The following is a 72089-nucleotide window of genomic DNA, read 5'->3' as shown; positions in this document are numbered from 1 at the left end:
TCGCTTCTTCCTCCTTGCTTCATTGCTAGCAGTGCTGCCAATGGCGCCACGCAGGAAGTTCTCTGCCGCCGAGAAGGGGAAGGCCCCTCGCGAGGGACCCGGCTCCCCGGCGCCCAAGCGCGGACGCGGCCGTCCGTGCAAGCACGCCGCGACCCCCGCCATGGCCCACTGTCATGGCGGCGCCGCGGCACGCGGAGGGGGTCGTCCCGGCCATGGCGGTCCAGTTGTTGTGGGGAGGCATGCTAGGGTGGCGTGGCCTCCCCGTCCGTGCTTCCATTCAGCGGAGGTGTCGCCTGAGTTCGTCGTCTGGTCGGAGAACCCGGCCGGCAACGGGCTCCAGCTTCTGCGCTTCTTCATCGACGAACTGCCGGCCTCTGGTCCAGGCGAACTCTGGTTGCAGGCGGATGGTTACTGCAGCAAGGCCTCTTGGGTCGCGGTTGAGACTTCCGTCGCGGGCAACATAGCCCTGGCCCGCGGCTGGCAGACGTTCGCCCACGCGCGCGGCCTGGGCAGGCGGTGCACCCTCCACTTCAAGTATGATGGTGGATGGACCCTCTATGTGAGGGTGTTTGGGGAAGATGGTCGCCGCGCCGGGTGCTACCCCGAGGCGAACGACGGTGAGGAGGTGCTCGGCCTTGGTGACGGTCGCACCGAGGATGAAGGCGAGCCTGCCCTCGGCGGCGACCGTGTCTCATCCAGCTATGCGGCTCTTCCTCCGGCGACAGCTCCAGCAGTGGTGGCTACGACCAGCCGCCGTGCCGCCGCGCCCGCTTTGAAGGCGGCAGCGGGTCATCTCGTCGCCGCGCCTCCGTGAAGCGCGAGGAAGGGTCTGGCTAGGCTCGGGGTGTCGCTAGGGGTCTGCCTCCGCGGATCGCTGCAACGCCGCTTTATTTTGCTCTTTTTCCTGCATCAAAAATGAAACCAGTATGGGCCCAGAGGGGCATGTATCAAACTGTGGTTCCTTGGTTATTGCATTGTGCGTGTTGTTCCCGTGTCGTGTTGTTATTTTGCGTAAAGATAACGTAACCTGGTGCATTCGGGACGCCCTCTTCCTTACGAGGCGTTTGTTTCCTCGTGTCCATCTTAACCTGGTGGTCTGTGTTTTCTCAGGAACTGCAAAAATTCGTTAGGAGGTGCGCTAGAAGATTTGCCGTCCACCCAAGCCTTGACCTGGCGCTTTGTATCACGGTACCCGAGGGGCACGGACTAGGAGAGGTGCGCCAGCTTTTTGGGCTCGAACGAGGGTGGCTCGCGAGAAGGCAGAGAGGAGAAAAATGCTCGTGAGGGCACCTGCCTAGCCCCCTCGCGAGGTATGCGAGAGAGAGAACACGAGCAAACCAGAGCCGGAAAATGTGGTAAGAGGTGAGGGAATCAAATCAGCAAGGAACACCAAAAGAAAACTTCGATTAAGGAAAAGCGAGCCAACTGCAGAAAGCAAATGAAAAACTGCGTCCGGCACCTAATCTAGTCTTCACGTCTTCTCACCAGCGCGGAGCTAAGTGCTGCCACTAGGCATGGGCGGGAGCCCCAGGGCGTGAGGCGGGCGCTCCTGAGACTCCGGGGCGTGTACAGCCCAAACTCATTATTACGTGAGAGTGTCATGGGCGGCGATTCTTCACAGGCACCGGGCCTTCTTTACAGGCTCTAGGCCTTTCTTCACAGGCTCTGGGCCTTGCTTCATGGGTAGAACTACCGGAGGTGATGGATGTTCCAGGCGTTCTGGATGGGCATCCCGTCCTGCGTCTCCAGGCGCGCTGCACCAGGCCTGGAGACATGGACGACCCTGAACGAGCCCTCCCACATGGGCGAGAGCTTGTGCAGCCCTTCCCTGGAGAGGACCCGCCTCATGACGAGGCCGCCCACCTCGAGCATCCTAGAGCGGATGTTGCGGCAGTTGTATCACCGCAACGCTTGTTGGTACCTTGCCGCCCTCAATGCAGCTTCGCGACGACGTTCCTCCCCCAGCACGAGATCCATCCCCCACATGGCGTCCTGCTGCGTTTCGTCGAATGCCAGGACCCGTGGGGAGCGATGCTTGACCTCGTGAGGAAGGACTGCTTCAGCTCCATAGACGAGGAAGAATGGAGTCTCGCCCGTCGGCTTGGTGGCGGTGGTGCGGAAGGACCACAACATGGACTGGAGCTCATCGTGCCAGCCCCTGCTGCAGGCATCCAACTTCTTCTTGAAGGTCCTGGTCTTAAGGCCCCTCAGAACCTCCGCATTGGCGCGTTCGACCTAGCCATTGCTCCTAGGGTGCGCTACCGAAGCATAGCAGATCTGCGTTCCAAGGTTAGCATAATAGGTTTTGAAGAGGTTACTAGTAAACTGCGAGCCGTTATCTGTGATGATGCGGTGGGGGACCCCGAAGCGGCTCACGAGGCCCTTGATGAACTTGACAGCGGAGCCGGCCGGGATGGTTCGGACGGCTTCCACTTCCGCCCACTTGGTGAGCTTGTCGATGGCGACGTAGAGATAGCGGTAGCCCCCTGGTTCCCGTGGGAACGGGCCTAAGATGTCCAGCCCCCAGACCGTGAATGGCCATGTGAGCAGGATGGTCTGGAGGCCCTGAGCTGGCCGGTGAATTTGCTTGGCGTGGAATTGGCAAGCTTCGCAGGACTTCACCAGCTCGGCCACGTCGTTGAGTGCCGTAGGCCAGTAGAATCCACTGCAGAACACCTTGCCGACGAGGGTCCGTGTCGACGAATGGTGCGCACAGTCCCCACCGTGTATGTCAACCAGCAACTCCCTTCCTTGATCACTGGAGATGCAGCGCAGCGTGACATCATTCGGCCATTTCCTGTACAACTCGCCATCTTGGATACAGTATGCCGTGGCCTGCCGGGCCACGCGCTCTGCGTCCTCTTCCTTTTCCGGCAGCGTCCCTTGCATCAGGTACTCCTTGAATTCCTTGATCCAGCATTCCTCTTGGGGCTCGAGTGCCAAGAGCAGCCAAGCTCTTGAGGTCGGGCCACAGGCTGGGGCTCCTGTTGCTGGAGGCTGGGGGAGCTCCTCCCGAGGCTGAGTCGTGCTTGAAAGAGGTGGTGTAGCTGATGGCTTGAAGAGCTGCTCCTCAAAGACACCGGGCTCTTGCGGTTGCCGGTTGGATGCTCTCCTGGCGATGTCGTCAGCTTCCCTGTTGGTGCCCCGGGGCACGTGCTGCAGCTCCAGGCCCGAGAACTGCTTTTCCTTCTTGCGCACCTCCGCGAGGTATGCCTCCATGTGCTCGTCCTTTGGCTCGTATACCTTGTTGGAGAAGTTGACGAGGAGTTGCGAGTCACCTCTGACGGTAAGGCGCTTCACCCCTAGAGCTGCCGCAGCCTTCAGGCCAGCTATGAGGCCTTCGTATTCTGTGATATTGTTGGAGACCTTCTCGCCATGCTGAAAGCAGAGTTGCACGTCGTAGTAGAGCTTGTCCTGAGTGGGCGAGATGAGCACTGCTCCAGCTCCCGCGCCCTGGTGCGTGAAGGCGCCATCGAAATACATGACCCAGCCATTTGGAGCCTCGCTCCCTGGTGAGGTGGACCGGTCTTCGCCTTCCTCAAGTGTCGGGGCATCTGTCCATTCTACCACAAAATCAGCGAGCGCGGCCCCCTTGATGACCCTGGTAGTGCTGAACTCCAACTGGAATGCTTGCAGCTCGATGTTCCACTCAGCGACCCTTCCAGCTGAGTTGGGGTGTAACACCCCGCATGTGACTTGCCATATTTGTAACTCCGACTCTTGCCATTTTCGGCTATGTGTTATGATATTTCCTCCGTGGTCGGGTTTTGTCTTTCGTTTTGCATTTTGTCATGTCATGCATTTTCATATCATGTCATCATGTGCATTGGATTTGCATACGTGTTCGTCTCTTGCATCCGAGCATTTTCCCCGTTGTCCGTTTTGCAATCCGGCGCTCCTATCTCCTCCGTTCCTCAAGCCTTTCCAACCGGATCTTTGTGAAGCTTTCCGCAAGCTGAATCTCCAAGTTGTTCCTCAAGGCTTTATTGCCAACCTCATAGTCTCTCCTACTTTGGAAGATCAAATTCGCGAGGCACAACTCCTTGATGCCATGGTGAAGAAGGTGAAACGTGGTATCGACAAGGGTCTTTCCAAATACAAGTGCTATCGCATTGATGACAGAGACACTTTATTCTTCGAGGACCGGATTGTGGTTCCTAATGGTGATCTGAGGAAATTCATAATGAACGAGGCGCACAATTCTCTCCTTTCCATTCATCCTGGAAGTACGAAGATGTATCATGACCTCAAGCAGTCGTATTGGTGGACTCGAATGAAGCGAGAAATTGCTCAATTCGTGAATGAATGTGATGTCTACCGAAGAGTGAAAGCAGAACACCAACGACCAGCTGGTCTCCTCCAACCTCTTGCTATCCCGGAATGGAAGTTTGATCATATCGAAATGGACTTCGTGACTGGTTTTCCAGAGTCCAAGCGCGGAAATGATGCTATCTTCGTTGTCATTGACAAGCTTTCTAAAGTGGCTCATTTCCTTCCAATCAAAGAATCCATCACAGCAGCTCAGTTGGCAGAGCTATACACCTCCAGAATTGTCTCCTTGCACGGCATTTCACAATTGATTTCTTCAGATCATGGAAGCATCTTCACCTCTATGTTCTGGGACTCTTTTCCAGAAGGCCATGGGCACAAACATTCGCTTCAGCACAGCTTTCCATCCTCAAACTAGTGGCCAAGTCGAGCGAGTCAATCAAATTCTTGAAGATATGCTCAGGGCTTGTGTCATTTCCTTTGGCATGAAATGGGAAGATTGTCTTTCATATGCTGAATTCTCCTACAACAACAGCTTCCAAGCAAGTTCGGGCAAGGCCCCATTCGAGATTCTCTATGGCAGAAAGTGTCGTACTCCTCTCATTTGGTCAGAGACTGGTGAACGCCAACTTCTTGGCAATGACTTAATCACTGAAGCTGAAGAAATGTGTAAAGTCATCCGCGATAATCTCAAAGCCGCGCAATCGCGCCAGAAGAGTTACTATGATAGTAAGCACCGTGATGTGGCTTTCGAGATCGGAGACCATGTCTACCTCCGCGTCTCTCCAATGAAAGGCACTCGTCGCTTCGGTATCAAAGGGAAGCTTGCCCCTAGATACGTGGGTCCTTTCAAGATCATTGGCAAAAGAGGCAACCTTGCCTATCAACTTGAGCTTCCTTCCAACTTCGCGAACGTGCACGATGTGTTCCACGTGTCACAGCTCCGCAAGTGCTTCAAGATGCCTGAGCGCACTATCAACTTCGAAGAGATTGCCTCCAATAAGATTTGTCTTATCATGAGCACCCCGTTGCTATTCTTGAAGAAACTGAGCGCAAGACTCGCAACAAGTCAATCAAATTCCTAAAAGTGAAGTGGTCACCTGGGAACGTGAGGACCATCTCCGTTCCGAATATCCGGAGTTCTTTCAGTCCTAGATCTTGGGACGAGATCCTCTCGTGGTGGTGGAGTGTTGTAACACCCCGCATGTGACTTGCCATATTTGTAACTCCGACTCTTGCCATTTTCGGCTATGTGTTATGATATTTTCTCCGTGGTCGGGTTTTGTCTTTCGTTTTGCATTTTGTCATGTCATGCATTTTCATATCATGTCATCATGTGCATTGCATTTGCATACGTGTTCGTCTCTTGCATCCGAGCATTTTCCCCGTTGTCCGTTTTGCAATCCGGCGCTCCTATCTCCTCCGGTGCACCCCTCTTGTTTTCTTTCATGAGCGGGTGTCAAACTTTCTCGGAATGGACCGAGGCTTGTCAAGTGGCCTTATTATACCACCCGGAGACCACCGGTCAAGTTTCGTTCCATTTGGAGGTTGTTTGGTACTCCAACGGTTAACCGGGCATCCGCAAAGTCCATTTGAGTGTCCAGCAAAAACCCCCTCTAAAACCAGCCCAAAACCCACCAAACTCTCTCCCATGCTGTAGGTCGTTCGATCACGATCGTGTGGGTGAAAACCGCACCTCATTTGGACTCTCCTAGCTCCCTCTACCTATTTAAATGCATCCCTCCCGAAAAACGAAACGTAGACGAACCCTAGCAACTTCCCTCGCGCCGCGCCGGACGCGTCCGCCGCCGGCCGGACACAGCCGCGCCGCCGCCCCGTCCACTCACGCAGCGCCACCTGTCCCTCTCTCTCCTCCTCGCGCCGCCGGCCCGCCGGGCCCAGGCGGGGCCCGCCCGGCCCGTACCGTCGCCGCCTGCCTCCCGCGCGGCCTGCCCTGCCGCGTCGCTCCCCCGCCGGCCTCGCCGCTCCACCGCGCCGGAGCCCGCACGCCGGCGAGCCCGTCGCCGCACCGCCTCCTTCCTCCGGCCTCCCTCCGTCGGCGCCGTACTGCGCCCCCTCCCTCCGGCCGCCTCCTTCCCTCGCCGTCCCCGCTGCCGCTCCGGCGAGCCGCCGCTCGGGAGACCGAGCCTCTGCCTCGATCTGGATCCAGCGACTGTGTGCGGTTGCCTTTTCCCGAAACCCTAAATTCCTCCAAGTCTTTGATATTTCACAGTATATGCCCCTGTTCCTCTTTGCATAACTCCTTGCATGTAGCTCCGATTCGCGTGTGTAATATGGAAAATTGTTCGTCTCGTAATGCTCTACATTTTGTTCAATTGAACCATGTTAATTAGAGGCCATCTTGATGCCCAAATCTCTGTTGCAAGAGGGCTAGTTGCTGTTACCTGCTGGTTCTTATCAGAACTTGGAGATTTGTCATTTTTGTATCTTTAAATCTGTGCATCTTATGGGCATGAGCTCTACATGTGTTTTTTTGTATGCCATGCCATATTTCCGAAGGTGTATGCCATGTATTTTTGTGATCTCTGTGGTGACTAGCACAAGCATGCAAAGTAGGCTCCGTAATGTTTCTGATTTCAGGGACTTGGTGATTTCTCTAAGTCCTTGTCTGCTGTTATTTTGTTGCCATGTAAACTTGATGCTACAGAGAGATCCATGCATATTTTGGTGATGTTCATTAAGGATGTTTTGTAGATATAGTTGTAATTGTTCAATTACTACCCTTTTTCGCAATTATGGAGTGCCATAGATGACTCAATCTTGCTCTACTTTTGCTATAAAATATTTCTGGAAGATGCTTAACATGATATGCATTTTTGCCAAGCTTATTGTAGTTGATCCATACATGCTATGCTTTTTTTCATGCCATGTTTAGCTTCAGAAACATGCCATCTTGCTGTAGGTATGCTTTTTTTGTCATGCATTGCTTTGTGGTGAGTGCATCAAGCTCACAAACATGCCTTCATATTATTATTTCTGCCATGCTCTGTTTTCTGCTAAGTCTGGAACCTGATAACGAAACTTGCTATGTTCACATGCTTTTCCATCATATCTTCTGGTCCTTTTTGGCTTATGGTCAATAAGGGACTTTTGTCATATGCATTTAGTAGGATACTGCCATGCCTTGTTTTGCTATGTTAAGTTCCTGTAGCATGATGATTTCGGGCTCTGAACATTGCTACCTGATGCTGTTTTCTGCCATGTCCAGTTTTTCAGCAAGTCTGTGATCCTGTTATCTTTTGCACTTTTGCCATGCTTGTTTGAGCTTGATATGTTGTGATCTAGCCGTAGCTCAGTGTTCATCTTTTGTCAAGCATCTCCTGTAGATTACTGTCATATGCTTTGTTGCTATGTAGAAGTGCTGTAGCATTGTTACTTGTTGCATTTTAAGTGCTATCATGATGTTTATCGCAGATTCGTGTCATTCTTGTTTTGCTTGCCATTTGCAAACCGTGCATCCGTTTCCGGTGAACTTTATATCGATTTCGACCGAAATGATCTCATCTTTCCAGTGGCATGCTTGGTTTGCCAATTTACTGCCTTGTTCATCATTTTCCTTCCGGAGCACGCATATGCATCGCATATCATATCTTGCATATCATACATGTTCTGCATCATGTTGTTTGTGCATTTCTCGTGATTGATTGTGGTTCCGTTGCTTGTGTTCTTGTCTTGGGTAGAGCCGGGAGACGAGTTCGTGAATGAGGAACCTGTTGAGTACGCTTACGAGGATCAAGCTTTCGACAACTCTGAGAACCTTGCAGGCAAGATGACCACCCCTCGAAATCACTTCTATCTTTGCTTTGCTATTTGTTCGCTCTATTTCCATGCTGCGCTACCTATCACTTGCAATATCATGTCTCCCATATTGCCATGTCAGCCTCTAACCATCCTTTCCTAGCAAACCGTTGTTTGGTAAGTTACAGCTTTTGCTCAGCCCTTCTTATAGCGTTGCTAGTTGCAGGTGAAGTTGAAGTTTGTTCCATGTCGGATCATGGATATGTTGGGATATCACAATATCTCTTATTTAATTAATGCATCTATGTATACTTGGTAAAGGGTGGAAGGCTCGGCCTTATGCCTGGTGTTTTGTTCCACTCTTGCCGCCCTAGTTTCTGTTATACCGGTATTATGTTCCTTGAGTTTGCCTTCCTTACGCGGTCGGGTGATTTATGGGACCCCCTTGACAGTTCGCCTTGAATAAAACTCCTCCAGCAAGGCCCAACTTTGGTTTTACCATTTGCCGCCTAAGCCTTTTCCCCGGGGTTTTCGCGAGCCCAAGGGTCATCTTTATTTAAACCCCCGGGCCAGTGTTCCTCTGAGTGCTGGTCCAAACTAGAGCCACTTGCAGCGCCACCTTGGGGAAACTCGAGGATTGGTTTTAGCTGTACGTAGTGTTCATCCGATGTGCCCTGAGAATGAGATATGTGCAGCTCCTATCGGGATTTGTCGGCACATTCGGGCGGCTTTGCTGGTCTTGTTTTACCATTGTCGAAATGTCTTGTAAACCGGGATTCCGAGACTGAACGGGTCTTTCCGGGAGAAGGTTTATCCTTCGTTGACCGTGAGAGCTTATGATGGGCTAAGTTGGGACACCCCTGCAGGGTATTATCTTTCGAAAGCCGTGCCCGCGGTTATGAGGCAGATGGGAATTTGTTAATGTCCGGTTGTAGAGAACTTGTCACTTGACCCAGTTAAAATACATCAACTGTGTGTGTAGCCGTGATGGTCTCTTCTCGGCGGAGTCCGGGATGTGAACACGGTTTGAGTTATGATTGACGTAAGTAGGAGTTCAGGATTACTTCTTGATCATTGCTAGATGACGACCGTTCCGTTGCTTCTCTTCTCGCTCTCTTTGCGTATGTTAGCCACCATATATGCTTATTGCCGCTGCAGCTCCACCTCATTACACCATCCTTTCCTATAAGCTTAAATAGTCTTGATCTCGCGGGTGTGAGATTGCTGAGTCCTCGTGACTCACAGATTCTACTAAAACAGTTGCAGGTGCCGACGATGCCAATGCAGATGATGGGGTCGATCTCAAGTGGGAGTTCGATGAGGAACGTGGTCGTTACTATGTGTCTTTTCCTGATGATCAGTAGTGGAGCCCAGCTGGGACGATCGGGGATCTAGCATTTGGGGTTATCTTATTTTCATCTGGATTTTGGCCGTAGTCGGTCTATATGGTTGTATTTTGGATGATGTATGAAATATATTTATGTATTGTGTGAAGTGGCGATTGTAAGCCACCTCTTTATCCCATTCTTGTTCATTACATGGGATTGTGTGAAGATGACCCTTCTTGCGACAAAACCACTATGCGGTTATGCCTCTAAGTCGTGCCTCGACACGTGGGAGATATAGACGCATCGTGGGCGTTACATGGGGCTCCTGAGCACCCTCTCCAATGGGTAGGCTGAGACGACCTTAATGGGGTGGCCCTCAAAGTAGTGTCGCAGCTTGCGTGAGGCCACCAAGAGTGCGAGCAGGAGTTTCTGAGGCATGGGGTAGCGTGCCCTCGCGTCCAGCAGCACGGTGCTAACGAAGTACACCAGGTGTTCGACGAGGGCTGGCATACTACCGAGGCCTGGGTCCTGCGGAGATTGGGGCATCTCCTGAGGAGGAGGGGTTCCTGAGACCTGACTGTCTTCAGGAGTTTCGGCGACGTTGTCCTGCCGAGCTTGGTCTTCTGCCGCTGATGCCCTTGCTGCGCCTTCCTGACCCTGCACCACTTTAGCTTAGGCTTGGCGCAGCACGCCCTTGGCTTGGTGCTCCTCCCGAACCGCCACCAGCGCCGCGCTGGCGGAGTACGGGGTGGCGGCAAGGTAGAGTACTAGGGGCTCGAGAGGCCGTGGTGCCACCATCACCGGAGGGCTGGTAAGGTATTTCTTGAGGTCTTGGAAGGCCTGGTGGGCTTCCGGGGTCCACTCGAACAGGCCCTTCTTCTTCATGAGCTTGAAGAAGGGTAAGGCGCGCTCTCCCAGTTTGGAGATGAAATGCCCCAATGCGGTCACCCGCCCTGCTAGCTTCTGCATCTCTTTGAGGGTCTGTGGTGGGCTCATGTCCTCTATGGCCTTGATCTTCTCCGGGTTCGCCTCGATCCCTTTGTGGGATACGAGGAATCCCAGTAGCTTGCCGAAGGGGACGCCGAACACGCACTTCTCCGGGTTAAGCCTCAAGTTCCCTTGGCGCAGGCTCTCGAAGGTCTCCTCCATGTCTTGAATCAATGTCCTCGCCTCGCGAGACTTTACCACTATGTCGTCGACATAGGCCTCTGTGTTTCTCCCGAGCTGCCGCCCCAGGGCGATGTGCATCAGCCGCTGAAAGGTCGAGCCCGCGTTGCGCAGCCCGAAGGGCATGCAGGTGTAGCAGTGCACCCCCGTGGTTTCAGGAAGGCTGTCTTCTCCACATCTTCCACCGCCATCTTGATCTGATGATACCCTAAGAATGTATCCAGGAAGCACAGCAGGTCGCACTCAGTGGTGGAGTGGACGATCTGGTCGATGCGCGGGAGCGGTTACAGATCTTGAGGGCAGGCTTTGTTAAGGTTGGTGAAGTCGACGCACATCCGTTCCTTCCCGCCTTTGTTCGGCACTACGACGGGGTTCGCCAGGCATTCGGGATATCGAACTTCGTGAATGGCACCTGCCGCCTCCAGCTTGCGTGTCTCCTGGACGATGAAGTCCTGCTTCTCAGTGGACTGCCGTCTCGCTCGTTGCTTCACGGGGCGTATGTTGGGGCATACCCTCAGATGATGCTGAATCTCCTCCCTCGGGACCCCTACCAGCTGATTGGGCTCCCACGCAAATATCTCCTTGTTCGCGCACAAGAACCTCACCAAGGCCTCCTCTTGACCCGGGTCAAGGCCAGCGCCTATGGTAAAGGTGGCTCCCGAAGACCTGTCCTCGTTGACCGGCACCTGCTTGGTTTCCGCCTTGTCTTCGGTGAACAACTGCTTCTTCTTGGTACGCGCAGCCTCCTTTGCCTCGGGGGTACCGGCGCCCGCGGGCTGTGCTGCCGCCGCGGTCTTGAAGGCAAGCCTGAGTGCCGTCACGGCCTCCTTAGTGTCCCCCTTGATGGTGAGGACACCCTTGCTCCCTGCCATCTTCATGAGGTTGTAGGCCGGGTGAGTCACTGCCATGAACTGAGCGAGAGCTGGGTACCCGAGGATGGCGTTGTACGGGAGACCGATGCGGGCGATCTCGAAGTCCACCAGCTCGGTGCGGTAGTTGTCGCGTGTGCCGAAGGTGACAGGGAGGCGGATCTGCCCCTGAGAGTGGGCAGCTCCACCACCAACTCCCGAGAAGGGCTTGCCGAGGCTGAGCCGCTCGAGCGACACGTGAAGAAGGCTGAAGGCTTCTACGGAGGGCAAGTTGAGGCCGGCACGGCCGTCGATGAGGGTCTTGGTAACGGCAACGTTGCAGATGGTGGGCGTGCAAAGCATTGGAGCACGCCCGAGCCGGCGGTGGAGTCGGGGTGGTCTTCTGAGCCGAAAGTGAGGTCGGCCTCTGGCGCAGCCCAACCCGGCGGAGCCCCCGGGCGCTTAGAGGTGGCCTCGATCTGACGGAGGAATGGCTTGACGTGGCGATCTGAAGGCGGTGCTTGAGAGCCGCCCAGTAGGGCCGCGACTGCGTGGTGCGCCGGCACCGCGTAGCGAGCAGTGAAGAGGTCGCGGAGCTCCCCCCAGGACGCCACCGTGGATCCAGGGAGGTTGAGCAGCCAGGCGCGCGGCTCGCCGACGAGGGCCATGGGGAACCAGTTGGCCATGATCTTGTCGTCGCCTCCGGCCTCGAGGACAGCCTCCTCGTATGCTAGCAGGAACGGGTCTGCCGCGCTGTCGTAACACGGCGACATCTCCGGCTTGGACTTGGTCGGCCACCGCACCCGCCGTAGGGCGGGGGCCAAGGCTCGGTACCTAGATGCCCCGCTATCGATGCCGGGCGCAGAGGTGGATGGCGGGGCACCTGCCATGGGGGCGAAGTGCGGCGGCGCGGGGCGTAGGCTGGTGGAGAGGAGCTACGGCGCACCCCTACCTGGCGCGCCAAATGTCGGATGTGGGGCTCCGGCAAACCCTTAAGGTTCGAAGTCTGCACTACAAAAAAAGACACATTTGTGACATTTTGGGCCGAACGAATTATTTTTCTGTCATACATATGAGACTTCTATGAAGATAATTGTGACAAAACCCGGTATCATCATAGATGTGGTGGGCTCCTACTTCTATGACAAAAAATCATAACAGAAAATGGGCTTTTCATCATGGGCAGGCCGGAGACACAGCTGCATGACATTCTTTGGGCCGTCCATGACGGAAAAAATCGTGGTAGAAGCGAGGGCGAGGAAAATTTCGGCGAGTTTCCGGTTACGGTGGGAGGTCGGGGGCCGAGCGATGCGCGTTTCTCTCGTACACGTACGCGCGTGTGTGTGAGGCATTGGCTCTAACTGAACCCGAGCGAGCCGTTGGGCTCTAACAGAACCCGAGCGATTGCACTGCAGTCTACGCGTTACTGAACCTGAGCGATCGATCGATGGCTGTTAACTGAACCCGATCGAGCGATTCCTTCGCTACTGCTGCTAACTGAAGCTGATCCATGCTGCGGGGGGGGGGGGTTGGTTTGGATGAACAGTGAGCGGTGGCGTTGCCTCTGAATGAACAGGACCCCGTGGTGTGGTGGAGGGCTGGATGAACAATAGACGGTGGAGGGGTGCCCGTGGAGGGGTGGTTGAACAGGACCCCGTGGTGTGGAGGGCTGGATGAACAGTAGACGGTGGAGGGGTGCCCGTGGAGGGGTGGTTGAACAGTAGCCAGTGGAGTAGCGCGCGGTGGAGGCTGGATGAACAGGAGCCCGTGGAGGCTGGAGGAGGTCGACGGTAGCCCGTGGAGGCTGGAGGAGGTCAACGGTGGAGATGAACAGTATCCCGTGGAGTCCCGTTTTGCGGTATGCCACACCGCTCCCGATGAACAGGACCCCCGTTTCGACCGTAGGAGGTCCGTTTCGTCCGTTTTGCAGTACGCCACACCCCTCCCGATCAACAGGACCCCCGTCTCGACTGTAGGAGGTCCGTTTCGTCCGTTTTGCGGTAGGCCACACCCCTCTCGATCAACAGGACCCCCGTTTCGACCGTAGGAGGTCCGTTTCCTCCGTTTTGCGGTACGCTTCAACTAGGTGGGTCCCGACTGTCATGCACTTCCTTGCCTGCGAAGATGTTGCTGGTGGGTCCCAGCAGTCAAGGGGGCGAATGGTTTTTTTTTGCCCGGACGCACTTCCTTGCGTGCGAAGATGTAGCTGGTGGGTCCCAGCAGTCAGGGGAAAAAGTTTTTTTTGTGAAATACGATGGACCGTCCGGTGGGTCCCCGCCGTCAGGTGGAGGAATAATTATATTGCACGTAATAAGGAGGCACTTCCTTGCTGCGGCCGTGGACCCAGCTGTCAGCCTCTCCATGTACAGTCCACGTCCGATGGAAGCCGTTCCTTGACCACGTTGACCACGCCGCGCCGAGAGCACCAGGGCGGTGGACGACGGCGAGGCCTAGGAAGGGGACGACGCGGAGCCGGGGAAGACGCGGCAGTGGATGCCCACGCGTAGAGGAGTATGATGGTTCACTGGTTCGCTGCGGTGTGAGGCTGCCGTCGCCGCAGAATAACAGGGGGTGTTGGTGAGTAGAGGGATGGCCTGGCCAGCGGTGGGAGTAGTAGGGGGCGGGGAGGCCTCCGCCGCATCGCAGCCGGCCACGGGAGGCAGGAGCACAAGGCACGACCGGCGCTGGTTTGGGCGGCTGGAGCAAGAAGACCAGAGGTTGAAGAAGCACTACGGCCGTTGGATGGACATCGTACGGTCACTGGAGCTAGAATCGTGCATATTGACTAAGTTGACAAAGCCTTAGGTCCCCGTCAACTTAGTAGGCCCACAAGTCAGCCTGCCACTATACTAGGTCCCAGCTAACAGGGGGAGTATTCATTTTATTTGTGCGTAATAAGGAGGCACTTCCTTGCGTGCGAAGATATAGCTGGTGGGTCCGAGCTGTCAGCAGCGGTAACGTTTTTTCACGAAATACAGAGGCCCTTTCGGTGGGTCCCTAATGTCAGGTGGAGGAATCATTATTTTGCGCGTAATAAGGAGGCATTTCCTTGCGTGCGGCCGTGGACCCAGCTGTCGGCCTCTCCACGTACAATCCACTTCAGATGCATGTCGGTCGTTGACCAGGCCGCGCCGAGAGCACCAGGGTGGTGGATGACGGTGAGGCCTAGGAAGGGAACGACACGGAGGCAGGGAAGACTCGGCAGTTGTTTCCCACGCGGAGGGGAGTATGACCGTACGAGGGTTTACAGGTTTGTCTGCCGTCGCCGGAGAATAACAACAGGTGTGGGTGAGTAGAGGGATGGCTAGGCCAGCAATGGGAGTACGATGGGGCAGTGAGGCCTGCGCGGCAGCACAGGCGGCCGCGGGGAGGAGGGAGCAGGCAGTCCCGCCGGCGCTTGTTTGAGCGGCTGGAGCAGGAAGAGCAGAGATTGAAGAAGCACGACGGCCGTTCGATGGACATCCAACAGTCACTGCTTGTGCGTCAACCTTTTTTTAGGAAAGCCTCAAATCTGTGGAAAATAGCATACAGCCCATCTGCCATTATTTCTAATAATTTACAGCCCATTTGCTAATTCTTAAGGTTTTTTTTGGAGCCCATATTCTTTATGTTAGCATTACAGCCCATATTGTGGCCACGGTTAAAAATTTATATGAAATTTTGCATATTTCGGTGCGGTCCGGACTGTTTTTAATCCCAAAATTTTGACTCACATTCAAACTGATTTTAAAAATAAATGTATATCAATATAAAATCCAACAAATCCTCCACGCATAAAAATTAATGTAATTTAAAATCTCGAAATGAAAAAAAGATATTTGAAACTAACTGCCGGTTTGATGTGTTTTAAAAATGTACAACCCATTTCTCATTACTGATAGGCCATTTTCTCGGCCAGCCGAATGAAGCTCTCCTCGTCTTAAAAGATTTGCAGCCCAACAGGCCTGACAACGCGAGTTACTTGGCAAATCACAAAAAACTGGGATGTGGCCGTGGACCCAGCTGCCAGCCTCTCCACGTACAGTACTCTTCCGATGGAAGTCGGTCGTTGACCACATTGACCACGCCGCGCCGAGAGCACCAAGGCGGTGGACGACGGCGAGGCCTAGGAAGGGGACAACGCGGAGCCGGTGAAGACGCGATAGTGGATGCCCACGCGGAGAGGAGTACGAGGGTTCACTGGTTCGGCTGCGGCGTGAGGCTGCCGTCGCCGCAGAATAACAGGGGGTGTGGGTGAGTAGAGGGATACCCTGGGCCAGTGGTGGGAGTAGTAGGGGCGGTGAGGCCTCCGCGGCATCACAGCCGGCCACGACAGGTAGGAGCATGCGGCACGACCGGCCCTGCTTTGGGCGGCTGGAGCAAGAAGTCCAGAGGTTGAAGCAGCACTATGGCCGTTGGATGGGCATCGTACGGTCACTGGAGCTAGAATCGTTCATATTGACTAGGTTGACAAAGCCCTCCGTCCTCGTCAACTTAGTAGGCCCACAAGTCAGCCACCCACTATGGTGGGTCCCAGCTAGCAGGGGGTATTCATTTTTTGGTGCGTAATAAGGAGGCACTTCCTTGCGTGCGAAGAAATAGCTGGTGGGTCCGACCTGTCAGCGGGGGGAACGTTTTTTCGTGAAATACAGAAGCCCTTCCCACGTACAGTGCATGTACAGTGCGTAATAAGGAGGAACTTTCCTTGCGTGCGACCATGGACCTCGTGGGTCCCAGCCGTCAGGCTCTCCACGTAAAGTCCTCTTCCGATGACTCTCGTATGTTGACCACGCCGCGCCGAGCGCACCGAGGCGGTGGACGACGGCGAGGCCCCAGACTGGAACGACCCGGAGATGGGGAAGACGCGGCAGTGGAGTCGCAGAGGGAGAGGAGTGGAAATCTTGACTGGTTCGGGTGCGGGGTGGGCCTACACTCGGCAGAGAATAACAGGAGGTGCGGAGTGGAGGGATGGCCTGGCCGTCGGCGGTGTAGCATTTCGCTGAGGAGCGCAAAACAACGCCGCTGGACGCCGAAGGGTGGAGCAGACGGTTCCGGCAGCGCTGGGGGAAGAAGACGAGAGATTGAAGAACAATGTCAGCCGTTGGATGTAAATCCAACGCCTTCTTAGGCTTCGACCTACTGGCCCACATGTCAGCCAGTCCATTTGTTTTTTAGTCCATTTGGTGGGCTGGGTGAAACAATGATGTAGCATCTATGCAGCCCGTTTAAATCCCATTTGCATTTTTCTCGAAATCCGCGAACTTGCTGGGCTGGGTGAAAATATCATGTTGGGCTAGACGGAGAAATGTTATAAAAACATAAACACATGATTGCACGTCAGTAAAATCTTTGCAAGCTTATGTACGCAATCACTAGGAGTTAACTTGCCAAGTTATATATAAACAATTATTATTATTATTATTTAAGAACTTTCAACTTATGAAATAAAATATCATTTTAATTTGATGAGTTAATAGTACGTGGGGTATTATTATTTTTTAGGCTAGACGTGGGACAGTTGAGTTGGTTTTAGGGGAAAGTACTGGGAGAAAACTCAGTTTACATCGAAAAAGAAAGTGGGAGAAAATTCAGAGACCTGCTGGGTCCACCTGAGGAGGGGAATATTGTGACACCCAAATTTTTATTTGGAATATTTTAAAAGATTTTATTTCACTTGAGGGAGGTCATTTAAATTTTTCTTCAAAAGAACTCTCCCTTTCAAAAAAAATTTTTTATGGCAAGAGTTTTACTTGGATTCACCCAAGAATTGTTTTTAGTCTTGGAGGTCCTTGCTTTTTATTTGGACTCAAACCAAATTGCTTTTCACTAGAGAAAAATGACTTTGAAAATCTCTTTGAAAATGCACTATGGCTTTTGGAAAACTCCCTTACCACTTTCAACATTTCCCTTTGCCATGGCCTTAGTACAAATCCACTCCCCTAAACCTTCCCTCATCTTTGGATCATGTTTTGCATCTAATCCAGCAAGTTGAACCTCTCCATATAACTCTTTTTCCATTTAAATCTTATCAAATCAATTTCTGTCGTATATTCTAGCCCTTGGAGATTTACAAAGGAGCTACCATTTCTGTCTTGATTTTTGCCCCCAAACCTTTTTCCCTTCCTAGTCCTTTGAACCCTCAACCAAGATCCATGAAGATCCACTGGTCTTCAGTTCAAATTTTTCAAACTACACTTGCTGCAAGTTTGGACCAGATTTGTCAAATTTCGTGAAATTCATTCAAACCTTTCTCCAAAAATTCTGGTAAAAATCAGGCAGTCCCTGGGTGCATTGAGTGGTCATCTCACCAAGTCCCAGCCCCAGGAAAATTTTTCTGCTTGCCAAATCATTCTGTCAAACACCTGCAGTGCATTGTCAAAATCAAGTTCAGTAAGTTCAGTTAACAGTGGCTGAACCACTATCGTTTTCTTCAGTGTTCGATCTCAATCTCGCTAGTGTCGCTGTGTCGCCTTGCTCCCCGTCTTCTCCCCCTTGTTCCTTCACCGCACGAGCGCCTGGAGCCTTGCGGACGTCGGCGACGAGCAGGAAGAGGTATGCCGGCCCGTGACCGACGCCAGCGGCGGCTTTGCGGCCGCCAGAGAGAGGCGCGGCGCAGACGGCGCCACCCAGCGCCGCCCAAGCCACCGGAGCTCGCCGCGTGGCCTTCCACTCCCCAGAACGCGCTGCCACTCCCGTCGTGAACCGCAGGGCGCGGAGCACGCTCTCTGCCGCCGTCGTGCCCGTGCGGCCAGCCCACCGTGGACCGGCGCCATTACGCCAAGACCAACCGAGATTTGCCAGGGAACGGCACGAGTAAACCTCACAGATGCTGCCAGGCCACTCAAACCCCCTGCGCAACCACTGCCTCGCCGTAATCGCTCGCCGGAGCAACCCCGTTCACGGCCACCCCCTCGATCCGCCTATAAATAGAGGCCCCGAGCTTCAACTCGAACTCACACCACCTCTGCACTCCCCCAAGACCCTGCCTAGCCACTGAAAGAGCCCCGAGGAGGTCTCCTTCCTCGACTCCGGCCACCGCGACCCGCCACGGGATCCAGCTCGATTCACTCCCGTGCGTGCACCTCTGCCTCCCATTTCTTGCCAGTTGCCCTCTAGTGCACCCCTCCTTCTGACCCGCGCTTCAATTCGAAGTTTGCAGCTCACCACCTGAGTTCCCCACCATCACCCGAACCGCCGTCCGCCGGAGAAAGTATCGCCGTCGACGTGGTGCTCTCCGACAGTCGAGTCCACCACCCACCGACGCGGAAGGACACGCTGAAGCTCTTCGTACCCTCCGATCCCCCTAACTCGCCGTGGTTCGACGCCGGCGTACACCGCAGTCTTCGGGCGCCGGCGAGCTTTTTAAACCTGACATGTGGACCCCCATGTCAGCCTCTGTTCTATTCTCCCTCGAACCGTTTTCTGTTGGCGCCTTCGGGCAAAATACGTTTTCCCTTTTGAGCTGGCGCATTTCTTTCCGAAGCGTTTTCTGTTTTCTCAGTTTAAACCCTGGAACTTTTCTGTTTCATTATAGATGAGTCCCTGGACAGAAACCTTTATAACTTTTTAATAAAAAGCGATTTTTGAGTGATTCTTTTTCTGACAGTCTTAAAATTTTGTCTAGTTTTTTATGGGATTTATTTGGAAAATTTTTGGAGAAGTTCTGATGCACGCGTTGGTTTTCATGTTAGTGCCCGTTTTCGTTATGCCGTAGGTTCCGGAAGAGGTGACGGAGCCGCGAACTTCGCCGAGCTAGACTCCGACTTCTCCAAACCAGGCAAGCATGTTTGGACCTTTGATATGAAAGGTGTTTGCATGTTTGCGTATAAGTTTGTGCATGGCATATGAGTGTCGGTGAATACCTCGTTGCTTGTGAGGCAACTACCCGCATGTTCCGTAGTTGTGATGATCTCTGGTGAGAGATGGCCTAATCATGTGGTGACATGAAGGGCAGCAATGTGGTACTGTTGTAGCATACCAGCCTTGCATCATGTGACAAATTCCGACATTAACGTGGACGGAGTCACCTTGTCGTTCTTTTCCCTTCCGTGCTACCACATGTTTCTTTGCCAGGATGCGGTTTAGTAAGTTGGTAACCTCTTTCCGTGTACACACCAAACAGAGGGGCCGGGATGAAGGTTCCATGGCCCTGGATTAAAGCCAGTCATCCGGTCAGGGGGCATGGGTGTTTCCGGTTGGGACTGAGAGGGGGGGCACCCCCTTAGAGCGCGCGTATAGAAATTTGATCCCATGCTACGCGAGGTTGTAGCCTCCCTGTCTCAAGGTTTTTCTTGAACGTTGCCGAGGGTGATCCCTGGCTTCGGAATGTTGAATGGGTGTGTACTGGTTAGACGTGTTTCTTCCAAAACACCGTAAACGGAACTAGTCCCCGTGACTACTGAAATCCGTTGGCTGTGGTTAAGTACAAACTCTGCAGAGTCAATTCCTTCCAAGTCATCGTATCCATGATCAAGTAGGGTGATCAGTATATCCATATCTATCCTCGTGGAAATTTACCCCCCCCGGTGAACAAGCTCAAGTGGTAACCCAGTTTAATTGTTATTTCCTGCGGATGGACTAACCTCATTTGGTTTCGTACTTGTAATAATTTATGTTCTCGAGCTACTGAATTATTGAGCTACAATACAAGCCCTTTATGTGATGTCGCTCAGACGTCCGACTGTGGCATGTTTGTCTTTTATTTCTGTTACAAGCCCTTTATGTGGTGTCGCCCCGACGCCCGACTGCGGCATTATTATTCTTGGAGTTTCCTCTCGAGGAGTCATTCAGACCCTCGTTTGGCACCAGTATTATTATTCTTGCAGTTTCCTCTCGAGGAGTCATTCAGACCCTCGTTTGGCACCAGTATTACTATCCTTGCAGTTTCCTCTCGAGGAGTCATTCAGACCCTCGTTTGGCACCCAGTATTTAATATCTCTATGACTGAACGCACTGGTTAATTTGTTCATATGCTTCATGTTTACATTTGTTATATCTTATGTCCGAGCTGTCTTGCGAGTACTTTCATAGTACTCAGCTGCCTTGTTGATTTGGCCAGATGTTGACGAAGGCGATCTCTTGGATGAAGAGTTTGATAGCGCGTCCGACGCCTAGAGGAGTCCCAGTCAATCCTGTGCGATCCCGGATATTGGTCACTTGTATTATATACGCTTCCGCCACCCGCAATAAGTCTCGTCGAGCCTCGCCCCGACGCTCGAAGAGCTGTAGTCTTCAGGAGTCATATCACCCGCTTCGCGGTGATATTTCCACCACCGTTATTATCGTGAGTTAGTAGTTATGCCACCCTATCCGCCGTCTTGTTTTATCGGCGTGCATGTAATAAATTGTTGAGCAGTCCCCGCTCAACCTTGTATTATATTCAGTACTCCTGGTATTTTTTCTTCTGTGACCAAGATATTGTCTACCAGTGAGAAGGAATTCTTCTTTACTGGTCCGTAAAAGAGTTCGGTCTCTCAATAATTATTTTATTGAAAAACCGGTCGTGACAAGCTTGGTATCAGAGCCAGGCTGACTGTAGCAAGCCACTAGGTGCAATCGCTAATCGGTTATTAGCGTCTTTTGTGCTTTTTCAGCATTTTGCAATTGTATCTACTTTCTGTTGGTCATCATAAATTTATGACATGACTACTCAGAATTTTTGCCTACTTTTGTAGATGGCTGGCAGCAGCTGTGAGAACCGAGTGTTCACGAACGTGCCCGAGGGGTTTGTCAAGCTCCTCGTCTCCATCACCAAGCTCGCGATCGGGCCAGCGACCCGCCCGGAGTTCACGCTTTACCAGCACAAGCTCAGCGACGACGTGTCTATGCACCAAGCTGTGGTGCAATTCAAGGGAGGATGCTCTGCAGCTCGCCACTTCCGTTTTGTGGGAAGGGCCATGCCTACGGAGAGGCATGCCATGCAGATGGCTGCCCATGAAGCGATAGCTCGCCTTCGGGACATCCTTCCTACGATGAAGACTCGTCGCTACTGCTACCTCCCATGCCACGTGCCATACACCAGTCACTATGCATTTGCCTGCCATCGGGGAGAGCGAGATGGAGCCATCGAGATGGTTGTGGAGTATCTCAAGGCTCTGGAGGAGTCTTTCGACAACCTCGTGGACGATCTTGTGGTTGCCCGCATGGACTTAGTCTGGGGCAGTCCTGCCTGCAGGAAGGAGCTTCTTCACACAACACCGCCTCTGACGTTCGTCTCGTCCTCAGCATCTTATGCAACGGCCGTTTTGGCCACTGCTCGCCGTCTGCCTACCACTGAGGAGTTCGATCGAGTCATCGCTTCCTACTCCAGTCAGAGCTGCACCGCCTGCCACTCCCACACTACCGCTTGTCGCCCCCGCACCATCACCGCAGCGCAGTGTTACGCGCCAGGAGCCAGCTAGAGAGGAGGTGGAGGTTGATTCTCCTGGACCGCTGAGTCTTGCCCTTGGCAAGGGAAAGGAAATCTTCACCATCTCCGACTGAGAGCGCCGAGTAGCCGCGCGTTATGTCTGCTTGTATGATGTGTTTCCTCTGTACGCTAGTTTGTATTGGTGTGTTTGCTGCCTTCCGGAGGAGTACGCTAGTCTAAATAACATGTCAGGATTGTGTACGCACATCCTGAGTGCTGTATCGTGTGTTTGCTTTTCGCGTGTAAGATATAAGCTAAGCGGTTCTTCTCCGTGCAAAATCGTTTATGTTTTCTTAAAAACCTTGAGGTCTTTTAAATTGTTGCCTTTGCAAGATTTTCCTTGTGCTACAACGTTCTTCTCATGAGTTTTTGCTAAATAATACCCCCAGACTGGAAAAATGTCTCGTCCGTGGACTCGCTCCATGCCCAATCAGCCAGAAGAGGTTTATGGGACACAGACTAGCAACAATTTCACTCAGGGTCATTCCAGTCAACAGGACAGCGAAGCAGCCCTGTCTCAAGTATGCCGTCTCTTCGAACAAAGCCAGCAACCGCACCAAGAGATGATGAATCATGTCATCAATATGGGAAACCACCGTGAACCCTATCAACCACATTCCAAGTTATCTGAGTTACAGAAGACTCGCCCTTCAACTTTTGCTCACACCGATAGGCCACTGGAAGCTGATGATTGGCTCCGTGACATTGAAAGGAAACTGATCATTGCTCAGTGTTCAGATCATGAGAAGGTACTTTATGCACCGCACTACCTTACTGGAGCAGCTGCAGCATGGTGGGAAAACTTCCTACACATGCATCCCAGTGAGCACAACATCACCTAGGAAGAGTTCAAGGAAGGCTTTCGTGGGGCACACATCCCCAGGAGCATCATAAAAATCAACAAGAGAGAATTTGACGATCTCAAGCAAAGAGGCATGTCAGTGACGGAATACAACGGTCAGTTTACCCAGCTATCTCGTTATGCCTACGACGAGCACATGACAGAAAACAAGAAGATGGAAAAATTCCTGGACGGTCTGGCACCAGCCCTAAGATGCCAACTGATTGTACACACCTTTCCGGATTTTAAGACTCTGGTGTACAAGGCCATTACCTTGGAGAATGAGCGTCGTAGTCTGGAAGATATCCGTAAGCGAAAGAGGGACAAGACGACTCTTGCCCGCAGCAACCGAAGCAAGACTGAGGTCCCAAGGACAGAAGCAAGGAGATCCACGACTACTGATCCAAGGCCCGTCAGACAGTTTCATGCCAGAGACAAGGAGTACACGTACCATCCAGGGGTCACCTGCTATGCTTGTGGTGAAGAAGGGTACTATGCTAAACAGTGCCCAAAACCAAGGAACTCGCCCCCCAAGCCGAACAATGGTGGAAACAATCCAGCCCCCAAGCGTAACAATTTCAATCCCAACAACAACCACAGGAAGGGTCACCTGAACCATGTGACCAGGGAAGAAGCGCAGAATGCCCCAGACATCGTGCTCAGTACGTTCCCTGTCAACACAGTACCTGCCACGGTTTTGTTTGATTCTGGAGCTTCCCATTCGTTCGTTTCGAAGAGTTTTGTTTTGCAACATGGTTTTCCGATACTCCCCTTGGAAAAAATCTATGATCATCAAGTCCCCCGGAAATAAGCAAATCGCTCAGAGATACTGCCAAGGAGTAATCATTGAGTTCGAAGGACTACAGTTCCAAGCAAATCTCATCGTGTTGGAAAATAAAGGACTGGATGTCATTTTAGGGATGGATTGGTTAACCACCAACAAAGGATTCATTGACTGTTTCAATCGGACCGTGATTCTCACTCACCATCACGGCAAGACAATAAAGGTTACAGCTCAAGAAAGGCCACGGTCACGGCAACCAAAACTGAACAAAGTGGACATTTCAGAACTGGGAAAAGTTCCAGTGGTATGCGAGTTTCCTGACGTATTTCCTGAAGAACTGCCAGGCATGCCACCAGACCGAGAGATAGAATTCAGCATCGAACTAGCACCTGGCACCGCTCCCATCTATAAGAAACCTTATAGAATGGCACCCTCAGAATTGCTGGAGTTGAAGAAGCAGATAAAGGAGTTATTGGACAAAGGATTTATTCAAGCCAGCTCCTCACCTTGGGGTTCGCCAGTGTTGTTCGCCAAGAAAAAGGATGGGACACTGAGACTGTGTATAGACTATCAAGCCCTCAATATGGTCACCATCAAAAACAAATATCCGATGCCACGGATAAATGATTTGTTTGACCAGCTCGCACAAGCCAAGGTGTTCTCAAAGATTGATTTGAGGTCGGGATATCATCAACTGAAAGTACGGACAGAAGATATCCCCAAAACAGCATTCACTTCCATATACGGATTATATGAATTCACAGTGATGCCTTTTGGTCTAACAAACGCCCCCGCATATTTCGTCCACCTCATGAACAAAGTGTTCATGAAATTCATGGACAAATTTGTTTTGGTGTTCATCGACGATATTCTGGTATACTCAAGGACACCGGAAGAGCATGCTGAGCATCTCAGAATTGTTTTGGGAGAATTGAGGAAACATCAGTTGTATGCCAAATTTAGCAAGTGTGAATTTTGGCTAAGACAAGTTGGTTTCCTAGGCCATATATTGAACCAAGAAGGCGTGGCCGTAGACCCAGAGAAAGTCAAAGCCATACTTGACTGGAAGCCGCCCACCAATGTTACAGATGTGCGGAGTTTCCTGGGAATGGCCGGATATTACAGAAGATTTATTGAAGGATTCTCCACTGTGGCAAAACCTATAACACATTTGCTCAAGAAGGACAATAAATTTGTATGGACGGAAGCATGCGAGAATTAAAAGCTTCCAAGAACTCAAGAAGAAGCTGACAACCGCACCGGTCTTAACCGTGCCAGACATACACTAGAGTTTTGAGGTGTATTGTGACGCGTCCCGAAAGGGTCTCGGGTGTGTGCTAATGCAGGATGGCAGAGTTGTCGCGTATGCCTCCAGGCAGCTGCGAAAACATGAGGAAAATTACCCAACACATGACTTGGAGCTAGCAGCAGTCATACATGCACTCAAGGAGTGGAGGCACTTTCTGTTGGGAAATCGCTGTGAGATATATACGGACCATAAGAGCCTCAAATATATTTTCACCCAGCCAGAGCTAAATTTACGTCAACGACGCTGGTTGGAATTGGTCAAGGACTATGATGTCGGCATTCACTACCATCCAGGGAAAGCAAATGTAGTGGCCGATGCCCTTAGTCGAAACCCCAGCCCGGACAATGACGGTCCGCAAAACTTGAGGCCTGAGTTTCAGCAAGAGCTTGCTAGGCTCAACATGATGTTAGTCTCTGAGGGCACCGTATCAAATCTGGAGATACAACCCACCCTAGTGGAACAAATTAAGAAGGCTCAACAGGGACATCCCAGCATAGAAGGTATAAAAAAGAAAATGAACCTTGGTAAGGCTTCAGAGTTCGTCACCGACAGTGAAGGAATATTATGGTACGGAGACAGACTTTGCGTACCTAACATTGAGGAACTCAAGCAACAAATCTTAACCGAAAGCCACACGGCTCCATACTCGATCCATCCTAGAGGTACCAAAATGTACAAGGACATTCAGGAAAGATTTTGGTGGCACGGTATGAAGAGGGATATAGCCGCTTTTATTGCTTGTTGCGATTCATGTCAACGCATCAAGGCCGAGCATCAAAAGCCAGCAGGGCTACTCCAGCGAAACAGGATACCGGAGTGGAAATGGGATGAAATAGGAATGGATTTCATCGTCGGACTACCCCGATCACAACGTGGAAATGACGCCATATGGGTCATCACAGACCGACTAACCAAGGTTGCTCATTTCATTCCCGTGAAGACTACCTACTCCACACAGAGATTGGCCAAACTTTATCTCTCCCGTATAGTTTGCTTGCATGGAGTCCCAAAGACTATAATATCCGACCGAGGCACCCAATTTGTCTCCAAATTTTGGGATCACCTACAACATGCTCTGGGCACGCAACTAGCATTCAGTACAGCGTACCACCCTCAGACAGATGGACAAACAGAACGGGTAAACCAAATCCTAGAGGATATGCTGAGAGCCTGTGTGCTCACCTATGGGTCCAGTTGGGAAGAGAGTTTGCCGTATGCCGACTTTGCATACAACAACAGTTACCAAGCCAGCTTGCAAATGGCACCCTTTGAAGCATTGTACAGACGGAGGTGTCGTACCCCACTGAATTGGTCAGAAACAGGTGACAGCCGTATCTTCGGCCCAGACATGCTCAAGGAGGCCGAGGAGAAAGTTAAACAGATCAGGGACAGACTCAAGACAGCACAGAGCCGACAAAAGAGCTACTATGATCAGAAGCATCGTGAGGTCAGCTTTGAACCCGGTGATTCCGTATACCTCCAAGTATCTCCTATGAGGGGTCTGCAACGGTTCAAAATTAAGGGGAAGCTAGCCCCGAGATTTATTGGACCATTTTGTGTAAAGGCACGAAGAGGCACGGTAGCCTACCAATTAGACCTACCCAAGGAGCTGTCAGACGTCCATGACGTATTCCACGTCTCCCAATTGAGAAAATGTGTGAGTAACCCGGAGAAGCATGTATCTCATGAGAGCATTGATGTACAACCAGATCTCACCTACAGAGAGCGGCTGGTAAAGATATTGGGGGAGTCTGAACGGAGGACCCGTCAAAAAACGACAAAATTTTTCAGGGTTCAGTGGAGCAACCACACCGAGGATGAAGCTACATGGGAAAGGGAAGATTTTCTCCAGGCAGAGTATCCATATCTATTTGAGGATCAGCAGAAATCTCGAGGACGAGATTTTTCCTAAGGGGGTAGGTGTTGTGACACCCAAATTTTTATTTGGATTTTTTTAAAAGATTTTATTTGACTTGAGGGAGGTGATTTAAATTTTTCTTCAAAAGAACTCTCCCTTTCAAAATATTTTTTTATGGCAAGAGTTTTACTTGGATTCACCCAAGAATTGTTTTTAGTCTTGGAGGTCCTTGCTTTTTATTTGGACTCAAACCAAATTGCTTTTCACTTGAGAAAAATGACTTTGAAAATCTCTTTGAAAATGCACTATGGCTTTTGGAAAACTCCCTTACCACTTTCAACATTTCCCCTTGCCATGGCCTTAGTACAAATCCACTCCCCTAAACCGTCCCTCATCTTTGGATCATGTTTTGCATCTAATCCCGCAAGTTGAACCTCTTTTTCCATTTAAATCTTATCAAATCAATTTCTGTCTTATATTCTAGCCCTTGGAGATTTACAAAGGAGCTACCATTTCTGTCTTGATTTTTGCCCCCAAACCTTTTTCCCTTCCTAGTCCTTTGAACCCTCAACCAAGATCCATGAAGATCCACTGGTCTTCAGTTCAAAATTTTCAAACTACACTTGCTGCAAGTTTGGACTAGATTTGTCAAATTTGGTGAAATTCATTCAAACCTTTCTCCAAAAATTCTGGTAAAAATCAGGCAGTCCCTGGGTGCATTGAGTGGTCATCTCACCAAGTCCCAGCCCCAGGAAAATTTTTCTGCTTGCCAAATCATTCTGTCGAACACCTGGAGTGCATTGTCAAAATCAAGTTCAGTTAACAGTGCCTGAACCACTGTCGCTTTCTTCAGTGTTCGATCTCAATCTCGGCAGTGTCGCTGTGTCACCTTGCTCCCCGTCCTCTCCCCCTTGTCCCTGCACCGCACGAGCGCCTGGAGCCTTGCGGACGTCGGCGACAAGCAGGAAGAGGTACGCCGCCCCGTGACCGACGCCAGCGGCGGCTTTGCGGCCGCCAGAGAGAGGCGCGGCGCAGACGGCGCCACCCAGCGCCGCCCAAGCCACCGGAGCTCTCCACGTGGCCTTCCACTCCCCAGAACGCGCTGCCACTCCCGTCGTGAACCGCAGGGCGCGGAGCGCGCTCTCTGCCGCCCTCGTGCCCGTGCGGCCACCCCACCGTGGACCGGCGCCATTACGCCAAGACCAACCGATATTTGCGAGGGAACGACACCAGTAAACCTCACTGATGCTGCCAGGCCACTCAAACCCCCTGCTCAACCACTGCCTCGCCGTAATCGCTCGCCGGAGCAACCCCGTTCACGGCCACACCCTCGATCCGCCTATAAATAGAGGCCCCGAGCTTCAACTCGAACTCACACCACCTCTGCACTCCCCCAAGACCCTGCCTAGCCACTGAAAGAGCCCCGAGGAGGTCTCCTTCCTCGACTCCGGCCGCCGCGACCCGCCACGGGATCCAGCTCGATTCACTCCCGTGGTTGCACCTCTGCCTCCCATTTCTTGCCAGTAGCCCTCTAGTGCACCCCTACTTCTGACCCGCGCTTCAATTCGAAGTTTGCAGCTCACCACCGGAGTTCCCCACCATCACCCGAACCGCCGTCCGCCGGAGAAAGTGTCGCCGTCGACGTGGTGCTCTCCGACGGTCGAGTCCACCACCCACCGACGCGGAAGTACACGCTGAAGCTCTTGGTACCCTCCGATCCCCCTAACTTGCCGTGGTTCGACGCCGGCGTCCACCGCAGTCTTCGGGCGCCGGCGAGCTTTTTAAACCTGACATGTGGACCCCCATGTCAGCCTCTGTTCTATTCTCCCTCGAACCGTTTTCTGTTGGCGCCTTCGGGCAAAATACGTTTTCCCTTTTGAGGTGGCGCATTTCTTTCCGAAGCGTTTTCTGTTTTCTCAGTTTAAACCCTGGAACTTTTCTGTTTCATTACAGATGAGTCCCTGGACAGAAACCTTTATAACTTTTTAATAAAAAGCGATTTTCGAGTGATTCTTTTTCTAAAAGTCTTAAAATTTTGTCTAGTTTTTTATGGGATTTATTTGGAATTTTTTTGGAGAAGTTCTTATGCACGCGTTGGTTTTCACGTTAGTGCCCGTTTTCGTTATGCCGTAGGTTCCGGAAGAGGTGACGGAGCCGCGAACTTCGCCGAGCTAGACTCCGACTTCTCCGAACCAGGCAAGCATGTTTGGACCTTTGATATGATAGGTGTTTGCATGTTTGCGTATAAGTTTGTGCATGGCATATGAGTGTCGGTGAATACCTCGTTGCTTGTGAGGCAACTACCCGCATGTTCCGTAGTTGCGATGATCTCTGGTGAGAGATGGCCTAATCATGTGGTGACATGAAGGGCAGCAAGGTGGTACTGTTGTAGCATACCAGCCTTGCGTCATCCGACAAATTCCGACATTAACGTGGACGGAGTCACGTTGTCGTTCTTTTCCCTTCCGTGCTACCACATGTTTCTTTGCCAGGATGCGGTTTAGTAAGTTGGTAACCTCTTTCCGTGTACACACCAAACAGAGGGGCCGGGATGAAGGTTCCATGGCCCTGGATTAAAGCCAGTCATCCGGTCAGGGGGCATGGGTGTTTCCGGTTGGGACTGAGAGGGGGGGCACCCCCTTAGAGCGCGCGTATAGAAATTTGATCCCATGCTACGCGAGGTTGTAGCCTCCCCGTCTCAAGGTTTTTCTTGAACGTTGCCGAGGGTGATCCCTGGCTTCGGAATGTTGAATGGGTGTGTACTGGTTAGACGTGTTTCTTCCAAAACACCGTAAACGGAACTAGTCCCCGTGACTACTGAAATCCGTTGGTTGTGGTTAAGTACAAACTCTGCAGAGTCAATTCCTTCCAAGTCATCGTATCCATGATCAAGTAGGGTGATCAGTATATCCATATCTATCCTCGTGGAAATTTACCCCCCCGGTGAACAAGCTCAAGTGGTAACCCAGTTTAATTGTTATTTCCTGCGGATGGACTAACCTCATTTGGTTTCGTACTTGTAATAATTTATGTTCTCGAGCTACTGAATTATTGAGCTACAATACAAGCCCTTTATGTGATGTCGCTCAGACGTCCGACTGTGGCATGTTTGTCTTTTATTTCTGTTACAAGCCCTTTATGTGGTGTCGCCCCGACGCCCGACTGCGGCATTATTATTCTTGGAGTTTCCTCTCGAGGAGTCATTCAGACCCTCGTTTGGCACCAGTATTATTATTCTTGCAGTTTCCTCTCGAGGAGTCATTCAGACCCTCGTTTGGCACCAGTATTACTATCCTTGCAGTTTCCTCTCGAGGAGTCATTCAGACCCTCGTTTGGCACCCAGTATTTAATATCTCTATGACTGAACGCACTGGTTAATTTGTTCATATGCTTCATGTTTACATTTGTTATATCTTATGTCCGAGCTGTCTTGCGAGTACTTTCATAGTACTCACCTGCCTTGTTGATTTGGCCAGATGTTGACGAAGGCGATCTCTTGGATGAAGAGTTTGATAGCGCGTCCGACGCCTAGAGGAGTCCCAGTCAGTCCTGTGCGATCCCGGATATTGGTCACTTGTATTATATACGCTTCCGCCACCCGCAATAAGTCTCCTCGAGCCTCGCCTCGACGCTCGAAGAGCTGTAGTCTTCAGGAGTCATATCACCCGCTTCGCGGTGATATTTCCACCACCGTTATTATCGTGAGTTAGTAGTTATGCCACCCTATCCGCCGTCTTGTTTTATCGGCGTGCATGTAATAAATTGTTGAGCAGTCCCCGCTCAACCTTGTATTATATTCAGTACTCCTGGTATTTTTTCTTCTGTGACCAAGATATTGTCTACCAGTGAGAAGGAATTCTTCTTTACTGGTCCGTAAAAGAGATCGGTCTCTCAATAATTATTTTATTGAAAAACCGGTCGTGACAAATATGTTGGGAGGAAGGAGATTTAAAGCACGGCCGCCGAGTGAACTAGTTTTTTTTACGCACAAGTGAACTAGTTTACATACATAAGCAAATAGCCACTAAAAAAGCAATCAGGTTAATGGGTTCTTAAAAGAAATATTTCGGACAAAATAGATAATTACGACACATAGGCTAATGCATGAAACACTCAGATGATAAAGGTGCTTATAAACAGCTAAAGTACAACATCTAGACCTTCCTGGCATGCTTGATCATGACGCTGCGGCTGTCCGTGTACTCGTCAGTTACGGGAAGCAGACAGGCCCTCATGTCCAAGATCTGCCTGTACATGTCGTAGCATGCGTATGCCTCCTTGGCCACGTAGGTTATGTAGGCTAGATTCAGAGGTACCTCCCACGTGTTCAGGTCGTCTTCTTTCATGTTGGCGTATCAGGGGTTGATGATGGTCTCAGCGAGGTCAACCACGGAGTCCTTCTCCTGCCCGTTGCTGATGATCTTGTATTGCTTCTGGATGTCGACAAGCTTGTTGCACCAGATGGCCGAATCGTCGCGTTCTTCCTTCTCTCCACCATAGCGAAGGTGCAGTCGGCGCTGCCGATGAAACGTGCGAATGCTCCAGAACCTGGTGCAGCCATAGGACTGAGGCGAGGCAGAGCATCACTGAGTCCGTATCGTTGGTGTACATCACATTCAACTTGGTGCAGCCATAGGACTGAACGGCGAACTCAAAGGGGAACTCCTTGCTGAAGTCCATATCCAGCAGGCTCACCGCTCGAATCGCCATTGGAGTCCCTTTGAGTGAACGAGTGTGTAGGCGGCGGCAGCAGTTCGGTTTTTAGCTCTTGGGGAACTGGATTCAACAGTAAGCTGAGTGGTACAGGCGACAACAGTTACTACCCCTCCCTCGTCCGCTGCACGCCCGGCAGAAGATGCACCCTCGGCCACACGTCGGTTCACGAGCAGGTCTGTATTGGTACTGTAATAACAGGAGTTAGTGGTCACTTTACTTAAATTTAATTAGCTTTAATAGAAATTTATACTTAAAACAAGCAATGCATTCGCTCGTTCTATCAGTGCCACAGGATCAACATGCACAACAATTAGAATTATCATTCTCAGGACGCACACGATCAGCACATTTGTCGCACTTTCACAAAGATAATACTGCCAAGTTTGAACTATTTGTTATGGTTGTTGTCCTCTGCATCATCATGCCGTGTTTCCCAGCTTGCAAGATTCAGAACCAACTAATAAGATCCAAATAATAAGTACAACAAAGATGCCTACACATCTCATTGATTCCCAGATTGCAAGATTCAAAACCAACAAATAAGATCCAAATAATAAGTACAACAAAGATGCCTACACATCTCATTGATTCCCAGCTTGCAAGATTCAGAACCAACAAATAAGATCAAATAATAAGTACAACAAAGATGCCTACACATCTCACTGATTCCCAGCTTGCAAGATTCAGAACCAACCCATTAGAGCCTTTTGATAAAGTGAATATCGGGATTAAATCTATCTTGGCTAGCCATGTCATACAACGAAGAACTTGGCGAATGCTCTTGACCGTCACAACATCTGTAGTTGAGTATTCCTGTTTGCACAACATGTTTGCACAGCACAAACAAGGAGACAGGAGAGCATGATTTCGCTTTAATAACCTGTAGCTCCACTCGGATGAGGTCTGCTTGGAGTTCCATGATTCAATTCATGCGCCTTTTTCTGCAGTTCACCTGAAATGAAGGAAAGATTGCATCATTCAGCTAGCAAGAAGTACTTGCTCTTGTGAGCTGGCAGGTTCTTCTTTAGTAGTTGCACTAAAATTGAGGAACATTAAGGTTGGCTGTCCGGCTCATGTAAGGTGCTACTATAATTTTCTTATCCTTTTGTGCAGTTCCACTAAAATAAAGTGCCATTGTGGTGATAGTGACGGCTCCATCTTGCAAAGGCTAATAAAATGTTGCACGAGATTACCAACAGAACTTGACGGAGATTTTGGAAACTCCTATCACCATTTTGTGCAGTTCCACCAAAATTGAGAGATGTTGCCCACGTGACATTTTAGTTGAACTGCACAAGACACTCATTCCAAAAAAGTGTTTTGTGCAGTTCACCAAAAGGTCACAATAGCAACAAGGTGAAATGGATATCCCTATCTGCACAAAAAGATAGAAAGTAAACAGTTGCAGGTCAATAAGAATATACGAAACATATACAAAATGAAAAGAAGCATCTTAATTATGTTCATGGCAATCACGCAAGGACAGTAGAAATTTTAAAACGTCAGCAATGCTTCATGTTACCAGAAGCATTAGGATCAACAATGAGATTCCTCGAATATGGGATTACTTTAATGGTGGCATTGCTTGTTTACCAGACACAGTAAATCAACAGTAGCTAAAGAGTTGGTTTAAGGGCATGGGACCGTGGGGACACCAGGATACTCAGCAGCGTAAAGGAGCAACTTACTTATCATACTGGGGAAAACAGTAGGAGTGCCATTTGTAACACAGTTTAATTGCATCTTATCACTGGAGGCATTAGATTAACAATAACACTGGTTAGACATGTCCCTATGGTAACAGTGTGATCGCTTCATTTTACATGCGCCCTTACATTAACAACAGCAAAAGGTTGGTATAAGGACATGCGACAGTGGACGCATCAGCACAATGTACCTACAAGGAGGCATAAAGTGGTGATGCCGAGTTTGTTCATGCTATGTGAGGGCAGCAAATCTAATCCTGGAGACCTTTTACTATGTGAGGGCAGGAAATCTAATCCTGGAGACCTTTTACTATGTGAGGGCAACAAGTCTAATCCTGGAGACCTTTTACTATGTGTGGGCAGCAAATCTAATCCTGAGACCTTTTACTATCTGAGGGCAGCAAATCTAATCCTGAGACATTTTACTATGTGAGGGCAGCAAATCTAATCCTGGAGACCTTTTACTATGTGATGGCAGCAAATCTAATCCTGGACATACTCTGTTGACTTGTCCACAAGCCGCCACTTTCTATCCTTTTTTCAACCAATAATAGATCTGTTCCTTATCCAGTTTGTACTGCGTTTTCCCATTATTTCCCTTTTCAACCAAGAGACCGGTTGGGTATCCGGTCTCTACTACTTTCACCATATTATTTCCTCTTTGAATCAAGTCCTAGATTCATGCTACAACTTTCCCCCCTTTCTTCGTTGTTTGAACAAAGCCCTAGATTCGAATGCATGAAGTAGCTTTACCTCTAATAATACTAAAAATTTAGGTGGCTTTGGAAGAGCTGATGGGAGCAGAAAAAGATGCACATGTTGACACGTGGGGAGCTGGTGCAGTAGAGCAAGGCCGCTTTCGAAGAACTTATACCTGAGGGTCGCCGGGATGTCGGCGGCGGCAGGTCGGATCTGCGGACAATACGGCAGGGAGGAAGAAGGGTCGGAGGACCTCCCGAGCCGGCGCTGTGTCAGAGAGAACGACACGGGCAGAGGATCGGTCCCCTCCGGCAGCTGTGGGTTTCCTCCCTCGGCGGCGATGACCGCGTGAACGATGCACCTTTTAGTCCTCTACACACACCGGCCGAAGGGATCCGGCCGGATCTGTGACCAGCGGTGAGCAGAGAGAAAATGTCGCTACCGCTGTCTTGTTTATATCTGGAGAGGATGAGAGAATGAAGAGAGCAACCCTAGTAAAGCAAGCGCTCAGGCCCCTGCGTCCATATATAGTGGAGTGATTATCTTTTTTCTCTCCACAACAAGCGTTTCAATTTGTGTACGTGGCATTAAAGAAAAGAAACTCTTTATTTAAGGTGACTACTGTACGACTCCTACTACTAGTAGTACTAGAGTATTGTTCACTTGTGCTCCCCGCCCCTCCATTCATTGAACAACCCCAGGGGTGAATAAACATACAGTAAGTATTGTATTTATATAGAACGAACAAGCTCGAACTATTTTCGCATAGTTAAAAGTTGAGGGCGGGGCTTTTCCCGGGCAGTACGCGCGACAGTTTTCGGGTAGGCGGTTTGACAGAGAGGCGAGGAGGGTGAGCGAGTGGGGCTGTGCGATTTGACGGCGCGTTACTGCTGGAAAGACTTGTGATATGACCACTCACTATAGTCATGAATTACTGGCGCTCCGACCGGGGTGATGCCCCCCTTCCGTTCCGCGCTATAATCTGGTGCATGACACGTCGACCCGGATGCTGGCTCTCCCACATGTCAGAGTAGTAAGAAGGAGCAAAGAATGATGCGGTATATAATAGTACTATACTACTCCCTCCGTTCCTAAATATAAGTCTTTGGAGAGATTTCACTATGGACCACATACGGAGAAAAATGAGTGAATCTACACATAAAATGCATCTATATACATTCGTATGTGGTCCACAGTGAAATATCTACGAAGACTTATATTTAGGAACGGAGGGAGTACTACTCAGGTCGGAGGAGTGCGAACCACGGCAGCCCAGTGACCTAGTAGTGCGAACCACGGTAGCCAAGTGAACCAGCAGTAGAAAACAATGTGGTGATATGGCCATAAAAAACAATGTGCTATGGTCCACACTGTAGCATGTACAGTAACACTCCTCTTTGTTTGGATTCCTGAGTTAGAGCTAGTTTGGGTTGAAATAGCCTCAAATTATCGAAACAAGAGGGGTTAGTTTGAGCTAGTTTGCTCTAACCCAGCTAAAAAAACTAGCCCGGTGGAGAGGTTCTAATTGGGTTAGTTATCCTCGGGCCCACTAAAAGAGAACTAAAAAAATCTCCCCTGCCCGCACCAGATCGCTCCCCCCCTCTCGCACGACTCCTCTCTGTCCCCCATAGGGCCGCTCGCCCTCTCTCTCCTCCGGCCGCCCTCTCCTTCCGGCCTCCGCCGCCCTACTCCGACCGCCCTCTCCCTCCGGCCTTCGAAGGTCGCCCCGCTCCCCCTTCACCAGTCGTTTTTCTCCCTCTGTCGTGCGTGGCGGCAGCGCATCTACCAGGGAGGTCGCGAGAGGGGTGAGTTTGTTCGTTCCTTCTCTGTCTCATCATTGATCTTGCTTGCTCTAGCGCTAATTCTGATTTGGAAAAGTAGATCCTGATCAAACTTGGTATAGATTTGTGGTCATGCATGGAATTGTTTGATGCTGCTTGAGGAGGTAATAAATCTTTCTAGAGGCCCAAAGATTCAGGTCACCTTTCTAGGTATTTCAATTTTAGGCTTGCATTATTTCTAGAGGCCCAAAGATTCAGTTCACCTTTCTAGGTATTTCAATTTCAGGCTTGCATTATTTCTAGAGGCCCAAAGTTTCAGTTCACCTTTCTAGGTATTTCAGTTTCAGGCTTGCATTATTTCTAGAGGCCCAAAGATTCAGTTCACCTTTCTAGGCATTTCACTTTCAGGCTTGCATTATTTCTAGAGGCCCAAAGATTCAGTTCACCTTTCTAGGTATTTCAGTTTCAGGCTTGCATTATTTCTAGAGGCCCAAAGATTCAGTTCAACTTTCTAGGTATTTTAGTTACAGGCTTGCATTATTTCTAGAGGCCCAAAGATTAAGTTCCCAGTCGGCGGCAAGCGGCCCTGCTACCCATGCCAGTGTCGACCTCAACTCGCAAGGGCCGGCGTCGGAGGGGTTCCCGGGGCTTGGGCTCTACAGAGCCTTCCTCCAGAGCAACGATGGCGAGCTCCTCCCTCGGTGCGTGAGGGGCTCCGGGCTCCCTCCCTATCATGAATGACTTTCGTGATGAGTTAGCTCATTCTTTGTTTCATGAAGTGGTTTTTTATTTTGTGAAGCTTGATTGACGACTTGTATGTTTAAGTGGGATATCTCATTTGTATGGACAAAGTAAAAATTATCATGTTTTGCATGCTTGATTTGTATAGATGGTTTGTTTATGTCAATTGTGAGCGGGAGGAGGCCACAGAAGAGCCGGCCACACCAAGAGGGTGCTTGGATCCAAGGGACTTATTTTAGTCTGACTAAAAATAGTCTCTTTAAGAGGCTAAAGTTCCAAGCACCCCTAACTAAAGAGGGGCTAAAACTAGTCTTGAGACTAAAATTTTTAGTCAGGGGTACCCCTACTAAAATGTGGATTAGTCCTCTCTCTCCTCATTTAACTCCTCTCCTTTAACACAGGCGAGTCCTGGATTGGAGGGTTTGGAGGATAATAAATGCTCATTAACTTGATTTTAGTCTCTTTAGTATTTGGATCCAAGCATGGGAGAGGCTAGCAAGTTTTAGTCCAACTACTTTTAGTCATGGAACTAAAACGTATCCAAGCACCCTCCAAATCCGGCAGGAAATAGGGTCCAAAGTAGTCAAATGATTGAGATAGAGCATTTATTGTCAATCTAACACTGCCATTCATACACCTCTTTGGTTTAGAGTTAGTTCAGGGTTAGAATCTAACTCTAACCTCTAACTGAGTTAGAGTTCTCCTCGTCTCGGTTCATCGCCATCATACTTTCCCCATTTCTGTGTTTTAAGTATCCTGCGAATCAAAGAGGCCCTTTTTTTGCGGGAAAAATCAAAGAGGCCCTTAGACTGGTTTCGGTCCGGTCATTTTTTATAAACGTATCATGTCCAAAATTTAATGAACATGCTCCAGTTTCCACGAAAATAATCCGGTTTCATGTAGTAATTCATTCATTTATTTATTCTTCTGCGGGGGGTTTGCATGTAATTCGCGAGGTCTGAAATCTAAAGTACCCCGGCATATGCTCCGAGTCGTGCATGCACTACGACCCAGATGCTCTATGTCCCACATGTCGGTGAATGGGAGCACGTGGAAATAGCCTAGGAGTACATATAGGAGGATAAATGTGTGAAATAATATGTACTGTGAAGCGTAGCCGCGGTTCGAAAAGGAGACCTAAAGTGATGACAGCTATAGGTCGCACGCACCCAACTAGTGGTACTAGACATACGACTAATTTTTCCCTCAAAAAAAAAGAGGAACGAGTGCTCAGTACTCATATTCTATAAACACGAGTCCCATCTGACAACAGCGTCCATGCTACAGCTAGCTCTCCTCCCTCATTTCTCTCTTCTAATTCTAAACTCGGTCGACGCCCGGTGGGCGGGGTGGGTTTGCTCAACTGCGGCCCCACCTCACAGTGAAAACGTTACGACTGGAATAAAAATGCCATATACTCCCTCCGTTCATAAATATAAGCCTTTTTAGATACTATTTCAAATGGAATCCATCATACAGATGTATGTAGACATAGTTTAGAGTGTAGGTTCACTCATTTTCCTCAGTATGTAGTAGTCACTTGCTGGAATCTTAAGAAAGACTTATATTTGGGAACGGAGGGAGTACTATACTAGTAAAACATTAAGGCCACGAGGCGATGCAGTGCTGGTTATAGGAGGCAAGAAGAGATGCATCCATCGACGACGTCCACCTCCTCGACTCAGGGCACCGGCCCACCGAACGGCGCCTAAGTAGCAGCGGCTTTCGTGGCCAGGTCGACGTGCTTCTGAACAATGGCGTCCAAAGATTCCAGCCGCTGGAAGAAGGCCAACGTCTTTCTGTCCTCGCTTTCCTTGTAGTTGCCTATGTAGACGATTTCCTCGTAGACGTGGATGTCCAGACGATGGTTTCTTGCATGGCGAGGCGCTGCGCGGCGAGCGCGGCCTCAAGGTGCACATTCTTCGTCGCGACCTCCGGCACCTGCAGGGCCACCAGGGCTTGAAAGAGTTCGTCACCATGGAGGCCGATGAGGGTGGCAGGCAATGAGGAGCCTGGGCGCGCGGGCTGGAGCAGTACGGCAAGGTCGTCGGTGCGCTTCTTGACGGCGGTGAACTTGCGGACGGAGTTGACCATCATGTCGTCCATGCGAGAGGCGAAGCCGGCATCGGCGAGGGCTACGATGCCTGCGGTCGCCAGCACCGTCTGGAACCGTTGCGCGGTGCGGGGCCACAGGCCGGCACCTTGGATGATTTGGCACAGGCGACTGCCGCTCGCGTCCATCGCCTCCATAGGTGCTTGTGGCTTCTGGTCACTTGGTCTTGGATTGGATTGAGCAGTGTTGCGCAGAGACTTGGGAGTAGATGGATTGGAGTGGTGGGGCGCCTTTATTATATGAGAGTCCAAACTCTGTTGCATTCACATCGTGCTGGCTCTATTCTGCTTCTCCAATTAATTCCCTCTGCATTGTAATTGAGGATGCATCATTGACCGTTCAACGTCTCGGGAACCGCTACCCTCTCCCTCCTTGGCATTCAACCACCTATGGACCCGTCGACGACAACGTGCCTATGGTGATTTCGTAAATTTCAAGATGATAGCGCCGTGCGTGTGTGCGTTCATAGGGGTGAGTTTATGCGCATGTATATGAGCGCTTGCGTCTGTACTGTTAAAAAAACGTAAATGCGTGTCAAAAAGAGACTAGTCAGTACACTAAATATTGTGCACCTCGGAGAGGAAAACGATAGAACTAGTACATATTTATTTACGGTGCAGATTCACTCATTTTGCTCCATATGTTCTCCGTCTCGGTGTAGTCTAGTCACTTGTTGAAATCTCTAGAAGGGCAAATACTCCTTTCTGGTTTACAAGGCTATACTAGCAAGTAGTTGTACGTACTAGTACAATAGTGGGCTCACATAGCAATTTTGTCTCATGCAAGAGCCTGGCTATATGCGTGCTCTAATGTTCGCAACTGCAACGTTCGGTTTGCGCTTGGCTCTTCGCCTCTTCGAGAAGACGAACAATGATGTTACTACTGCCGCTTCTACAGTGTCGAATCCACTGCTGCTTGTCCGTCCACCGCGAGCGGGACGGATAGCTTGTTGTAGAAGTACTACTAAGTAAAAGCCTGTCCTCATTTGCGAGCAACCGCGCGCATGGGTGAGGGAGAAGGCGTGTAGTAATATGCTTGGCCCCACATGCTTGCCTCTAAACTTGCCTCAAGCTTCTCCTCGTTGTACGTGTTGACGCGACACACCATAGCACTGGCCCCACATGCTTGCCTCTAAACATGGCTGAAAGACCCGCAGTGTACAATATATTTGCTGCAACCTCTAACATTTACCCACCACAAATTAAAATATGTGTGGCTGTATGCATCGTTCTGATGCAGAGGCCGGGGAGTCCCCCCTTTTCGAAAAAACAAATTAAAAAATATATTCCTGTCCTGACCAGATGAGCGTGCAAACTACAATCACCAGGGTGTCAGGTAGGGCCAGAAGACTATTTTAATTTTTTTTAAAAACTTCGAGACGGCCACATAGCATGGAGCCGACCCCAACGATTTTAAGCTTACAGGCACGATACACGCTATCCTAGAATACTCTACACATGAAACTGCCACACGAGCGTCCGGGCTGCGCTTGGCTCTTCGCCTCTTCGGGAAGTCGAACAATGACGGAGTACTACTGCACTGGAGGAGTACTACAGTATGCTTCTGGCCATCTAACACCGATTGAACTGTTGCATGTCCACCGCGTGCGGGAGGGAGAGCGTGTAGTGAAAGCTTCTCCTAGTCTTGCCAGCCACCATGCTCATGGGCGAGGGAGGGACGCTCCTGCCTTTGCGTGTATGATAGGTGGGCCCGACAGGTGTGTCGCCAACCTGTCATACAGCCAAAGGCAGGTGCAGTTAAGTCCGCGAGGGAGAGGATAATCAAACTTCTCGTTGATGTACGAGTTGACGCGACACATCAAAGCACTGCACTCGATATATTTCAATAATTTGCGTTTACTGATGCATTAATTACAACGCATGCATGCATGCCGTGACTCTCCTTTTGATACTTGCATGTGTTGATTTAATGCACCTTGAAGTAGTATAAAATATGTGCTGGTAAAGCTTTGTAATACCCCGGCCCAAGTCGAGAGATGGTTGTGCACGAGGAGGGCGAGATCTTGCAGACCGAACAGGACCCGACGATGGAGCTCTCTAAGGTCTCGATGGACCTCACCGTGCTCCACTGCCCCTTGTGCCTCCGCCCCTTGACGCCTCCAGTGTATGAGGTTCGAATACACCTTGTCCGTTCGGCTGATTGAGCAAGGTGCAGGTTTCTTGATTGATGTGCTGTTCGATTGATTTCTGCAGTGCAAGGGAGGGCACCTGGCCTGCGCGGTCTGCTGCGTCGAGCGCCCCGGGAACCAGCGACAGTGCCAGAAGTGCGAGCGCGGCAGTGGCTTCGACGTGCGGAACACGGCCGTGGACTCCGTCCTTTCGTCGGTGAGGGTGGAGTGCCAGCACGAAGGCTGTGGGCTCTACGTCACTTACCACAAGTTCGCCGATCACCAGAGCGTGTGTCCGCTCGCGCCCTGCAAATGCCCCGTGCCCATCTACGGCTATGAAGGCCCGCCGCCGGTGCTCTACCACCACATCAGCACCGCGCATCCCATGCCCGTGCACAGGATCCAGTACAGCAAGGTGCTCCAGCTGCAAGTGCCACTGTCGGAGCCACGGCTCTTGCTGTTCGCGGAGGAGGACCGCCGCGCGTTTTTCTTGGTCGGCGGCGTGCTCGACATCGGCGCGCCTATCACCGTGTCGGTTGTCTGCATCAGAGCGGGGGCGTCCCCACTGCCGGACTACGTGGCCAAGCTGTGGGCGAACGGCCCGCCGGGGGAGCCCAAAGGCACGACCGACGCCGTCAAGGTGGAAATGGAGGTGACAAGCAGCAAGGACCCCGGCGACGTCGACGTGCAGGAGCTGACCTTCTTGACAGTTCCGCCCAAGCTGGTGGCCGGGGCTAAGCTTGTGTCCCTCCACATTCAGATTGACAAGCTCACGTCCTAAATGTTTCTACAGTGCCTTCTGTTTATCTTAGTAATATGCTAATATAGGGATTACCTTGGTCTACTTTAGCTTAAGAAATGGTGGGTTTTGGTGGCGATGCAGCAATTACTTCGGCATCAGATCAATAATTTCCAACAGTCGAACGGATATTTTGTGTCTGTTGGATATAAAGTTCCTTTGGGTAAGAAGTACTACTTGTCATCAAAATGGATAAAAGGAGATGTATGTAGACGTATTTTAGTTCTAGATACGTCCCTTTTTATCCATTTTGATGACAAGCACTCCCTCCGTTCCACAATACATGCCTTCCATTTGTCAAAATATAGATGTGCCTAGACATGTTTTAGTATATAGGTACATCCATGATAGAGCCAAACGGATGGTTGAGAACACTACAATTCGTAGCTAAAGATGTGTGTGTGACTCCCAGATGCAGAGGCCGGGGGTCATCATCCTCCTTTTCGAGAAAAAACAGACGCGTGTGTGAGAGGACGAGTGCATGCGTGCACCTCTTCTCTTCCTGTATAACGTACTACTAAACTCAGAGTACAAGTTTTTGTGGGTGGCACGATGGTGCGTGCGAGAAGTCCCGAGAGATAGGTTTAATGCGTCTGAAAAAAAGACTAGCCTAGAGCTCGCCACGCGGCTATTCCCGTCGAACGCCCCATTAACCGTAAGATATGTATACGACGGTGCCAGTTATTGCACGTACACAGTAGTACTCCCTCCTTTCCGGTTTATAGGGCTTAATTCAAAAATCTCACCAACCAAGATGGTGAGTGTTGGAATATTTTTTGTAGTTTGCAAAAGCACCTAATTAATGCTCTTGTTTTTTCTCAAAAAATTATGTTTATCAATGCATTAATTGCAATGCATGCATGCATAAAGTACATGCATTGGTCAGTTTTCTCTTAATACTTGCATGCAATGATTTAATGCACCTTGGAATCTGAACATGTGTTGGGGAACAACCAAATTGAGCCTTATAAAATGGAAAAACTAAAATTTTGAGATAAGCCCTATAAAATCGGAAAGGAGGGAGTAGAAAAAGAAGTACTCCATCCGGGAATAATGCCGCACTTCGAAACTAGAACCGTCAATAAATTTTGAGCTTGCGTCTCGTCACATTCCAAATTACTCCCCGCTATATTGAATTGCAAACCTGTTCACACCGATCACAACCTAAACGGTTTCCCACTTAGGAGCGTATTAGTACCACGCTATATTGAATTGCAAACCTGTTCACACCGATCACAACCTAAACGGTTTCCCACTTAGGAGCGTATTAGTACTCGGTTATAAATACTAGTATGCCAAGATGACTGCACATTCCTCCTCAACTCCTCATCCACAAAAACAAACAAGTCATTCAGCATCCTTCCCTTGCGTCTGCCATGGCCAGCGTGAGTTCTGGGTCGAGAGATTGCCACCAGGGAGAGGCGAGCATGGAAGCAGCAGCACGAGAGATGTCCCACCTTGCTGCGAGAGCAGCCGACATGTCCCGCCGTGCGGAAGTAGCACCACAGAGGTCCCGCCGTGCCGCTGAAGCAGCACGGAGGTCCCGCCGCGCCGTCGATGCAGCAGACTGGTCCGGCCACGCCGCGGAAGCAGCAGAGATGTCCCGCCGTGCCACGAATGCAACAGAGATGTCCCGCCGGGCCGCGGCGGCCTGGGAAAATTTCTCGCGGGCAGGCGACGACTGTTACAGGCGCATGCATGCGATCGTCCATAGCCAGATGGATCAGATCTTCGGCTGAGCGAGGTTGCAAGACGACATGAAAGCCTCGTTTGAACAGGCTACCGGCGTCATCCGGCAACTAAGGGAGGGCAATGAGAGGCTCCGGGCCGAGCGCGACCTGCTGAGGGAGAAGATCGTCCGAAGTGCAGACCAGCAGGAGGAGACCAGTGCCTTGTTGAAGAGGACCGGCGTCATCGTCAAGGAACTTATGGACGAGAATGACATGCTCCACAACGAGCGCCAAAGGCTGGTGCAGGAATCCGTGGATGTTCTCAAACAGCGTCTTGAGGACACGAAAGAGCTCATCGCCGCTCGCCGCGGAGACTAGTTCCCGCGGCCTGCAGCAACGCATCAAGAAAGTAGAGATCAGCGAGCCAGATCCTTGTCTTCCTTCTTCTTTTGCCCTTGTGTATTTTGGGCGTAGCCGGATGTGGCTTTTTTAATTATCTTTCTAATTATGTAAGACAATTAATTGTCCTTATCTTTCTGTGGAAGATCAATGTTGCGAGGCTGGAATGAAGAAAACTCTTACGGTGGCGACCCTGGCGTTGCTGTTCTTCTAGTTGCTGCTGGGCTTCCTTTAGTTTCCTGGTTTCTTTTGATGTAATAATCGGTTTAGGATGTGGATTGTGTCGTCGGTTGTGAAATGTTGGGTTCTAGCGCGGATGTTTGGCCTTTGTTGGCCTCTTGGGATGTTGCGATTTCAATCTAGTAGCTTTTAGTCCTTCGTGTTAGGCTGGAGTTGTGCTGAACTTCTTGTGAATTTTGGTGGTTTTCAGTAATGAAAATCGGAAGGGGCAAGCCCTTCTTTGGTCAAAAAAAATTTAATCGTCCTTATATATTCATCAGTCTTGCTATAAGTCGCAGTAGATGCTATATAGGTCAGTCGGATCTTACATCAAGATCCGTGCTTTCAGATTTTCTTTTTTCTCTCTTAAATCTCAGTCGAGTGAGACATAGCCATGCCATTAAACAGCGGCTCGGGCGCCATTAATGGAGACCTTGGGAGAGAGGTGGACGGCAGATGGAGGTCAAAGGGCTCTCCTCCCGATAAGCACGCACATGGGTCTGATCGCACGCCTCTCGTACTCAAATAGCTACCCTGCACGACGCCTCCTAGCTAATAAAAAATGGGGACACGTGGCGGCACGTAAATGGTACTAGTAAGTAGAACGCCCACGGTTTCAATAATACTTGTGTTTCTGATTGTAACGTGACAGCACTTCTTCCAAAATGACTTTGTTGATTGTTAATGTGTGCGCCTTCACAAATCGGACTGCAAATTTACCACAACATGTTGGTGCCATGTCATGGCACCAAGCCAAGTTTCATTATTTTCATGCGTGTTTTGGATTTACAGGAATTAAAAAAACTAAGTTTCTCAATGTTTCCAACCCAGCCACGACGCCCAGAATTTTGAATTTCATTCCCATTTCTTGCATGGAACCTAAAAATTTACCCGAGGCCACACATCTGATTTTTCAACCAGCTTTGGTGCACTGGAACATGTGCTTGTATTTCAAATTTGAATTATGCACACAAAGGTGACACGTTCCCTCCCAGAACCACGAGCCTTCTTGAGAGAAGCTCCGATTTGCAAGAAGCTTATACCAAAATTTGTTCCTATTCGGCCAATTTTTTTTACCACGGCATCGTACTACCATGACATGACACCATGCCAAGTTTCTTGATTCTAAAACCAAGTTTCTCAGTGTTCTCGACCAAGCCACGATGCCCAGATGTTTGAATTTTATTCTCATTTTTTGCATGGGACCTACTCCCTCCTTCCATCTATATAGGGCCTAATGTGTTTTTCAAGACAGCCTTTGACTATTGACAAGATTAATAGCACATGAGATGTATACTATGAAAATTATATTATTGGAAGCTCCTTTGACATACAAATTTGAAGGTATGCTTTGTGCAAGTTGCATGTCATATATTATTGCTCTAACGTTTGGTCAAAGTTAGCCTCGAAAAACGCATTAGGACCTATATAGATGGAAGGAGGGAGTAGAAATTCACCCGAGGACACAAATGTGATTTTTCAACCAACTTTGGTGCATGGGAGCATGTGCTTGTAGTTCATTTGTATTGTGCACATTAAATGACCAAAAACTCAATTAAGGTGTAAATAAGGCTAAACGAAGCCGGAATAATTCCAAAATTTAACAGGGAACTCATGTAGTTCTATGTTGCCTTTGTAAATAAACACAAGGGAGACAACGTATATCATTTCGCACTCAAAGATGGCACGTTCCCTCTCAGAACCACGAGCCTTCTTGAGAGAAGCTTCGGTTTGCAAGAAGCTTATACCAAAATCAGTTCCTATTCGGCCATTTTTTTACCACAACATGGTAGTACCATGACATGACATCTATGCCAAGTTTCATGATTTTCAGACGTGTTTTGGATTTACAAGAATTTTAAAACCAAGTTTCTCAATGTTCTCGGCCAAGCCACGATGCCCAGATGTTTTAATTTTATTCTCGTTTCTTGCATGGGACCTAGAAATTCACCCGAGGACAGAAATGTGATTTTCAACCAACTTTGGTGCACGAGAGCATGTGCTTGTAGTTCAAATTTGACTTATGCACATTAAATGACCAGAAACTCAATTAATGTATAAAAAACGACAAACGAACCTGGAATAATTCCAAAATTTAACAGGGCACTAATGTAGTTCTATGTTGCCTTTGTTAAGAAACTCAGGGGGGGGGCAGCGTATATCATTTCATACTCAAAGGTGGCACGTTCCCTCTTAGAACCACGGGCTTCCAAATCGGCCCAATTTTTTACCACAACATGTTAGTGCCATGGCATGAAACCATGCCAAGTTTCATGATTTCCAGGCGAGTTTTGGATTTACATGAATTTAAAATCAAAGTTTCTCGATGTTCTCGGCCGAGTCATGACGCCCAGATGTTTGAATTTCATTCTCATTTCTTCCATGGGGCCTAGAAATTCAACCAAGGACACACATGTGATTTTTCAACCCACTTTGGTGCACCGGAGCATGTGCATGCAATTCATATTTAGATTATGCACATTAAAAGTCTAGAAACTCAATTAATGTATAAAAAGGCCAAATGAACCCGAAATAATTCCAAAATTTAACAGGGCACTCATATAGTTCTATGTTGCCTCTGTAAATAAAATTAGGGGGAGGCAGCGTATATCGTTTCGCACACAAAGGTGACACGTTCCCTCTCGGAACCACGAGGCTTGTTGAGAGAATCTCCGGTTTTGCATGAAGCTTATACCAAAACTTGTCCCAATTCAGCCAAAAATTATACATATGAAAACAGGGTTTAGATTATCCCAAACATCTCGCTACCTAGACCAATAATGTACTATGATTTGAATTCAACATAAAATGGATAGAAATATTTGAATTGGAGAGCGTATGGTACATGTAGTTCATAGTGAAATATGATTATCGCTATATGTATGTTTTTTGTTATCAAGATAATATATAAATTATTGTATAACTTGACAACAATCGTATTCAAATAAGGAAAATTGATTCAAATTTTGTCCATATGGTAGACGACAATATATATGTTCACATGGTGGAGTAAAATGTTCATATATGATGGAAGATCAAAATGTACGACTACATCAATTATAAACCGCAAGGTCACCTAACGATATATTCGAATTCAACATAACGTGGATTCAAAAATTGAAATTCGAGATCATGGCATCTGTAATCATATAAAAAGGGACATTACTCTTTCTTTGGTGGGAATTGATTTGTTTTTTGTTGTTGTTGAGGGAAGTGCGAATCGATTTGGTACTGTGCAGGGTAATCTTGTTCTCCCGTTTTTTTTACATTTTTCTTGTAGTTTATTCAATGGCATATATAGCAATATAGTAAAAGGGGACATGACTCTCTTGTGTCTTGTATGAAATTTTTTTTACACGTTAAGTTTGTTCTGCCGAACAAGGAATCCGCACCTTGTTATCCCAAAATTTTCAAGCTCGAGTATCTTTTGTCTCTTCTGCTTTGAAACTCCCGCTTCTTCCACCTGCGCCGCGCCTTGTTATCCCGAAATTTGGACGCGCGCGAGAACTCCCTCCTCATCCGTAATCGCTCCAGCAGCCCAGACACGCAAAATCCCCCTTCTACCCCTCAGCCGAAAATGAAGCTCCACGTCACGGTGTCAAAACCGGTGGGGGTACGCTGGTAACTTACCCTACATTTCGGACAAGCGCGTCCCTAAGCTTGGCTCCCCCTCCCCCTTCGCCCCCCCATTCGTACACCGAGGCCGCCAAAACCCGCGAAACCCCACGCTCCTCCGTCGGCCTCCCGACCGCCGCCTAGCCGGAGACTCTTCCCCGACTACGTCGTCCACCGCACTGGATGAGGATCCGTTGTCGATCTCATCGTCCCGCCAGATCAGCCGCCCCGTCCTCCACCTCCAAGGAGCTGCCCCGACGTTCGCCTCGTCTATCGCGCCACCTCAATCCCCACAGCACCGTCTTGACCTGCCCCACCGGAACCGCAGGACCCTCACCAATTCCTCTGATGAAGCCGAGGCCAACTCGGCGCCACCAAGGAGGTTCTGCACTCACCGCTGCATTTTATCTTTTATTCGATCTCACGGGGCTGCCGGTGCTCGATACCGAGCAGACATGGCGTGTCTCCATCGACGGTGCCGTCGCCGGCCACATCATCTACGGCATCTCTCCCCCATGTCGTTGCTTCCATGGCGGTGACTTCCACAACGGCACTAGCTGCAGCTGCTCTAGCTCTCGCTCGTGCTGCGGCTCTATTCTTGCTGTCGGTCGCGCTGCTGCACTGCTCCTGCTTTTGTTCGTGCTACTCCTCTGCTCTTGATCTCGCTTGCGCTGCTGCTGCTGCTGCACGACCTCTGGCAGCTACAGGAGTTGCTGCTTTAGCACTCGCTCGCGGTGCTACTGCATGACTTGCTCTCTGCTAGTGCGTTCTCTGCTCGAGCGTCTGCTGATTTAGATCACTGCTTCTCTGCTACTAGTGCTCGAACGCCCTAAACATCTATTGCAATGCTCTATTACTAGTTCAATCAGTTTCGACAGTAAAATTCAGTTTCGACTGTGAAGTTCATTTTCTTCAGTTAAGTTCAGAGTGAACAGTACTTACAACATCTGTCGAAGCGGCCGTGGCGCGGCTGATGCGTTTTACAGCTAGCACTTTTTGGTGATGTATTTTACATCATCTATTGCAGATGATATTAGGGTCCCACTTCAGATTAACGTTGTGTGTCTTGTCATGCTTCAGCCTCGTCGCCGTACACCTTAGCGGAGCTGCTCCAATGACGGAACCGTCCATCACAGCGGAGCAGTACCCTCGGCGCCGTTTCCAGAGGCCTCGAATCTTCTTCCCCGCCTTCGACAGTCACAGCAGCATCATCACCATCCTCCACGTCCAACCCAATGATGCTGAGGTCCACAAGGCTATGCCAAAGAGGTTGTACACTCGTCGCATCACTTTGTTTCTCCATTCCTCTGTTCTTCCAATTCATGTGAGCCAAACACCCAGGTTGACTAAAATCCTATGTTTCCAAATGCTCTATTTTGCACGTGCATTCCTATCCTATTCCTGTGTTTTTCCTGTCCCTGCATTTATAGAATCCTCCAATTCTAAGGAGCCCTTATAGATTTACTTCATTTTCAGATAGGCGTCAAAGAAAACTCTGTGTGTTATGTCCTGCTCCTGCCGTGCCATCATACACCCCACCTTTGGTGCACCATCGACAGAAGCATTCACTGCATTAGAGATCCCCCCTGCAGACTTCCTTTCGCCGGCTCAGATCATCTTCCCCGTTGCCGCCAGCCACGCCAACTGCATTACCATCATTGACTGAGCAGATGAACCTGAGGACTACACAGTTCCGGAAGAGAGGTCGCAGTCTTTCGTGTTTGCTTACATTATACATCGGTTATTATTACCTGCTACTTTATCGTTCAATTTTTAGTTTTGAATTGCCCATGGGTCTCATATCGAGCCAGCAACGAATAGTATCTGTCTACTATCTGGTTCATCTGGGGTCTTCTATGTGGTTCATGTTGGGTGGGCAACAAACAATAGATGATCCATTGTCTATCTTTTTAAACTAAAGCTATAATCTACCTGCTATCATTAGTTTTGGATCCATCCACTCGTTTACTACCATCAGTCTTGATTTTTGCATGCACCCCTTAGGCCTTACAAAATCTAACTATTTTTTTATTATGCATGTCAGATATTGTACACAATCGTACTGAACATGTAGAGAAAAAGAGAAGACCGTTGCGTGCGAATATAATGTCATGCAGACGCCGCTCCATGGTGGGCGAAGTAGCCCCCCCTCCTGCATTTCCAGATTGTATTCCAGAGGAAGATAACTGTTCAGATGGAGATTCAGAAGGAGCCGACCATGCCTGTTTACCACCTGAGGTGTTTGCTCTAACCTGGCATGCTGATGTTGGTCATATCATGCATATGGCGCCTTGCATTGCCTACATTATACATCTTATATGTCATCAGCTTAGTTTAGATTTGCTTTGTGTGAATGCCACCTGTTTGGTTTCTATATCATACTCCCACCATTCCTAAATATTTGTCTTTTTAGAGATTTCAACAAGTGACTACATACGGTACAAAATGAGTGAATCTACACTCTAAAATATGTCTACATCCGTATGTGGTAGTCCATTTGAAATCTCTAAAAAGACAAATATTTAGGAACGGAGGGAGTATATGGGAATTATGAAATGCCATCTTCTTTAGCCAGGCATCATATACGTGAATCATGCAATGCCATCCTGTTTAGCCAGTCATCGTATATGTGAATTGTATTGTGCCATATTTTTTTTCCATAATGTATTCCATTTGTCAACAATGTTTATACATTCATCTACTCTTCCTGTGCATCAGCCATTTGAGTCGGTCATGGGAAAATCTGGAGTGAAAACAAGGTCTTCTGAGTAGTCAGTGCTACCTGTCGATGCAGATTTCTTGCTGGTTATAGATAGCTCCTCAGAGGAGGATTCAGAGAGAGATGACCAGTTGTATCCCCCCCGAGGTGCATGCTCTAACTTGGCTGGGTTATATTGCTCATATCATGCATATGGTGTCTTGCATTGCCATGCCATCTGCTTAGATTAGACATGCTTTGTGTGAATGCCTCCTGTTTGCTTTCTATATCAGATATGTGAATTATGCAATGCCATGTTTTTCAGCCAGTTATCATATATGTGAATTATGAACCGCCATGGAGCCAGGCATCATATATGTGAATTATCTCATGCCATCTTTTTTTTCATTACGTATTCCATTTGTCGACAATCTGTGTATATTGAACTACTCTTCATGTGTATCAGCCATTTGAGCCGGTTATGGAAAAATCTGGAGTGAAAACAAGGTCTTCAGAGCAGGCAATGGTACCTATTGAAGCATATATCTCGATGGTTATAGGGAGCTCCTCAGAGGAGGATTTAGAGATAGATGACCAGTCCTATATCCCACCTGAGGTGTATGCTCTAAGTTGCAATGTTTATATTTATCATATGATGCATATGGTGTCTTGCATTGCTTAGTTTAGACATCATATGTAGAATATTGAATTCTATCTGCTTAGTTTAGAGATCATACATGCGAGTGCCAGCTGCTTAGTATATGAATCAATTATGTAAATTATATCATGCCATCCCGTATACTTAGACAACATGTATGTGAATTATTTCATTCCAACCTATTTTAGAAAGACATCATATAGTTTTTTCATGTCATCATGTTTAGGTACTCATCATATGTTGAATTATGCCATTATATCCTGTTAAGTTATCCATCATATATCTGAAACTGTGTCATGCTATCCTGTTTAGTTAGGCATCATATATGTGAAATCGTGTCATGCTGTCCTGTTTGGTTAGACAACATATATGTGAATTACCACATCTGTCTATCATACAATGTCTGTACGTTCAATTTCTTTTCTTGTTTATCAACCATTTGAATTGGAGGGGGTGATGGCAGTATCTAAGGGAGGAAAAACCCGTTCTTCACAAAAGACAGTGCTACCCGTCGATGCAGATAGAACCATGGTTGTATTGGCCCACAAACTAGCCCCACCACACATAATCGAGACTCTTCCAGATTGCACACTTACACCGTTGGGCAGAGAACCAGCTAGAACCCATCTAAACGCAACCCCAGCGGATAGTAACCCACTTATAGTTGACAAAGCACCATGTCCACCACAGAGTACCCCCACACGAGCAGTTTGTAAAGCTACTGCAGTGCCCAAAGCACGAAGACCACCACAGCTAACCCAAACTCCACGTTTAAGGCAGAAGAGCAACTATTCTCAGGTCAGATTCCGTAGCTATGGTCCATACTCCTTTGCTGTTGCATCACTGTATTTACTCATACCAACTACTTCCGAATTTGAAGGATCCAATTGAAACTCCAATGGCGCAACAGGTATGTTTTAAACCTATTTCTTTAACTGGATTGCTGTTCTAACTTCTTTCTCTATGTTGATTTCAGTTTAAGTTGTAAACAGTTATGTTCTCATGTGATGCACATTACAAGTGCTGCCAATGCTGTGTAGTTTCTCACACTTATATTCTGTCTATGCTGCTGTGTCTTAAAAATATATGAGTTGAACTGTGTCTCTATCTTGATTAGGGAACATAAACTAGAATGATATGGACAATACAGTGACCATAGTACATAGATATATGTTTGTTTCATGCTGTTATCCTGTCCACCTTACTACTGAACCGGTTTACCAAAATGAGTTTCGTATACTACAAGCTAAACTTGTGATGTGTCTGCTTGTTTCTCTTGTAGTATGCAAACAGAATATTGAAGAAGAGCACCCCACTATGCAATGGTAGAGAAAGTAATGCAGATAAGGTTCAAGATAGGGAGACAACCCTGTTGGTCTCCAAGAAAGGTGATAAAAACGATCTTGCAGACAGTGAGAAAACCCCACAGTCCTGCGTTGATGTAACACCCTGGATGTAACTTGCCATATTTGTAACTCCAACTCTTGCCATTTTCAGCTATGTGTTATGATATTCCCTCCGTGGTCGGGTTTTGTCTTTCGTTTTGCATTTTGTTCATGTCATGCATATCATATCATGTCATCATGTGCATTGCATTTGCATACGTGTTCGTCTCTTGCATCCGAGCATTTTCCCGTTGTCCGTTTGCAATCCGGCGCTCCCATCTCCTCCTATGCACCCCTCTTGTTTTCTTTCGTGTGCGGGTGTCAAACATTCTCGGAATGGACCGAGGCTTTTCAAGTGGCCCTAGTATACCACCGGGAGACCACCGGTCAAGTTTCGTTCCATTTGGAGGTCGTTTGGTACTCCAACGGTTAACCGGGCATCCGCAAAGGCCATTTGAGTGTGCAGTAAACCCCCCCTCAAAACCAGCCCAAAACCCACCAAACTCTCTTCCATGCTGTAGGTCGTTCGATCACGATCGTGTGGGTGAAAACCGCACCTCATTTGGACTATCCTAGCTCCCTCTACCTATAAAAATGCATCCCCTCCCGAAAACGTATGCAGTCCAAACCCTAGCCCTTCGTCCCTCCGCGCGCCGGACACGTCCGCCCGGCGCCGGATGAAATCCCCGCACCGCCGCCACGTGTCGCCGCCACCCGCGCCCGTACGCCGCGGCCCGCCAGGCCCGCCGCGGGCCCGCGAGCCCAAGCCGCCGGCGCCCGTCTCCGCCCACGCCCGCGAGCCGCCGCCGCCTGCGCGCCTCCCTCCGCCGCCTCACCGTCGCCGGCCGGCCCGCCGCCTCGCCGTCGCCCGCCGGCGCACCTCCGGTCGTCGCCCGAGCTCACCCCGCCGCCGTTCGCCGCCGCGGACGCCGCCCCGTCGCCCGGCGCCCCTCCCCGCCGTCGCCTCGCCTCCTCTCCGGCCTCTCCTCTCCTCCCGCCGGCGAGCCGCGCCGCCGCCCCGGCGAGCTTCCTCGGCCAGGCCCCGATCGGATCTGGTAACTGGCATGCGTTGACTTTTCCCCGAGACCCCCAAATTTCTTGTCTTTATTTTTCTCACCATGTGCCCATGTTCAATAGTGCATTACTCTCTGTGCATAGCTCTGTTTCGCGCGTGTAATATGCTAGATTGTTCGTCTCATGATGCTCTACATTTTGTTCAATTGCACCATGTTCATTAGAGGTCATCTTGATGCCCAAATCTCTGTTGCAAGAGGGCTAGTTGCTGTTATCTGCTGGTTCTTAACAGAATTTGGAGAATTGTCATTTTTGTATCATTTAATCTGTGCATCTTATGGGCATGAGCTCTACATGTGTTTTGTTGTATGCCATGCCATATTTCCAGTGGTGCATGCCATGTATTTTTGTGATCTCTCTGGTGACTAGCACAAGCATGCAAACTAGGCCCCGTAATGTTTCTGATTTCAGAGAACTAGTGATTTCCAAGTCCTTGTCTGCTGTTATTTTGTTGCCATATAAACTTGATACTACAGAGAGATCCATGCATATTTTGGAGATGTTCAGTAAGGATGTTTTGTAGCTATAGTTTTAATTGATCCATTCCTGCCCTTGTTTGCAATTATGGAGTGACATAGAATGACTCAATCTTGATCTACTTTTGCTATAAAATATTTCTGGCAGATTCTCAACATGATATGCAATTTTGCCAAGCTTGTTGTAGTTTCTCCATACATGCTATGCTTTTGTTCTTGCCATGGATAACTTCATAAACATGCCATCTTGCTGTAGGTATGCTTTTTGTGTCATGCATTGCTTTTTGGTGAGTGCATCAAGCTCACCAACATGCCTTCATATTATTGTTTCTGTCATGCTCTGTTTTCTGCTAAGTCTGAAACCTGATAACGGAACTTGCTATGTTTACATGTTTGCCATCATATCTTCTGTTCCCTTTTGGCTTATGGTCAGTAAGGGACTTTTGTCATATGTATTTAGTAGAATACTGCCATGCCTTGTTTTGCCATGTCAAGTTCCTGTAGCATGTTGTTTTCGTGCTCTGAACATTGCTACCTGATGCTGTTTTCTGCCATGTCCAGTTATCTTTTGCACTTTTGCCATGCTTGTTTGAGCTTGTTATGTTGTGATCTAGCCGTAGCTCAGTTTTCATCTTTTGTCAAGCATCTCCTGTAGATTACTTCCATATGCTTTGTTGCTATGTTGGAGTACTGTAGGATTGTTATTTGTTGCATTTTAAGTGCTATCTTGCTGTTAATCGCAGATTCGTGTCATTTTTGTTTTGCTTGCCATTTGCAAACCGTGCATCCGTTTCCGGTGATCTTTATATCGATTTCGACCGAAATCATCTCATCTTTCCAATGGCATGCTTGGTTTGCCAAGTTACTGCCTTGTTCATCATTTTCCTTCCGGAGCACGCATATGCATCGCATATCATATCTTGCATATCATACATGTTTTGGATCATGTTGCTTGTGCATTTCTCGTGATTGATTGTGGTTCCGTTGCTTGTGTTCTTGTCTTGGGTAGAGCCGGGAGACGAGTTCGTGAACGAGGAACCTGTTGAGTACGCTTACGAGGATCAAGCTTTCGACAACTCTGAGAACCTTGCAGGCAAGATGACCACCCCTCGAAATCACTTCTATCTATGCTTTGCTAGTTGTTCGCTCTATTGCCATGCTACGCTACCTATCACTTGCTATATCATGTCTCCCATTTTGCCATGTCAGCCTCTAACCATCCTTTCCTAGCAAACCGTTGTTTGGCTAAGTTACCGCTTTTGCTCAGCCCTTCTTATAGCGTTGCTAGTTGCAGGTGAAGTTGAAGTTGGTTCCATGTTGGAACATGGATATGTTGGGATATCACAATATCTCTTATTTAATTAATGCATCTATATATATTTGGTAAAGGGTGGAAGGCTCGGCCTTATGCCTGGTGTTTTGATCCACTCTTGCCGCCCTAGTTTCTGTTATACCGGGATTATGTTCCTTGAGTTTGCGTTCCTTACGGGGTTGGGTGATTTATGGGACCCCCTTGACAGTTCGCCTTGAATAAAACTCCTCCAGCAAGGCCCAACCTTGGTTTTACCATTTGCCACCTAAGCCTTTTTCCCCGGGGTTTTCTAGAGCCCGAGGGTCATCTTATTTTAAACCCCCGGGCCAGTGTTCCTCTGAGTGCTGGTCCAAACTAGAGCCCTTTGCAGCGCCACCTTGGGGAAACTCGAGGATTGGTTTTAGTTGTACGGACTGCTCATCCGGTGTGCCCTGAGAACGTGATATGTGCAGCTCCTATCGGGATTTGTCGGCACATTCGGGCGGCTTTGCTGGTCTTGTTTTACCATTGTCGAAATGTCTTGTAAACCGGGATTCCGAGACTGATCGGGTCTTTCCGGGGGAAGGTTTATCCTTCGTTGACCATGAGAGCTTATGATGGGCTAAGTTGGGACACCCCTGCAGGGTATTATCTTTCGAAAGCCGTGCCCGCGGTTATGAGGCAGATGGGAATTTGTTAATGTCCGGTTATAGAGAACTTGTCACTTGACCCAACTAAAATACATCAACTGTGTGTGTAGTCGTGATGGTCTCTTCTCGGCGGAGTCCGGGAGGTGAACAAGGTTTGAGTTATGGATGACGTAAGTAGGAGTTCAGGATCACTTCCTGATCATTGCTAGATGACGACCGTTCCGTTGCTTCTCTTCTCGCTCTCATTTGCGTATGTTAGCCACCATATATGCTTATTGCCTGCTGCAGCTCCACCTCATTACACCATCCTTTCCTACAAGCTTTAATAGTCTTGATCTCGCGGGTGTGAGATTGCTGAGTCCCCGTGGCTCACAGATTCTACCAAAAACAGTTGCAGGTGCCGACGATGCCAGTGCAGATGATGGGGTCGATCTCAAGTGGGAGTTCGACGAGGAACGTGGTCGTTACTATGTGTCTTTTCCTGATGATCAGTAGTGGAGCCCAGTTGGGACGATCGGGGATCTAGCATTTGGGGTTATCTTATTTTCATCTGGATTTGACCGTAGTCGGTCTATATGGTTGTATTTTGGATGATGTATGAATTATATTTATGTATTGTGTGAAGTGGCGATTGTAAGCCAACTCTTTATCCCATTCTTGTTCATTACATGGGATTGTGTGAAGATGACCCTTCTTGCGAAAAAACCACTATGCGGTTATGCCTCTAAGTCGTGCCTCGACACGTGGGAGATATAGCCGCATCGTGGGCGTTACAAGTTGGTAATCAGAGCCATCCCCGACTTAGGAGCCCCCTGCTTGATCGAATCCCTGGCGTTGTTGAGTCTAGAACAAAAATGTTTTGAGTCTTAGGATTATATATATCGGAGAGTAGGATTCTTTTTACTCCTCAGTCCCTTCGTCGCTCTGGTGAGGTCTCCTGACGTAGAAGTTTTGACTATTCTCTCCCCAAATTTCACTAAAAAAAATTTAGGATCACGCGGGTATCTTGGAATCGTTCCGATGGTTTTGTGACGAGAACATTGTTCTTGGTGCCTCCTGACATTTAGGGGTTGTGGCAGTGTCCCGGGGAGTTGAGCTCCGAGGTGTTGTCGTCACAATTTTATCGTTGCAGTTCTGGAATACCTGAGTTTGGCTGACATCGAAATCTCTTTTATGCAGTTGTTGGTGAGATCACCTCGACGCCACCCAGTACTGGGGCAGGAGTTCGGGAGTATTGCCATAACTTGTATAACGGATGCTTTCGAAGGTTGAGGTAAACGATTTCCGAAGGTTTCTTGGTTATGTGTTGACGGATGGATACAGCTGGATCTAGGGATTGCTAGTTTGGGTGATATATTTTGTGTCCCCTATATCCCCAACACCAGATTGCATAACCAGAAAGTTTTGGGACTTTATAAGTGGGAATTCAAGTAGCCTTAGGATATCTTTCCGACAGACGCATGATATGAGATTGGGGTTCGACGTCTAGTGGTCCGCCTGTACACGGTTGGTTTTACAGTGGTCTCGTAGTGTCTTAAAGAGTCCTTGGCTATAACGACTCGGGGACGCTTCGTATGTCATGTGCACAGCCTTGTACATGATGGTGCTGTACGATTGAGCCCGTGTGGGCCCCACCACGAAAACTTCGGACGAAATATCTATCATGTGTTTGTTCCGGCTTATTCTGCAAGCCAATACTTTGTTTTGTTTTGAATTGTGGTATTCGAGTTGCTTCGAAGTCATATGCTGATTCCATATCTTTTTCAAGTGGCTTCTCAACTTAATGGAAGTGTGATGATTTACTACGGAATTCATTCGTTCATCTTCGTTCGAATGTTTATTGTGAAGACTATATGTTGAAATATCTATCCGTTGATTCTACTTATCTATTTGTCTATCAAGATGCTAACGTATGTCACCCTCTTCAGGATGGCTCCGTCAACGCGTCAGAATCCGGATCGCAATGAAGGGAGTCAAGCGAACCCTCCGCCACCACCTCCGCCTCCGGAGGCATGACAAGCTATCATGGCAGCCACCAACGCCAATGCTCAGATGATTCTGCAACTCTTGCAAGAACGCACCCAAGGGCAAGGCAATCAAGGTCAAGGCAACAATCAGTTTCACTTTGCCACTCTCAACCAGTTTCTCGCAAATCAGCCCAAGTCTTTCAGCTACTGTGCCGAGGCCACGGATGCCGATGATTGGCTCGTGGACATCAACAAGCATTTTGAATGTAGCCATGTCAGGCCTGAGGACTATGTCAAGTTCGCTTCTTTTCAGCTCAAGGACCAAGCTGCTGATTGGTATCAACAATACAAAGATTCCAGAGGAGGTTGTGTGATCACTTGGACTGACTTCTGTCGGGATTTCAAAGTGCACCACATTCCACAAAGTGTTGTTGAGAGCAAGCGTGAGGAGTTCCGCAATCTCAAGCAAGGCAACATGTCTGTGTATCAATACAACATCCAGTTTCAGAAACTTGCTCGCTTTGCTAAACAAGACGTTCCTGATGAAAAGAGTATGATCTATCACTTCAAAGGTGGCCTTAGAGAGGATCTGCAGTTAGCTCTCGTTCTTGTTGAGCCTACTCAGTTTGATCAATTCTGTAATATGGCACTGAAGCAAGAGGCTGCTCAGCTCAAGTGTGAGGCTTCTAAGAAGAGATTCAGAGACGCATTTCAGTCTTCTTCTTCCTCACTTGTGGTAGCTAAGCAACAGAATTTCTGGTTGCCTCCTCCTCCTCCGTTTCGTCAGCCTTACCAGCAGAAGAACAAAGGTGGCCATGGTTCTTCCAACTCTGGCTATCAGAACAAGTCTCAGAATCAAGCTCCAAAGTCCAATGCTCCTTATCACCGTCCACTCTCAGAGGTGACTTGCAACAAATGTCAGCAGAAAGGTCACTATGCTAACAAATGCTTCAACCAAAGGCGCCTTCCGCCTCCTCCTCCTGTCAGTTCTTCCAGTAATGCAGTGGTCAAGCATAATCCAAAGTTTGCAAAGGTGAACATGATGAATGCAGCTCAAGCGGGGGAATCTACTGATGTGATAATGGGTAATCTTCCTGTTAATGATATTCCTGCAAAAGTTTTTTTTGATACTGGTGCATCGCATTCTTTCATTTCTAGACCTTTTGTGGCTATGCATGATCTAGTTACTGAAGTATTGCCGAGTCCTGTGTCTATTGTTTCTCCGGCTCGACAACTGACTTCTCGAGCATTTGTTCGGGATTCCGCAATCAAGATGGGCGACTATGAATTTATGTCTTCTCCAATTGTTCTTGGTGACTCGGATATTGATCTAATTCTCGGGTTGGACTGGCTTTCTAAGCACATGGCTCAACTTGATTGTGCTGCCAGGGAAATTCAATTGACACACTCTTCTGAGGATGTGATTATTTATGCCGCTCGTGATGAAACCATTCGGTTATTTTCTCTCAATGAGAAGGGCGAATTGAATGCCATCTCTCAAATTCCAGTCGTTTGTGAGTATCAAGATGTCTTTCCAGAAGAGCTTCCGGGTATGCCTCCTCATCGGCCAGTTGAGTTCGTTATCGAACTAGAGCCTGGCACTGAACCCATTGCAAGCGTCCATACAAGCTTGGACCCAACGAGCTGAAGGAATTGAAGAAACAGCTCGATGAGCAAGAGCGTCTGGGTTTGATCAGACCGAGTTCTTCTCCATGGGGTTGTGGTGTTCTTTTTGTCAAGAAGAAGGATGGCACAGACCGACTTTGTGTCGACTACCGTCCATTGAACAAGAAGACAATCAAGAACAAGTATCCACTTCCCAGCATCAATGAGCTATTCGAGCAACTCAAAGGTGCTAAAGTATTCTCGAAGCTTGACCTTCGTATGGGTTATCATCAGATTCACATTCGTGAAGAAGATATTCCCAAGACAGCTTTCAGAACAAGCTTTGGTTCTTATGAATATACTGTCGTGTCTTTCGGCCTTGTCAATGCTCCTCCAGTATTCTCTCGGATGATGAATTTCATCTTCAACCCCTATACCAATGAATTCATCCTGGTGTATCTCGATGATATCTTGGTCTTCTCCAAGAATAAGAAGGATCATGCCAAACATTTGCGATTGGTGCTCGACAAGCTCAGAGAGTATCAATTCTATGCGAAGTTCTCCAAATGTGAGTTTTGGCTTGATGAAGTTCTTTTCCTTGGTCACATCATCTCTGCCAAGGGCATCGCTGTTAACCCCGAGAAGGTGTCCGCAATTGTGAATTGGGAACCTCCTCAGAATGTCAAGCAGCTCCGCAGTTTTCTTGGTCTTGCAAGCAATTGCCGAAGATTCGTTGAGAATTTCTCTATGATTGCAAAGCCTCTTTCCAACCTCCTCCAGAAGCATGTGAAGTATGTCTGGTCTCCTGAGTGTGATGTTGCTTTCAACACTCTCAAAGAGAAACTAGTCACAGCTCCTGTCTTGACTCCTCCTGACAAATCCAAGCCATTTGAAGTTTTCTGTGATGCTTCTCTCCAAGGTCTCGGTGCTGTGTTAATGCAAGAGAAGAAAGTTGTGGCCTATACCTCTTGTCAGTTGAAGCCCAACAAGAAGAACTACCCCAGTCACGATCTTGAGTTGGCGGCAGTTGTCCATGCATTAATAACGTGGAGACATCTCTTGTTGGGAAGACAAGTGGACATTTTCACCGATCACAAGAGTCTCAAGTACATCTTCACTCAGCCCAACCTCAACCTCAGGCAGACTCGATGGGTCGAAATGATTCAAGAGTACAATCCGAGTATTATATACTCCAGGCAAGGCCAATGTCATTGCAGATGCTTTAAGCAGGAAGGCTTATTGCAACAGCTTAATTCTCAAGCCATTCCAACCGGATCTTTGTGAAGCTTTCCGCAAGCTGAATCTCCAAGTTGTTCCTCAAGGCTTTATTGCCAACCTCATAGTCTCTCCTACTTTGGAAGATCAAATTCGCGAGGCACAACTCCTTGATGCCATGATGAAGAAGGTGAAACGTGGTATCGACAAGGGTCTTTCCAAATACAAGTGCTATCCCATTGATGACAGAGACACTTTATTCTTCGAGGACCGGATTGTGGTTCCTAAAGGTGATCTAAGGAAAGTCATAATGAACGAGGCGCACAATTCTCTCCTTTCCATTCATCCTGGAAGTACGAAGATGTACCATGACCTCAAGCAGTCGTATTGGTGGACTCGAATGAAGCGAGAAATTGCTCAGTTCGTGAATGAATGTGATGTCTGTCGAAGGGTGAGAGCAGAACACCAACGACCAGCTGGTCTCCTCCAACCTCTTGCTATCCCAGAATGGAAGTTTGATCATATCGAAATGGACTTCGTGACTGGTTTTCCAAAGTCCAAGCGCGGAAATGATGCTATCTTCGTTGTCATTGACAAGCTTTCTAAAGTGGCTCATTTCCTTCCAATCAAAGAATCCATCACAGCAGCTCAGTTGGCAGAGCTATACACCTCTAGAATTGTCTCCTTGCACGGCATTCCACAATTGATTTCTTCTGATCGTGGAAGCATCTTCACCTCTAAGTTCTGGGACTCCTTCCAGAAGGCCATGGGCACAAACATTCGCTTCAGCACAGCTTTCCATCCTCAAACTAGTGGCCAAGTCAAGCGAGTAAATCAAATTCTTGAAGATACTCAGGGCTTGTGTCATTTCCTTTGGCATGAAATGGGAAGATTGTCTTCCATATGCCGAATTCTCCTACAACAACAGCTTCCAAGCAAGTTCGGGCAAGGCCCCATTCGAGATTCTCTATGGTAGAAAGTGTCGTACTCCTCTTAATTGGTCAGAGACTGGTGAACGCCAACTTCTTGGCAATGACTTAATCACTGAAGCTGAAGAAATGTGTAAAGTCATCCGTGATAATCTCAAAGCCGCGCAATCGCGCCAGAAAAGTTACTATGATAGTAAGCACCGTGATGTGGCTTTCGAGATCGGAGACCATGTCTACCTCCGCGTCTCTCCAATGAAAGGCACTCGTCGCTTCGGTATCAATGGGAAGCTTGCCCCTAGATACGTGGGTCCTTTCAAGATCATTGGGAAAAGAGGCGACCTCGCCTATCAACTTGAGCTTCCTTCCAACTTCGCGAACATGCACGATGTGTTCCACGTGTCACAGCTTCGCAAGTGCTTCAAGACGCCTGAGCGCACTATCAACTTCGAAGAGATTGACCTCCAAGAAGATTTGTCTTATCATGAGCACCCCGTTGCTATTCTTGAAGAAACTGAGCGCAAGACTCGCAACAAGTCAATCAGATTCCTGAAAGTGAAGTGGTCGCACCATTCCGACCGGGAAGCCACCTGGGAACGCGAGGACCATCTCCGTTCCGAATATCCGGAGTTCTTTCAGTCCTAGATCTCGGGACGAGATCCTCTCGTAGTGGTGGAGTGTTGTAACACCCCGGATGTTACTTGCCATATTTGTAACTCCAACTCTTGCCATTTTCGGCTATGTGTTATGATATTCCCTCCGTGGTCGGGTTTTGTCTTTCGTTTTGCATTTTGTTCATGTCATGCATATCATATCATGTCATCATGTGCATTGCATTTGCATACGTGTTTGTCTCTTGCATCCGAGCATTTTCCCCGTTGTCCGTTTTGCAATCCGGCACTCCCATCTCCTCCGGTGCACCCCTCTTGTTTTCTTTCGTGTGCGGGTGTCAAACATTCTCGGAATGGACCGAGGCTTGTCAAGTGGCCCTAGTATACCACCGGGAGACCACCGGTCAAGTTTCGTTCCATTTGGAGGTCGTTTGGTACTCCAACGGTTAACCGGGCATCCGCAAAGGCCATTTGAGTGTGCAGCAAACTCCCCCTCAAAACCAGCCCAAAACCCACCAAACTCTCTTCCATGCAGTAGGTCGTTCGATCACGATCGTGTGGGCGAAAACCGCACCTCATTTGGACTCTCCTAGCTCCCTCTACCTATAAAAATGCATCCCCTCCTGAAAACGTATGCAGTCCAAACCCTAGCCCTTCGTCCCTCCGCGCGCCGGACACGTTTGCCCGGCGCCGGACGAAATCCCTGCACCGCCGCCGCCACATGTCGCCGCCGCCCGCACCCGTACGCCGCGGCCCGCCAGGCCCGCCGCGGGCCCACGAGCCCGAGCCGCCGGCGCCCGTCTCCGCCCACGCCCGCGAGCCGCCGCCGCCTGCGCGCCTCCCTCCGCCGCCTCGCCGTCGCCCGCCAGCGCAACTCCGGCCATCGCCCGAGCTCACCCCGCCGCCGTTCGCCGACGCGGACGCCGCCCCGTCGCCCGGCGCCCCTCCCCGCCGTCGCCTCGCCTCCTCTCCGGCCTCGCCTCTCCTCCCGCCGGCGAGCCGCGCCGCCGCCCCGGCGAGCTTCCTCGGCCAGGCCCCGATCGGATCTGGTAACTAGCATGCGTTGACTTTTCCCCGAGACCCCCAAATTTCTTCCAAGTCTTTATTTTTCTCAGCATGTGCCCATGTTCAATAGTGCATTACTCTCTGTGCATAGCTCTGTTTCGCGCGTGTAATATGCTAGATTGTTCGTCTCATGATGCTCTACATTTTGTTCAATTGCACCATGTTCATTAGAGGTCATCTTGATGCCCAAATCTCTGTTGCAAGAGGGCTAGTTGCTATTATCTGCTGGTTCTTAACAGAACTTGGAGAATTGTCATTTTTGTATCATTTAATCTGTGCATCTTATGGGCATGAGCTCTACATGTGTTTTGTTGTATGCCATGCCATATTTCCAGTGGTGCATGCCATGTATTTTTGTGATCTCTCTGGTGACTAGCACAAGCATGCAAACTAGGCCCCGTAATGTTTCTGATTTCAGAGAACTAGTGATTTCTCTAAGTCCTTGTGTGCTGTTATTTTGTTGCCATATAAACTTGATGCTACAGAGAGATCCATGCATATTTTGGAGATGTTCAGTAAGGATGTTTTGTAGCTTAGTTTTAATTGATCCATTCCTGCCCTTGTTTGCAATTATGGAGTGACATAGAGTGACTCAATCTTGATCTACTTTTGCTATAAAATATTTCTGGCAGATTCTCAACATGATATGCAATTTGGCCAAGCTTGTTGTAGTTGCTCCATACATGCTATGCTTTTGTTCTTGCCATGGATAACTTCATAAACATGCCATATTTCTGTAGGTATGCTTTTTTTGTCATGCATTGCTTTTTGGTGAGTGCATCAAGCTCACCAACATGCCTTCATATTATTGTTTCTGTCATGCTCTGTTTTCTGCTAAGTCTGGAACCTGATAACGAAACTTGCTATGTTTACATGTTTGCCATCATATCTTCTGGTCCCTTTTGGCTTATGGTCAGTAAGGGACTTTTGTCATATGTATTTAGTAGAATACTGCCATGCCTTGTTTTTCATGTAAAGTTCCTGTAGCATGTTGTTTTCATGCTCTGAACATTGTTACCTGATGCTGTTTTCTGCCATGTCCAGTTATCTTTTGCACTTTTGCCATGCTTGTTTGAGCTTGTTATGTTGTGATCTAGCCGTAGCTCAGTTTTCATCTTTTGTCAAGCATCTCCTGTAGATTACTGCCATATGCTTTGTTGCTATGTTGGAGTACTGTAGGATTGTTATTTGTTGCATTTTAAGTGCTATCTTGCTGTTAATCGCAGATTCGTGTCATTTTTGTTTTGCTTGCCATTTGCAAACCGTGCATCCGTTTCCGGTGATCTTTATATCGATTTCGACCGAAATCATCTCATCTTTCCAATGGCATGCTTGGTTTGCCAAGTTACTGCCTTGTTCATCATTTTCCTTCCGGAGCACGCATATGCATCACATATCATATCTTGCATATCATACAGGTTTTGCATCATGTTGCTTGTGCATTTCTCGTGATTGATTGTGGTTCCGTTGCTTGTGTTCTTGTCTTGGGTAGAGCCGGGAGACGAGTTCGTGAACAAGGAACCTGTTGAGTACGCTTACAAGGATCAAGCTTTCGACAACTCTGAGAACCTTGCAGGCAAGATGACAACCCCTCGAAATCACTTCTATCTTTGCTTTGCTAGTTGTTCGCTCTATTGCCATGCTACGCTACCTATCACTTGCTATATCATGTCTCCCATTTTGCCATGTCAGCCTCTAACCATCCTTTCCTAGCAAACCGTTGTTTGGCTAAGTTACCGCTTTTGCTCAGCCCTTCTTATAGCGTTGCTAGTTGCAGGTGAAGTTGAAGTTGGTTCCATGTTGGAACATGGATATGTTGGGATATCACAATATCTCTTATTTAATTAATGCATCTATATATATTTGGTAAAGGGTGGTAGGCTCGGCCTTATGCCTGGTGTTTTGTTCCACTCTTGCCGCCCTAGTTTCTGTTATACCCGGATTATGTTCCTTGAGTTTGCGTTCCTTACGCGGTTGGGTGATTTATGGGACCTGTCGTGGAATTGTCACGGCAGATGTCCTCGAGCTAGGACTTAGTCGTGGAGCCATCGTAGCTAGGAAGCTTAAAGGGGTTAAGCGGGACAAGGAACACGAGGGTTTATACTGGTTCGGCCCCTTACGGTGAATGTAAAAGCCTACGTCCAGTTTGAGGTGGTATTGATTACGGTTTCGATAACCAGGAAGCTAATCTGCTAGGCCCGGCTCTCGATGAGATTGTTCTTGTTCCTAAACCGCTGCCAGGTCGTCCCTTTATATAGGGAGGCTGACGCCCAGCAGCTCTCAGAGTCCCGGCCGGCTCATAAGAGTGTCCGGCTCGGACTCTCAACTATCCTTGCCTTACACTACAAGTTCTAGCATAATAATGATTGCAACTACGGGCTTTAAGCCATATCCGGGTCTTAAGCCCATCTTTGGCCCACCGTCTTCAGGCTTGGCGCCGGGCTTCTGGCAATGACCATATGAGTAACCCGGCCCCTCCTGGCGGGTGACTCTAAGGTCTATATCCTCAACATTAGGCCCCAGATTGATTTGAGCCGGCTCATGTCAACCTTCCATTCCTTCAACAGAAACCCTCCGGCTTACAATTGTGTGAAGGCCATAACCCGGCGTGACTTCATCCTCCGGGCTCCGGATAATCCGCCATGACGTCATCTTCCATTAAGCCCGTTTTTTACTCCGCCAGATCCACAACGGATCTTTTCTTTACTGTCATCCCGAAAATCGAGGCGTTTCGTGGGGAGATAACCACGCCGCGGTCTCCTTAATTCTCGCGCCCACTTATGAGCTTGCCTTATAAATAGGCCGGCCCGATGGGCTCTCAGCCACTTCTCTCTCCCTCATCTTCTTCCTCGCGCCACTGCTCCCCTGCCCGAGCTCTGCTACTGCCGCCGCCGTCGCGCCCCCGGTCTTCGTCAACCTTGGCCGCTGCATCACCCTGACTCGGTCCAGACAAACAGCGGCTACCTCCGCTCTTCTTCAGCTCCGGTGAGTCCTCGCCACTCCGTAGGGCAGATCCGTACTAGAGCTCGAGTAGTTCGGCCGTGTTCTTCGTAGTTCGTCACGGGCCTCAGTAGATTTGATTTTTACTGCCTCCTTTTGATCTTAGACTTGCATAGAACCATTGCGGTGACTGTTTAGCACCCATTTTACACGCAAGCAGCTCTCTTTTTACTGCATAAAAACCTCGTTCGAGCCCAAGAACTCCCCTGCGTCTGTATTTTAGGTCTAGAAAATTTCCCTTGGACCGACCATTTTGATCCAATTTTTTTACTGCAATGTGTGAAACCTGTTTTCACCATACTTAGTAAAAAAGACTGCCCTTAGTGAATCATGGCGGTTTACATTTCCGGCTTAAAGAAAACACGCGCCGTAGAACCTTCCGATTTAAAGGAGACCATGCACCATAAAAAATTTCGGCTCATCTGTGATAAGGCCGTAGACAATCGAATTACTCTCAACACTTCAGGCGGCTTAAATAGCCCAGTGCACTTAGATATATGTCATTAGTCCCCTTCATAAGCCGCCACTTAACACTGAATTGTAGATTTCTTCCGGCTTATAATTAACCCGGACGTTTTCCCTTTTACCATAGACTGCCGACTTTCACCATGCCTCCCAAAGCTCCCAAAGCCTCCATTACTTGCAACTGGATGAAGTCCAATGTCACCAACGAGACCCTAGCAGATTTTGTCAAGTCTGGATATCTGCCCAAGAAGGATGTCATGTCCTACGGTGCTCCTGACCCGTCAGAAGAGAGACCACAACCAAAGGACGGAGAGCTGGTGATTTTTGCGGATCACATGAGCCGGGGCTTCGCACCGCCCGGCTCAAAGTTTTTTAGGGACGTTCTAAACTTCTTCGACTTGCGGCCTCAAGACATAGGCCCCAACTCAGTGTCCAACATCTGCAACTTCCAAGTCTTCTACGAGGTTTACCTTGGAGAAGAACCTAGTCTGCTGCTCTTCAGAGAGCTTTTTTACTTGAACCGTCAGAATGAGTGCGCCAATGGGCCAAGTCTGGAGTTAGGTGGCATCTCCATCCAGCGGCGTAGGGACTGCCTTTTCCCTTACGCAGAGCCGCCGAGCCACCCAAAGGACTGGAACATGACTTGGTTCTATTGCCAAGACACGTCACCGGCTGATGAAAGTCCGCTGCCCGGCTTTCGCCCATCGCGTCTGGAGCCGACTCATCCACTGTCTGACAAGCTGACTCAAGCGGAGCGCCAACCTCTGCTCCCCACCATCAACAAGATCAAGGCTCTCCTGGGCAATGGTCTGAACGGAATTGATCTGGTCCGGGTCTGGATATCGTGGCGGGTGATCCCATTGAGCCGTCGCCCCGGCTTAATGTGTGAGTACACGGGCCGAAAGGACGACCCTCAGAGACACAGCCGCAATGATCTTCCTGAAGACGTTGTAGAGGAGATGACCAAGGCTCTCTTGAACGAGAGCCTGGCAGACTGCGGAAGGACCGGGTTAGCCCCCTTCTGCAAGACCAACCCAGCCCCAGCGGTAAGCCGCTAATCTGAACATCTTATCTGTACATACCTTTCATCTAAATCATTTTAAGAAAACCTCATTGCACTTTTCAGGCTGATGATAAGTTCTGGCGGGTCAAGTATGACCATGAAGCGGCCAAGAAGGCCAGAAAGGCGAAGAAAGCCGCCAAGAAAACCGCCCCTCGCAAGAAAAAGAAAGGAAGCAGGCCTACTGCTTCAGAGCTGATGCAATTAAGCGACAGCTCCGAGTCAGAGGTAACCCCAGAGCCTTTAAGTCCTTGTTGTATTTGTTGTTTGTTGCTGTCCGCCTTATCAATACTTGCTCATTGTCAGGATGACACCGGCGCAAGTAACCCGGTGGTTGAAGAGGTAATGTCACTTTCCTCCGACTCGGAGCCCTTGCCAAGGCTGAAAGTCCGAAGGATAACCCGGAAAGTAAGCTTTTCACATCCTTTAGCTTATCAAGATCCTCAATTTATTTTGAAGTGACAGGTTCATGAGAGCCGGCGTCACACCCGGACCAACAAGGACACCGATCTCTCCTCCGGGTTACCTGACGCATCAAGGAAGCGCCGAACTGAGGTTATTTCCCACTTGTACCCTTTTCATCCGTTGGCGGGTGTTATACGTCAGCCACTCAATTCCTCTGACTCAAATTATCAGGAGACCTCCCCCTCTTCCGGCGACTCTATGCAGTCCAGTCTGCCGGCTTTCAAGACCGTGCCCGGGTAATGATAGCCCTCTTATATTTGTTCTGGTCTTTGCTCATACTTTTTATACTGACCTTTGTTGTTCTTTCAGTGCCCAGGCAAAACTTACCAAGAGGGCGAAGAAAACCAAGTCGGCCGGAGAGCCGGACTTGCCTGAGCCGGAGGTGACGGTCCAAGAGCCGCCAGCTGCCTCCGTCCCCGAAGCCACCACTCCAATGGACACAACACCTGTAGAAGCTTCTGCTGACCCGGAGGCCTCCGGCTCGGCTCAACTAACAAATGACCCGGACGTGGTAATCACCCGGACGGAGTTCGTTGAGCCGGGGAGACCTACCGTGCTGGCCAAGTGCTCCGCTAAGGGGGAGTTGCTGCAGCCCCACCGGGTGAACCTGGACCTCTCCGACTACGCCAACCTGAGCATCGGAGAGCTCGTCTCTGGCTACATCAGCCAAGTGCACAAGAGCCGGGACACAGAGGTTGCCATGGTGAACCAGATCCAGCAGAAGTCTGAGGTATCATTATGCTGTCCTCTTACTTACTGCATAGTTACCTTTACCATGCTAGCCCCCAAGTCAACGACTTATGATTGAATATGTTGTAGACTTAGGTTCCGGCTTACTCCATTTGAACCGGCAATGTATGGATAGAAACGTTCGATATGCATTAGCCCCCAAGTGCCAAGTGTCTTTGCTTGGAAAACGCTTGGGACTTTAAATTTGTAGAGTAATTGTTCATGCCATAACCCGGAAGTTTATACAGGCTGTTGGCAAGAAGCTTGAGTCTGACCTTGCTGATCTCAAGAACCGGCTGAAGATGCAAGAGATGGAGACCCGGAAGGCAAACGCCAAGTTCGTGTCCAGCATCGCCGCGCAAGAGAAGCTGAAGACGGAGTCCGACGCTGAGCGGAAGGCGTGGGCCGAAGAAAAGGTCGCACTGGTGAACCGGGCTGAACAGGCGGAGAAGGCTCTCTCCGAGAAGACCGCCGAGCTCTCCGGCCTAAAGCGCCCAGTGTCCCAGATGGTGGCCGCAGTCTTCGGTAAGTCGTCTCGCCGGCTTTCATCAAGTTTAGAGTGTGTATATCTCATAATTTCATCCTTGTCGGCGGCTTATCTGTCTTTGTTAAACAGGTCCCAGAAGTTCCAACCTGAATGAGAGTGTGGTGACCAAGCTGAAGGCCGTATACACCCTGGTGGAGCAACTCTACACCGGGTCACAACGTGCCTTGGCTGTGGTGGCCCTCTCCAACGAGGTGCCGACTCACCTGGCGGAAGTCCTTCGCCGGCTCGCCGTTCTTCCGCAACGGATCCAAGAACTGCGACGAGCCTCTGCAAGAGCCGGAGCGATTGCTGCGCTGAGCCGGGCTAAGGCGTTCTTGCCAGAATTAGACCCGGCGGACATCGCCCTCGGCTACCCAAGTCTGAAGGAAGACGGCACCGCCTTTGATCAGAAGGACTTTGCAGCTTGCGTGAAGGCCGTACGCCCGGTGGCCACTCTTATTGGCAACGATACCGATCTGACCAAGTACCAGCCGGGCTACGACGCAGAAAATCAGAGGATTCCTACTCCGCGCTATGAAGCCCTCAACTTGATCCCGCCGGCTCGTCAGCACACTTTCGCCCCGGAGATTGACCCTTCCGGGTTAATTGACGAGGAAGCCCAGTTCAAAGCTCTCAGCGGCATCGACTGGAAGTCATCAACCTTCCGGGTCTTGGGATCAACCGGAGGAGAAGGAAGAGATGAGCCAGAGACTTCCACCCAGCAAGCGTCTTAACTTCCGCAGCCGGTTTACCAAACAATGCTCCACCCTTTTAGACTTGATGAGTTTTGTAATAGAGTAGGTGCAACAGTTTATCTCTGCCGTGCCATCGTGCACGTATTGAATGCTGAAGTCTTTTGAAGTTGTCTCTTTGATGTTTCTCCGGGTCATGATCAATCCTTTGTTTTTCTTAACCTCAAAGAGGTGCCTTTAATTATCCTGCGTAGAAGGGCAAATCACAAGTCTCGAGGCGGCTTACCGCCTTGGAATCATAAGTTTTAGATAACCCGGAATATGAATCAAAAAGGACTTGTCTTCAATGATATCCTGAATACAGCCGTAAGAACATACTTAATGGCCTGCAAGCATACTTCCGGTTTAGATAACCCGGATAAGAAGGTTGGTACCGCAACTCCGGTTTACCTGTCTTATAACACCCATTGCGCTCAGGAATACTGTAAACCCAAGTTAAGCCGGCAAAGTGAGACCCGGCCGTACACACTTGGAATAATCAGACAAAACTGACTATAAACTGGAAGAACTTAGGGGCTTCCGGTTCGATTACGACCAGAGACCCGGCCCAAAGGGGTTATGCTAAGATTCATATAGCCCCCAGTGGGTGTGGCGATGCCAATCAAGAGGGTATCGACAGCTATGTTCTCTTTGGTTCGAATACGACCCATGTTTGAACAGGAAGCCCCCAAGTGATTTTAAGAATTGTTTAACGACGCTGATTCAAATATGATCCACGTCGGTTCCCAAAGGGGTGAAACCATGATTCAAATATGATCAAGGAAAACTCCCCAATGAGCTCGGCACTTTGCCAATCAAATGGGTATCGACAGCTATGTTCTCTTCGATTCGAATACGACCCATGTTTGAACAGGAAGCCCCCATGTGACATTGTTGCTTATGGCTAGATTCGAATACGATCATAAGCCGGATCCTCCTTCAAGTCATCATGTAATCTTGCAATGGAAACAACACGTGCATATTTGGACGAGAAAAAAGGATAGAGGTCCTGCTTTATTGCTTATCATAATATATACACGGCTGAGAGAAATATGTACATTCACGAGAGCTGGTGACTCAAGTGTAGTAAGGCCGAAGCTGAGTTATGTTCCATGGCCGACGGGTCTCTTCCTCCGACTTACGTGAATCTTTATGCTCCCGAATGTCAATGAGGTAATATGACCCGTTGTGCAAGTTCTTGCTGACCACAAAGGGCCCTTCCCAAGGCGGGGATAACTTGTGTGCATCTGTTTGATCCTGGATGAGCCGGAGCACGAGATCGCCTTCCTGGAAGACCCGGGTTTTAACCCGGCGACTATGATAACGACGCAGGTCTTGTTGGTAAATCGCGGAGCGAGCTGCAGCCACATCACGTTGTTCGTCCAACAAGTCAAGAGCATCTTGGCGCGCCTGTTCATTATCCGCCTCAACATAAGCCGCCACTCGAGGTGAGTCATGACGGATGTCACTGGGGAGGATGGCCTCTGCCCCATAAACCATGAAGAAAGGCGTGAAGCCTGTAGACCTATTAGGAGTAGTGTTGATGCTCCATAACACGGAGGGCAACTCCTCCACCCAACAACCCGGCGTCTGTTGCAAAGGGACCAAAAGCCGGGGCTTGATACCCTTCAGGATCTCCTGATTAGCTCTCTCCGCTTGGCCATTGGATTGTGGATGAGCAACTGAGGAAACATCAAGTTGGATATGCTCTCGTTGACAAAATTCTTCCATGACGCCCTTGGATAGATTGGTGCCATTGTCAGTTATAATGCTGTGCGGAAAGCCAAAGCGGAAAATCACCTTTTTCATGAATTGAACCGCCGTGGCTGCATCACACTTGCTAACTTGCTAACTGGCACTTTGTGAATTTGTCAACTGCCACCAAAAGGTGAGTCTTCTTGTCTTTGGAACATTTGAAAGGCCCAACCATATCAAGCCCCCAGACCGCAAAGGGCCAAGTAATTGGGATCATCCTCAGCTCCTGAGCCGGCACATGAGCCCGTCGTGTGAACCTCTAGCAACCATCACATTTACTGACCAAGTCCTTTGCATCAGCATGAGCCGTCAGCCAATAAAAACCATGGCGAAAAGCCTTGGCCACAAGAGACTTTGAGCCGGCGTGATGGCCACAATCCCCTTCGTGAATCTCACGCAAGATCTCTTGACCTTCCTCAGGGGAGATACAACGCTGAAAAGCTCCTGTAACACTGCGATGATGCAACTCGCCATTGATAACAATCATTGACTTCGCCCGCCGGGTTATTTGTCTGGCCAAAGTTTCATCCTCAGGCAACTCCCCCCGGGTCATGTAAGCCAAATAGGGCATTGTCCAGTCCGGTATGATGTGGAGAGCCGC

The sequence above is a fragment of the Aegilops tauschii genome, chromosome 2 (assembly GCF_002575655.3).
Source record: "Aegilops tauschii subsp. strangulata cultivar AL8/78 chromosome 2, Aet v6.0, whole genome shotgun sequence".
Lineage (NCBI taxonomy): Eukaryota > Viridiplantae > Streptophyta > Magnoliopsida > Poales > Poaceae > Aegilops > Aegilops tauschii.
Note: the sequence above shows the minus strand (reverse complement) of the source record.